Source organism: Salvelinus fontinalis, chromosome 5, assembly GCF_029448725.1.
Source record: "Salvelinus fontinalis isolate EN_2023a chromosome 5, ASM2944872v1, whole genome shotgun sequence".
Taxonomy (NCBI): domain Eukaryota; kingdom Metazoa; phylum Chordata; class Actinopteri; order Salmoniformes; family Salmonidae; genus Salvelinus; species Salvelinus fontinalis.
The window spans coordinates 66,298,674-66,370,762 of record NC_074669.1 but is presented as its reverse complement, the minus strand read 5'-3'; the positions used below and the strand labels follow the sequence as shown (position 1 = coordinate 66,370,762).

Here is a 72,089-nt window from a genome sequence, read left to right as displayed (position 1 = left end):
CATTCACTAGAGGTATAGAACTATAGACCATTCACTAGAGGTATAGAACTATAGACCATTCACTAGAGGTAAAGAACTATAGACCATTCACTAGAGGGGTAGAACTATAGACCATTCACTAGAGGTATAGAACTATAGATCTATAGACCATTCACTAGAGGTAAAGAACTATAGAACTATAGACCATTCACTAGAGGTATAGAACTATAGACCATTCACTAGAGGTATAGAACTATAGACCATTCACTAGAGGTAAAGACATATAGACCATTCACTAGAGGTATAGAACTATAGAACTATAGACCATTCACTAGAGGTATAGAACTATAGACCATTCACTAGAGGTATAGAACTGTAGACCATTCACTAGAGGTAAAGACATATAGACCAGTCACTAGAGGTATAGATCTATAGACCATTCACTTTAGGTATAGCACTATAGACCATTCACTAGATGTATAGAACTATAGATCTATAGACCATTCACTAGAGGTAAAGATCTTTAGCCCATTCACTAGAGTTATAGACCTATAGATCTATAGACCATTCACTAGAGGTATAGAACTATAGATCTATAGACCATTCACTAGAGGTATAGAACTATAGATCTATAGACCATTCCCTAGAGGTATAGAACTATAGAACTATAGACCATTCACTAGAGGTAAAGAACTATAGACCATTCACTAGAGGTAAAGATCTATAGACCATTCACTAGAGGTATAGAACTATAGACCAGTCACTAGAGGTATAGATCTATAGACCATTCACTTTAGGTATAGCACTATAGACCATTCACTAGAGGTATAGAACTATAGATCTATAGACCATTCACTAGAGGTAAAGATCTTTAGCCCATTCACTAGAGTTATAGACCTATAGATCTATAGACCATTCACTAGAGGTATAGAACTATAGATCTATAGACCATTCACTAGAGGTAAAGATCTTTAGCCCATTCACTAGAGTTATAGACCTATAGATCTATAGACCATTCACTAGAGGTATAGAACTATAGATCTATAGACCATTCACTAGAGGTATAGAACTATAGATCTATAGACCATTCACTAGAGGTATAGAACTATAGAACTATAGACCATTCACTAGAGGTAAAGAACTATAGACCATTCACTAGAGGTAAAGATCTATAGACCATTCACTAGAGGTATAGAACTATAGACCATTCTCTAGAGGTATAGAACTATAGACCATTCACTAGAGGTAAAGATCTATAGACCATTCACTAGAGGTATAGAACTATAGACCATTCACTAGAGGTATAGAACTGTAGACCATTCACTAGAGGTATAGACATATAGACCAGTCACTAGAGGTATAGAACTATAGACCAGTCACTAGAGGTATAGAACTATAGACCATTCACTAGAGGTATAGAACTATAGACCATTCACTAGAGGTATAGAACTATAGACCATTCACTAGAGGTATAGAACTGTAGACCATTCACTAGAGGTATAGAACTATAGACCATTCAATAGAGGTATAGAACTATAGACCATTCACTAGAGGTATAGAACTATAGACCATTCACTAGAGGTATAGAACTATAGACCATTCACTAGAGGTAAAGAACTATAGACCATTCACTAGAGGGGTAGAACTATAGACCATTCACTAGAGGTATAGAACTATAGATCTATAGACCATTCACTAGAGGTAAAGAACTATAGAACTATAAACCATTCACTAGAGGTATAGAACTATAGACCATTCACTAGAGGTATAGAACTATAGACCATTCACTAGAGGTAAAGACATATAGACCATTCACTAGAGGTATAGAACTATAGAACTATAGACCATTCACTAGAGGTATAGAACTATAGACCATTCACTAGAGGTATAGAACTGTAGACCATTCACTAGAGGTAAAGACATATAGACCAGTCACTAGAGGTATAGATCTATAGACCATTCACTTTAGGTATAGCACTATAGACCATTCACTAGAGGTATAGAACTATAGATCTATAGACCATTCACTAGAGGTATAGAACTATAGATCTATAGACCATTCACTAGAGGTATAGAACTATAGAACTATAGACCATTCACTAGAGGTAAAGAACTATAGACCATTCACTAGAGGTAAAGATCTATAGACCATTCACTAGAGGTATAGAACTATAGACCATTCTCTAGAGGTATAGAACTATAGACCATTCACTAGAGGTAAAGATCTATAGACCATTCACTAGAGGTATAGAACTATAGACCATTCACTAGAGGTATAGAACTATAGACCATTCACTAGAGGGATAGAACTATAGACCATTCACTAGAGGTATAGAACTATAGACCATTCACTAGAGGGATAGAACTATAGACCATTCACTAGAGGTATAGAACTATAGACCATTCACTAGAGGTATAGAACTATAGACCATTCACTAGAGGAATAGAACTATAGACCATTCACTAGAGGTATAGAACTATAGATCTATAGACCATTCACTAGAGGTATATAACTATAGACCTATAGACCATTCACTAGAGGTATATAACTATAGACCATTCACTAGAGGTATAGAACTATAGAACTATAGACCATTCACTAGAGGTATATAACTATAGACCAGTCACTAGAGGTATAGAACTATAGACCATTCACTAGAGGTATAGAACTATAGACCATTCACTAGAGGTATAGACATATAGACCAGTCACTAGAGGTATAGAACTATAGAACTATAGACCATTCACTAGAGGTATAGAACTATAGACAATTCACTAGAGGTATAGAACTATAGACCATTCACTAGAGGTATAGAACTATAGACCATTCACTAGAGGTATAGAACTGTAGACCATTCACTAGAGGTAAAGACATATAGACCGGTCACTAGAGGTATAGATCTATAGACCATTCACTTTAGGTATAGCACTATAGACCATTCACTAGAGGTATAGAACTATAGATCTATAGACCATTCACTAGAGGTATAGAACTATAGACCATTCACTAGAGGGATAGAAGTATAGACCATTCACTAGAGGTATAGAACTATAGACCATTCACTAGAGGTATAGAACTATAGACCATTCACTAGAGGTATAGAACTATAGACCATTCACTAGAGGTAAAGAACTATAGACCATTCACTAGAGGTATAGAACTATAGACCATTCACTAGAGGGATAGAACTATAGACCATTCACTAGAGGTATAGAACTATAGACCATTCACTAGAGGGATAGAACTATAGACCATTCACTAGAGGTATAGAACTATAGACCATTCACTAGAGGTATAGAACTATAGACCATTCACTAGAGGTATAGAACTATAGACCATTCACTAGAGGTATAGAACTATAGATCTATAGACCATTCACTAGAGGTATATAACTATAGACCTATAGACCATTCACTAGAGGTATATAACTATAGACCATTCACTAGAGGTATAGAACTATAGAACTATAGACCATTCACTAGAGGTATATAACTATAGACCATTCACTAGAGGTATAGAACTATAGACCATTCACTAGAGGTATAGAACTATAGACCATTCACTAGAGGTACAGACATATAGACCAGTCACTAGAGGTATAGATCTATAGACCATTCACTTTAGGTATAGCACTATAGACCATTCACTAGAGGTATAGAACTATAGATCTATAGACCATTCACTAGAGGTAAAGATCTTTAGCCCATTCACTAGAGTTATAGACCTATAGATCTATAGACCATTCACTAGATGTATAGAACTATAGATCTATAGACCATTCACTAGAGGTATAGAACTATAGATCTATAGACCATTCACTAGAGGTAAAGAACTATAGACCATTCACTAGAGGTAAAGATCTATAGACCATTCACTAGAGGTATAGAACTATAGACCATTCAATAGAGGTATAGAACTATAGACCATTCACTAGAGGTATAGAACTATAGAACTATAGACCATTCACTAGAGGTATAGAACTATAGAACTATAGACAATTCACTAGAGGTATAGAACAATAGACCATTCACTAGAGGTATAGAACTATAGACCATTCACTAGAGGTATAGAACTGTAGACCATTCACTAGAGGTAAAGACATATAGACCAGTCACTAGAGGTATAGATCTATAGACCATTCACTTTAGGTATAGCACTATAGACCATTCACTAGAGGTATAGAACTATAGATCTATAGACCATTCACTAGAGGTAAAGATCTTTAGCCCATTCACTAGAGTTATAGACCTATAGATCTATAGACCATTCACTAGAGGTATAGAACTATAGATCTATAGACCATTCACTAGAGGTATAGAACTATAGATCTATAGACCATTCACTAGAGGTATAGAACTATAGAACTATAGACCATTCACTAGAGGTAAAGAACTATAGACCATTCACTAGAGGTAAAGATCTATAGACCATTCACTAGAGGTATATAACTATAGACCATTCACTAGAGGTATAGAACTATAGACCATTCACTAGAGGTATATAACTATAGACCATTCACTAGAGGTATAGACATATAGACCAGTCACTAGAGGTATAGAACTATAGAACTATAGACCATTCACTAGAGGTATAGAACTATAGAACTATAGACAATTCACTAGAGGTATAGAACTATAGACCATTCACTAGAGGTATAGAACTATAGACCATTCACTAGAGGTATAGAACTGTAGACCATTCACTAGAGGTAAAGACATATAGACCAGTCACTAGAGGTATAGATCTATAGACCATTCACTTTAGGTATAGCACTATAGACCATTCACTAGAGGTATAGAACTATAGATCTATAGACCATTCACTAGAGGTAAAGATCTTTAGCCCATTCACTAGAGGTATAGACCTATAGATCTATAGACCATTCACTAGAGGTATAGAACTATAGATCTATAGACCATTCACTAGAGGTATAGAAATATATAGATCTATAGACCATTCACTAGAGGTAAAGAACTATAGACCATTCACTAGAGGTAAAGATCTATAGACCATTCACTAGAGGTATAGAACTATAGACCATTCAATAGAGGTATAGAACTATAGACCATTCACTAGAGGTATAGAACTATAGAACTATAGACCATTCACTAGAGGTATAGAACTATAGAACTATAGACAATTCACTAGAGGTATAGAACTATAGACCATTCACTAGAGGTATAGAACTATAGACCATTCACTAGAGGTATAGAACTGTAGACCATTCACTAGAGGTAAAGACATATAGACCAGTCACTAGAGGTATAGATCTATAGACCATTCACTTTAGGTATAGCACTATAGACCATTCACTAGAGGTATAGAACTATAGATCTATAGACCATTCACTAGAGGTAAAGATCTTTAGCCCATTCACTAGAGTTATAGACCTATAGATCTATAGACCATTCACTAGAGGTATAGAACTATAGATCTATAGACCATTCACTAGAGGTATAGAACTATAGATCTATAGACCATTCACTAGAGGTATAGAACTATAGAACTATAGACCATTCACTAGAGGTAAAGAACTATAGACCATTCACTAGAGGTAAAGATCTATAGACCATTCACTAGAGGTATAGAACTATAGACCATTCACTAGAGGTATAGAACTATAGACCATTCACTAGAGGTATAGAACTATAGACCATTCAATAGAGGTATAGAACTATAGACCATTCAATAGAGGTATAGAACTATAGACCATTCAATAGAGGTATAGAACTATAGACCATTCACTAGAGGTATAGAACTATAGACCATTCACTAGAGGTATAGAACTATAGACCATTCACTAGAGGTATAGAACTATAGACCATTCAATAGAGGTATAGAACTATAGACCATTCAATAGAGGTATAGAACTATAGACCATTCACTAGAGGTATAGAACTATAGACCATTCACTAGAGGTATAGAACTATAGACCATTCACTAGAGGTAAAGAACTATAGACCATTCACTAGAGGGGTAGAACTATAGACCATTCACTAGAGGTATAGAACTATAGATCTATAGACCATTCACTAGAGGTAAAGAACTATAGAACTATAGACCATTCACTAGAGGTATAGAACTATAGACCATTCACTAGAGGTATAGAACTATAGACCATTCACTAGAGGTAAAGACATATAGACCATTCACTAGAGGTATAGAACTATAGATCTATAGACCATTCACTAGAGGTATAGAACTATAGAACTATAGACCATTCACTAGAGGTATAGAACTATAGAACTATAGACCATTCACTAGAGGTATAGAACTATAGACCATTCACTAGAGGTATAGAACTGTAGACCATTCACTAGAGGTAAAGACATATAGACCAGTCACTAGAGGTATAGATCTATAGACCATTCACTTTAGGTATAGCACTATAGACCATTCACTAGAGGTATATAACTATAGATCTATAGACCATTCACTAGAGGTAAAGATCTTTAGCCCATTCACTAGAGTTATAGACCTATAGATCTATAGACCATTCACTAGAGGTATAGAACTATAGATCTATAGACCATTCACTAGAGGTATAGAACTATAGATCTATAGACCATTCACTAGAGGTATAGAACTATAGAACTATAGACCATTCACTAGAGGTAAAGAACTATAGACCATTCACTAGAGGTAAAGATCTATAGACCATTCACTAGAGGTATAGAACTATAGACCATTCTCTAGAGGTATAGAACTATAGACCATTCACTAGAGGTAAAGATCTATAGACCATTCACTAGAGGTATAGAACTATAGACCATTCACTAGAGGTATAGAACTGTAGACCATTCACTAGAGGTATAGAACTATAGACCATTCAATAGAGGTATAGAACTATAGACCATTCACTAGAGGTATAGAACTATAGACCATTCACTAGAGGTATAGAACTATAGACCATTCACTAGAGGTAAAGAACTATAGACCATTCACTAGAGGGGTAGAACTATAGACCATTCACTAGAGGTATAGAACTATAGATCTATAGACCATTCACTAGAGGTAAAGAACTATAGAACTATAGACCATTCACTAGAGGTATAGAACTATAGACCATTCACTAGAGGTATAGAACTATAGACCATTCACTAGAGGTAAAGACATATAGACCATTCACTAGAGGTATAGAACTATAGAACTATAGACCATTCACTAGAGGGATAGAACTGTAGACCATTCACTAGAGGTAAAGATCTATAGACCATTCACTAGAGGTATAGACATATAGACCATTCACTAGAGGTATAGAACTATAGACCATTCACTAGAGGTATAGAACTATAAATCTATAGACCATTCACTAGAGGTATAGAACTATAGACCATTCACTAGAGGTAAAGATCTATAGACCATTCACTAGAGGTATAGAACTATAGACCATTCACTAGAGGTAAAGACATGTAGACCATTCACTAGAGGTATAGAACTATAAATCTATAGACCATTCACTAGAGGTATAGAACTATAAATCTATAGACCATTCACTAGAGGTAAAGAACTATAGAACTATAGACCATTCACTAGAGGTAAAGAACTATAGACCATTCACTAGAGGTATAGAACTATAGACCATTCACTAGAGGTATAGAACTATAGACCATTCACTAGAGGTATAGAACTATAGACCATTCACTAGAGGTATAGAACTATAGATCTATAGACCATTCACTAGAGGTATAGAACTATAGATCTATAGACCATTCACTAGAGGTATAGATCTATAGACCATTCACTAGAGGTAAAGAACTATAGACCATTCACTAGAGGTATAGAACTATAGACCATTCACTAGAGGTATATAACTATAGACCATTCACTAGTGGTATAGAACTATAGACCAATCACTAGAGGTATAGAACTATAGACCATTCACTAGAGGTATATAACTATAGACCATTCACTAGAGGTATAGAACTATATAACTATAGACCATTCACTAGAGGTATAGAACTATAGATCTATAGACCATTCACTAGAGGTAAAGATCTATAGCCCATTCACTAGAGGTATAGAACTATAGATCTATAGACCATTCACTAGAGGTATAGAACTGTAGACCATTCACTAGAGGTAAAGACATATAGACCAGTCACTAGAGGTATAGATCTATAGACCATTCACTTTAGGTATAGCACTATAGACCATTCACTAGAGGTATAGAACTATAGATCTATAGACCATTCACTAGAGGTAAAGATCTTTAGCCCATTCACTAGAGTTATAGAACTATAGATCTATAGACCATTCACTAGAGGTATAGAACTGTAGACCATTCACTAGAGGTAAAGATCTATAGACCATTCACTAGAGGTTTTGAACTATAGACCATTCACTAGAGGTATATAACTATAGATCTATAGACCATTCACTAGAGGGATAGATCTATAGACCATTCACTAGAGGGATAGAACTATAGAACTATAGACCATTCAATAGAGGTATAGAACTGTAGACCATTCACTAGAGGTATAGAACTACAGGCCATTCACTAGAGGTATAGAACTACAGGCCATTCACTAGAGGCATATAACTATAGACGATTCACTAGAGTTATAGAACTATAGATCTATAGCCCATTCACTAGAGGTATAGAGCTATAGATCTATAGACCATTCACTAGAGGTATAGAACTATAGACCATTCACTAGAGGTATAGAACTATAGAACTATAGACCATTCACTAGAGGTATAGAACTATAGACCATTCACTAGAGGTATAGAACTATAGATCTATAGACCATTCACTAGAGGTATAGATCTATAGACCATTCACTAGAGGTATAGAACTATAGACCATTCACTAGAGGTATAGAACTATAGACCATTCACTAGAGGTATATAACTATAGACCATTCACTAGAGGTATAGAACTATAGACCATTCACTAGAGGTATAGAACTATAGATCTATAGACCATTCACTAGAGGTATAGAACTATAGACCATTCACTAGAGGTATAGAACTATCGACGATTCACTAGAGGTATAGAACTATAGACCATTCACTAGAGGTAAAGAACTGTAGACCATTCACTAGAGGTATAGAACTATAGACCATTCACTAGAGGTAAAGAACTATAGGCCATTCACTAGAGGGATAGAACTATAGAACTATAGACCATTCACTAAAGGTATAGAACTATTGACCATTCACTAGAGGTAAAAATCAATAGCCCATTCACTAGAGGTATAGAACTATAGATCTATAGACCATTCACTAGAGGTATAGAACTCTAGACCATTCACTAGAGGTATAGAACTATAGGCCATTCACTAGAGGTATATACCTATAGACCATTCACTAGAGGTATAGAACTATAGATCTATAGCCCATTCACTAGAGGTATAAAACTATAGATCTATAGACCATTCACTAGAGGTATAGAACTATAGACCATTCACTAGAGGTAAAGAACTATAGACCATTCACTAGAGGTATAGAACTATAGACCATTCACTAGAGGTATAGAACTATAGACCATTCACTAGAGGGATAGAACTATAGATCTATAGACCATTCACTAGAGGTATAGAACTATAGACCATTCACTAGAGGTATAGAACTATAGACCATTCACTAGAGGTATAGAACTATAGACCATTCACTAGAGGTATAGAACTATAGACCATTCACTAGAACTATAGAACTATAGACCATTCACTAGAGGTATAGAACTATAGACCATTCACTAGAGGTATAGAACTATAGACCATTCACTAGAGGTATAGAACTATAGACCATTCACTAGAGGGATAGAACTATAGACCATTCACTAGAGGTATAGAACTATAGACCATTCACTAGAGGTATAGAACTATAGACCATTCACTATAGGTATAGAACTATAGACCATTCACTAGAGGTAAAGAACTATAGACCATTCACTAGAGGTAAAGAACTATAGACCATTCACTAGAGGTAAAGAACTATAGACCATTCACTAGAGGTATAGAACTATAGACCATTCACTAGAGGTATAGAACTATAGACCATTCACTAGAGGTAAAGAACTATAGACCATTCACTAGAGGTATAGAACTATAGATCTATAGCCCATTCACTAGAGGTATAGAACTATAGACCATTCACTAGAGGTATAGAACTATAGACCATTCACTAGAGGTATAGAACTATAGACCATTCACTAGAGGTATAGAACTATAGACCATTCACTAGAGGTATAGAACTATAGACCATTCACTAGAGGTAAAGAACTATAGACCATTCACTAGAGGTATAGAACTATAGATCTATAGCCCATTCACTAGAGGTATATAACTATAGACCATTCACTAGAGGTAAAGAACTATAGATCTATAGACCATTCACTAGAGGTATAGAACTATAGACCATTCACTAGAGGTATAGAACTATAGACCATTCACTAGAGGTATAGAACTATAGACCATTCACTAGAGGTAAAGAACTATAGATCTATAGACCATTCACTAGAGGTAAAGAACTATAGACCATTCACTAGAGGTATAGAACTATAGATCTATAGCCCATTCACTAGAGGTATAGAACTATAGATCTATAGACCATTCACTAGAGGTATAGAACTATAGACCATTCACTAGAGGTATAGAACTATAGACCATTCACTAGAGGTAAAGAACTATAGACGATTCACTAGAGGTAAAGATCTATAGACCATTCACTAGAGGTATAGAACTATAGACCATTCACTAGAGGTATAGAACTATAGACGATTCACTAGAGGTATAGAACTATAGACCATTCACTAGAGGTAAAGAACTGTAGACCATTCACTAGAGGTATAGAACTATAGATCTATAGCCCATTCACTAGAGGTATAAAACTATAGATCTATAGACCATTCACTAGAGGTATAGAACTATAGACCATTCACTAGAGGTAAAGAACTGTAGACCATTCACTAGAGGTATAGAACTATAGATCTATAGCCCATTCACTAGAGGTATAAAACTATAGATCTATAGACCATTCACTAGAGGTATAGAACTATAGACCATTCACTAGAGGTAAAGAACTATAGACCATTCACTAGAGGTATAGAACTATAGACGATTCACTAGAGGTATAGAACTATAGACCATTCACTAGAGGTAAAGAACTGTAGACCATTCACTAGAGGTATAGAACTATAGACCATTCACTAGAGGTAAAGAACTATAGGCCATTCACTAGAGGGATAGAACTATAGAACTATAGACCATTCACTAAAGGTATAGAACTATTGACCATTCACTAGAGGTAAAGATCAATAGCCCATTCACTAGAGGTATAGAACTATAGATCTATAGACCATTCACTAGAGGTATAGAACTGTAGACCATTCACTAGAGGTATAGAACTATAGGCCATTCACTAGAGGTATATACCTATAGACCATTCACTAGAGGTATAGAACTATAGATCTATAGCCCATTCACTAGAGGTATAAAACTATAGATCTATAGACCATTCACTAGAGGTATAGAACTATAGACCATTCACTAGAGGTAAAGAACTATAGACCATTCACTAGAGGTATAGAACTATAGACCATTCACTAGAGGTATAGAACTATAGACCATTCACTAGAGGGATAGAACTATAAATCTATAGACCATTCACTAGAGGTAAAGAACTATAGACCATTCACTAGAGGTATAGAACTATAGACCATTCACTAGAGGTATAGAACTATAAATCTATAGACCATTCACTAGAGGTAAAGAACTATAGACCATTCACTAGAGGTATAGAACTATAGACCATTCACTAGAGGTATAGAACTATAAATCTATAGACCATTCACTAGAGGTATAGAACTATAGACCATTCACTAGAGGTATAGAACTATAGATCTATAGACCATTCACTAGAGGTATAGAACTATAGACCATTCACTAGAGGTATATAACTATAGATCTATAGACCATTCACTAGAGGTATAGAACTATAGATCTATAGACCATTCACTAGAGGTATAGAACTATAGACCATTCACTAGAGGTAAAGAACTATAGACCATTCACTAGAGGTATAGAACTATAGACCATTCACTAGAGGTATAGAACTATAGATCTATAGACCATTCACTAGAGGTATAGAACTATAGACCATTCACTAGAGGTATATAACTATAGATCTATAGACCATTCACTAGAGGTAAAGAACCATAGACCATTCACTAGAGGTATATAACTATAGATCTATAGACCATTCACTAGAGGTATATAACTATAGATCTATAGACCATTCACTAGAGGTAAGGAACTATAGACCATTCACTAGAGGTATATAACTATAGATCTATAGACCATTCACTAGAGGTAAAGAACTATAGACCATTCACTAGAGGTATAGAACTATAAATCTATAGACCATTCACTAGAGGTAAAGAACTATAGACCATTCACTAGAGGTATAGAACTATAGATCTATAGACCATTCACTAGAGGTATAGAACTATAGACCATTCACTAGAGGTATAGAACTATAAATCTATAGACCATTCACTAGAGGTATAGAACTATAAATCTATAGACCATTCACTAGAGGTAAAGAACTATAGACCATTCACTAGAGGTATAGAACTATAAATCTATAGACCATTCACTAGAGGTATAGAACTATAGACCATTCACTAGAGGTAAAGAACTATAGACCATTCACTAGAGGTATAGAACTATAGATCTATAGACCATTCACTAGAGGTATATAACTATAGATCTATAGACCATTCACTAGAGGTAAGGAACTATAGACCATTCACTAGAGGTATAGAACTATAGATCTATAGACCATTCACTAGAGGTAAGGAACTATAGACCATTCACTAGAGGTATAGAACTATAGATCTATAGACCATTCACTAGAGGTATAGAACTATAGATCTATAGACCATTCACTAGAGGTAAGTAACTATAGACCATTCACTAGAGGTAAGGAACTATAGACCATTCACTAGAGGTTAAGAAACATGGGGTGGGGCCCATGAGGTGGTGGGAGGAGACGGAGGGAGGAGTACAACTTTGGGAATGTTGCTCATTTTTTGTTCTGCCCAACAAGGTGGCTGAACAGGATGTAAACAGGTCTGAGATGGTTTTGTGGGAAGTATGTGCCTCTGGGTTACTGGGGAATGGATGCTTTATAATAGCCTGTGTGTTTCCGGGTAGAGTTGGGCCCTGACTGTTTGTCTTATTAAGAGGATTCTAGAACAGGTCAGTTGGTTTCTTACTGTCACATAAGGATTCTAGAACAGGTCAGTGGGTTTCTTACTGTCACATGAGGATTCTAGAACAGGTCAGTTGGTTTCTTACTGTCACATGAGGATTCTAGAACAGGTCAGTTGGTTTCTTACTGTCACATATATGCAGGTGATCTGAGTCAGACCTATTATTTAATCAACAGTGGAAGTTGGAAGTTTACATACATCGTTGCCAATAGATTTAAACTCAGTTTTTCACAATTCCTGACATTTAATCCTAATAAAAATTCCCTGTCTTAGGTCAGTTAGGATCACCACTTTATTTTAAGAATGTGAAATGTAAGAATATTAGTAGAGAGAATGATTTATTTCAGCTTTTATTTCTTTCATCACATTACCAGTGGGTCAGAAGTTTACTTACACTCAATTAGCATTTGGTAGCATTGCCTTTAAATTGTTTAACTTGGGTCAAACGTTTCGGGTAGCCGTCCACAAGCTTCCCACAATAAGTTGGATGAATTTTGGCCTATTCCTCCTGACAGAGTTGGTGTAACTGAGTCGGGTTTGTAGGCCTCCTTGCTCGCACACGCTTTTTCAGTTAAGGCAAGTGTATCGGTTTTCCTCCTCGTCTGAAGAGGAGTCGGACCAATACGCAGCGTGGTAAGTGTCCATCTTCAATTTATTAACTGAACACTAAGAAATACAAAAATAACAACGTGAGATACAAAACTAAAACGAAACAGTCCCGTATGGTGATAACACAAACACAGGAAACAACCACCCACCAAAACACAACAGAAAAACAGGCTACCTAAATATGGCTTCCAATCAGAGACAACGACTGACACCTGCCTCTGATTGGGTACCATACTAGGCCAAACACATAGAACTATAACCATAGAAAAACAACATAGAATGCCCACCCCAACTCACGCCCTGACCAAACTAAAAATAAAGACCTAACAAAGGAACTAAGGTCAGAACGTGACAGTACACCCCCCCCCCCCAAAGGTGCGGACTCCGGCCGCCAAACCTGAACCTATAGGGCAGGGGTGTCAAAGTCAAATGGACGGAGGGCCAAATAAAAAATTTAGCTACAAGCCGAGGGCCGGACTGTTCGAATGTTCATTGAAAAATGTTTCAATGACGCATATAGTCTAGTGAACCTAATTGAACCTACTGAAAACCTAACAAATATATTCCAATATGATCAGATAAATAAAGCAATATTTTCTTATGGCTCTGTCAGTAATCTTTAATTTTCAACAGACACAAAAGACAAATTTCCTTTATATAAAAATCCCCATAACATGAACATTAAATGAAAGAAACCGGTATTCAAGGCACCATCAGTAGCCTATATTTTCTATTTTAGCAAAAGTGGGCTAAATTTACTTCAAAGAAAAAAACAATAATAGCAATTTTCTATCATCCACTCAACTGAAATATTTTTAAAATATAATTGGATTGAAATACAATAAAATAAAGTGCAAAAATCTATTAATCAAAAACAACACTTTGTTTAAGGAGAAGTAACATGCAGTGAAAACAAATATTAAACTTTAACTTTTAAACTTGAACTGAGTAAAAACTCTAAATATGTGATTGCACAGTAATGTTCACTTGTTTGAGGTTGAGGGTGATACTTGGTGGTGTCCCATCTTTTCCACAAGTTCATCAATGTTCGGGGTAAGGCTCTGAGCTGAGGAAATCCTCAGAATTGAGTGGAGGTGTTCAGCAGTAAGTCGACTTCTGTGTGATGTTTTGTTCAGGTTCATCAAAGAAAACAGTTGTTCACACAGGTATGTGCTGCCAAACATAGACAACGTTTGAGCAGCCTGGATGCGCAGCTGGGGCATTGTGTCGGGGAGGAAACGGGCGAACTCCGCACCCACTGCCGCATATTTTGCCCTCAGTGCATTATTGCATTGGAGGTCAATCAACTCCATTTGGAGGTTTGGTGGTGAGCTTTCCACGTCAACAGCAAATGGGTTACCGAGCAGTTCCAACCTGCTTTTTTGTGCTTCAAAGTCAGCAAATCGGCGTCGAAAGTCAGCGGCAAGCATACCTATTTTATCAGCCAACTGTGCGCTCGGGAACGCACTGGTAGAGAGCTTCTCTTTCATGGTCTGGCAGCTGGGAAAGTGGCTCAAATTTTCTTTCCGCATCTGCGTCTCCCACAGAGTCAGTTTGGTTTTAAATGCCTTCACTGTACTGTACATATCAGAGATGACATGATCCCGACCCTGCAGCTGCAAGTTCATTGCATTCAGATGACTCGTAATGTCACACAGAAAAGCCATTTCACACAGAAACATTTCGTCTCGGAGTTGTGTTGTGTCTTTCCCTTTGCTGTCCAAGAACAGACAAATCTCCTCACGAAGCTCGAAACATCTTTGAAGCACCTTTCCCTGGCTTAGCCATCGCACCTCTGTGTGATAAGGCAAATCACCATGCTCCGTTTCTAACTCCGTCAGAAATGCCTTGAACTGGCGGTGATTCAAACCTTTGGCTCTGATAAAGTTAACTGTGCGCGTGATGATGCTCATTACATGCTCCATTTTCAAGGCTTTACCGCACAACGCTTCCTGGTGTATGATACAATGATAAGCTGTCAGCTCACCTGTCGCGTTTTCCTCTTGCATCTTTTCCCGTATCTTCACCACCAGTCCGCTCCTGTGTCCACACATCCACGGTGACGACTGCTGTGCCAATAAATATTGAAATGAAGCAGCCTACTGCTCGGTGCGTCACCGTTGCATTGTGGGAAATGTAGTATTGGTGCGTGTAAAAGATCTGCGGGCTGCCGGCTTGCTGCGGTCTGCGGGCCGGTTCTAATAATAAATCAAGATCATCCCAGGGGCCGTAAAAAACCTTCTCGCGGGCCGGAGGTGGCCCGCGGGCCTTGACTCTGACATATGTGCTATAGGGGATGGTCTGGGTGGGCATTTACCGCGGTGGCGGCTCTGGAGCGGGAAAAGGACCCCACTCCACCATAGTCTCGGCCCCCTTCTGGGACACCTTAGGAGCGGCGACCCTCGTCACCGACCCCGGATTGGAGACCCTAATAAAGGGCACCACTGGACTGAGGGGCAGTTCCGGACTGGAGGGCAGCTCCGGACTGGAGGGCAGCTCCGGACTGGAGGGAGACTCTGGCAGATCCGGACTGGAGGGAGACTCTGGCAGATCCGGACTGGAGGGAGACTCTGGCAGATCCGGACTGACGGGCGGCTCAGGCGGCTCCTGACTGACGGGCGGCTCAGGCGGCTCCTGACTGACGGGCGGCTCAGGCGGCTTAGGACAGACGGGCGGCTCAGGCGGCTCAGGACAGACGGGCGGCTCAGGCGGCTCAGGACAGACGGGCGGCTCAGGGGGCTCAGGACAGACGGGCGGTTCAGGCGGCTCAGGACAGACGGGCGGTTCAGGCGGCTCAGGACAGACGGGCGGCTCAGGCGGCTCAGGACAGACGGGCGGCTCAGGCGGCTCAGGACAGACGGGCGGCTCAGGCGGCTCAGGACAGACGGGCGGCTCAGGTGGCTCAGGACAGACGGGCGGCTCAGGCGGCTCAGGACAGACGGGCGGCTCAGGACAGACGGGCGGCTCAGGACAGACGGGCGGCTCAGGCGGCTCAGGACAGGAGGGCGGCTCAGGCGGCTCAGGACCACCGGGCGGCTCAGGCGGCTCAGGACAGACGGGCGGCTCAGGCGGCTCAGGACAGGAGGGCGGCTCAGGCGGCTCAGGAGAAACAGGAGCACCTGTAGGGAGGAGACGGAGAGACAGCCTGGTGCGTGGGGCTGCCACCGGACCCACCAGGCTGGGGAGACCTACATGAGGCCTGGTGCTTGGAGGAGGCACCGGAAGGACCGGGCTGTGGGGGAGAACTGGAGCTCTGGTGCGCAGCCATGGCACCACTCCCCCAGGCTGGATGACTACTCTAGCCCGGACCCTCCAGAGTGCAGGCACAGGTTGAACCGGGCTGTGGGGGAGCACTGGAACTCTGGTGCGCAGCCTTGGCACCACTCCCCCAGGCTGGATGACTACTCTAGCCCGGACCCTCCAGAGTGCAGGCACAGGTTGAACCGGGCTGTGGGTGAGCACTGGAGATCTAGTGCATACTACGCGCACCTCTCCCTTAGGCTCAATTCCCACATTTGCCCGGCACGAGCGGAGCGCAGGCATAGGACGCACTGCACCCTCCCAGCGCCCCGGAGACACAGCACGCAGAGCCGGCGCAGGATACCCTGGACCGAAACAGCGTACCGGAGACCAGACACGCTGAGCAGGCACAATACGCCCTGGCTGGATGCCCACACTCGCATGACACTTTCGGGGTGGGCTGTCCTATAGCGCACCGGGCTATGGACGCGTACTGGCGACACCGTGCGCTTAACCGCATAACATGGTGCCTGACCAGTAACGCGCTGCTTATAATAAGCACGAGGAGTGGGATCAGGTCTCCAACCTGACTCTGCCACACTCTCCGTGTGGCTCCCCCCAAAAACATTTGGGGGCTGCTTCTCGTACCTGTCGCGCTGCCGTGCTGCCTCCTCATATCGCCGCCGCTCAGCTTTCGCTGCCTTCAGCTCTGCCTTGGGGCGGCGATATTCCCCAGCCTGTGCCCAGGGTCCTTTACCGTCCAAAATCTCCTCCCATGTCCAGGAGTCCAGAACTCGCTGCTGCCCGATACCACGCTGCTTGGTCCTTGGTTGGTGGGTGGTTCTGTAACGGTTTTCCTCCTCGTCTGAAGAGGAGTAAGAGAGGTCGGACCAATACGCAGCGTGGTAAGTGTCCATATTCAATTTATTAACTGAACTGAGACAACGACTGACACCTGCCTCTGATTGGGAACCATACTAGGCCAAACACGTAGAAATATAACCACAGAACAAAACATAGAAAAACAACATAGAATGCCCACCCCAACTCACGCCCTGACCAAACTAAAAATAAAGACATAACAAAGGAACTAAGGTCAGAACGTGACAGCAAGGGCTGATTTCAAGGTTTTACTGCTAACCTGCATTACATGGGCTTGCTCCTACCTATCTCTAAGATTTGATCCTGCCGTACATACCTACACATACGCTACGGTCACAAGACGCAGGCCTCCTAATTGTCCCCAGAATTTCTAAGCAAACAGCTGGAGGCAGGGCTTTCTCCTATAGATCTCCATTATTATGGAATGGTCTGCCTACCCATGTAAGAGATGCAGACTCGGTCTCGACCTTTTAAGTCTTTATTGAAGACGCATCTCTTCAGAGGTCCTATGATTGAGTGTAGTCTGGCCCAGGGATGTGAAGGTGAACAGAAAGGCACTGGAGCAACGAACCACCCTTGCTGTCTCTTCCTGGCCGGTTCCCCTCTCTCCACGGGGATTCTCTGCCTCTAACCCTATTACAGGGGCTGAGTCACTGGCTTACTGGTGCTCTTCCATGCCGTCCCTAGGAGGGGTGCGTCACTTGAGTGGGTTGAGTCACTGACGTGATCTTCCTGTCTGGGTTGGTGCCCCCCCCTTGGGTTGTGCCGTGGCGGAGATCTTTGTGGGCTATACTCGGCCTTGTCTCAGGATGGTAAGTTGGTGGTTGAAGATATCCCTCTAGTGGTGTGGGGGCTGTGCTTTGGCAAAGTGGGTGGGGTTATATCCTTCCTGTTTGGCCCTGTCCGGGGGTATCATCGGATGGGGCCACAGTGTCTCCTGACCCCTCCTGTCTCAGCCTCCAGTATTTGTGCTGCAGTAGTTTATGTGGCGGGGGGCTAGGGTCAGTTTGTTATATCTGGAGTACTTCTCCTGTCTTATCCGGTGTCCTGTGTGGATTTAAGTATGCTCTCTCTAATTCCCTCTTTCTCTCTTTATTTCTCTCTCTCGGAGGACCTGAGGACCTCCGAGCCATGCCTCAGGACGACCTGGCATGATGACTCCTTGCTGTCCCCAGTCCACCTGGCCGTGCTGCTGCTCCAGTTTCAACTGTTCTGCCTGCGGCTATGGAACCCTGACCTGTTCACCGGACGTGTTACCTGTCCCAGACCTGCTGTTTTCAACTCTCTAGAGACCGCAGGAGCGGTAGAGATACTCTCAATGATTGGCTATGAAAAGCCAACTGACATTTACTCCTGAGGTGTTGATTTGCTACACTCTCAACCACTACTTTGATTATTATTATTTGACCATGCTGGTCATTTATGAACATTTGAATATCTTGTCCATGTTCTGTTATAATCTCCACCCTGCACAGCCAGAAGAGGACTGGCCACCCCTCATAGCCTGGTTCCTCTCTGGGTTTCTTCTTCTATGTTTTGGCCTTTCTAGGGAGTTTTTCCTAGCCACCGTGCTTCTCCACCTGCATTGCTTGCTGTGTGGGGGTTTAGGCTGGGTTTCTGTACAGCACTTTTTGACGTCAGCTGGGGCTTTATGAATAAATGTGATTGATCCCTCACTTTGTATTTGTTGTTTATTTTCAGCTGGGTTTGAACAAACGTCATAACACTGAGGGTGTGGTTAAGGTCAGGGGTTCAGGTAGTCTAAAAGTCACTTTTTGATTTTGGTTAGTCGTTATGCGGGTCTTGTAGGTGGAAACATTTTTTTGAAAGGCATGATTGACGCACGTGAATGGCAGTGGAAAAACGAGTCCAGCAATGTTAGAAAAAATTCCAAGTCTCATTTTCCGTCATCGTACAAAACCCCCTCTGCCCAGGAGTTGATCATCTTTAGTTCTCAGAAAGAGAGGAGAAGTTATTGGTGCAAACTTTCTCATCTGAGTAGTCTACAGGTCCTAGCTGAAACAACGTCTCTGATATTCTCAGGTAAGAAGCAGCTTCGGTGAATTTGACTGTCATGATTGCGTGTTCAAATTGTATATACATTTTTCTTCCTATTTGTAGACATTAGTAGTCCGAGACCTAACTATGCAACTGAAATCTCCATCTGTTTTTAACGGGATGCAAAAGGTATAAACCCATAGATGTAGGCTAATTGTTGCCATCTGTTATTAACGGGATGCTATAGGTATAAACCCATAGATGTAGGCTAATTGTTGCCATCTGTTATTAACGGGATGCTATAGATATAAACCCATAGATGTTGGCTAACTGTTGCCATCTGTTATTAACGGGATGCTATAGGTATAAACCCATAGATGTTGGCTAACTGTTGCCATCTGTTATTAACGGGATGCTATAGGTATAAACCCATAGATGTAGGCTAATTGTTGCCATCTGTTATTAACGGGATGCTATAGATATAAACCCATAGATGTAGGCTAATTGTTGCCATCTGATTTTAACAGGATGCTATAGATATAAACCCATAGATATAGGTTAATTGTTGCCATCTGTTTTTAACGGGATGCTATAGATATAAACCCATAGATGTAGGTGATTGCTTGACGGGATATTTTTATAGCGATGCAGAATTGTTGATTTAGCTTCACCAGGGCCAATCCGATTCACAATTTAGAGAGAGAGAGAGAGAGGGGGGGGGGGGAGAGAGAGAGAGAGAGAGAGATAGAGAGATGGAGAGAGAGATAGAGAGAGAGAGATTTAGATAAAAGGGAGGTGTGGTCGGCCCAGGAGGGGAGAAAGAAACAGGTTGGACTCACTTCCACTTCACATTGTTAAGATAACTACCACACTGAATCAATGACTTTAAGATAATTACCACACTGAATCAATGACTTTAAGATAATTACCACACTGAATCAATGACTTTAAGATAACTACCACACTGAATCAATGACTAAGATAATTACCATACTGAATCAATGACTTTTAGATAACTACCACACTGAATCAATGACTTTAAGATTTCTACCACACTGAATCAATGACTTTAAGATAACTACCACACTGAATCAACGACTTTAAGATAACTACCATACTGAATCAATGACTTTAAGATAATTACCACACTGAATCAATGACTTTAAGATAACTACCATACTGAATAAATGACTTTAAGATAACTACCACACTGAATAAATGACTTTAAGATAATTACCACAGTGAATAAATGACTTTAAGATAACTACCACACTGAATCAACGACTTTAAGATAACTACCATACTGAATCAATGACTTTAAGATAATTACCACACTGAATCAATGACTTTAAGATAACTACCATACTGAATAAATGACTTTAAGATAATTACCACAGTGAATAAATGACTTTAAGATAACTACCACACTGAATAAATGACTTTAAGATAACTACCATACTGAATAAATTACTTTTAGATAACTACCACACTGAATCAATGAGTTTTGAGGCTGGTTAGGATTTACACCTTTAAAGGCCTTCTCTACACCTTCAGAGGATGGGTCGTGCTTCACAAGCTGACAAGAACTGTTGGCTAGTCTGGTAATTACAAGGCTAGAAAGGGGGCTAACTTTGGTTGAGGGAATTGTGTGACACTTATTTTTTAATCTGGATTTTAAGATAATACACTAATACAGTAATGTAGGGTAATACAGTAATGTACAGTAATACAGTAATGTACAGTAATACAGTAATACAGTAATGTACAGTAATACAGTAATGTACAGTAATACAGTAATGTACAGTAATACAGTAATGTACAGTAATACAGTAATGTACAGTAATATACAGTAATACAGTAATATACAGTAATACAGTAATGTACAGTAATAGAGTAATACAGTAATGTACAGTAATACAATAATACAGTAATGTACAGTAATACAGTAATGTACAGTAATACAATTATACAGTAATGTACAGTAATACAGTAATGTACAGTAATACAGTAATACAGTAATGTACAGTAATACAGTAATGTACAGTAATACAGTAATGTACAGTAATGTACAGTAATACAATAATACAGTAATGTACAGTAATACAGTAATGTACAGTAATACAATAATACAGTAATGTACAGTAATACAGTAATGTACAGTAATACAGTAATACAGTAATGTACAGTAATACAGTAATGTACAGTAATACAGTAATGTACAGTAATACAGTAATACAGTAATGTACAGTAATACAGTAATGTACAGTAATACAGTAATGTACAGTGTCGTGTCTTTGCTATCATTAAATTGAAGACTTATAGTTTATATCAAAGACTCCTGTAATTAGGGATTACGCGATCAACTGAGTATTAACGTAACTAATTAACTATGAATTCTGGGGGCACCAGGGAAAGTAGTCAGATTACAAAATTATAATTTCCCAATATAACCTTTCAGATGTTTTCATATCTGATCAATAGTCTTCTGATTAATGATTTATTTATTTTTACCTCACGTTAGTCTCATTCCAAACGTCGTAAATTGTTGGTTATCTGCACGAACCCAGTCTTCACTATGAATCATCCATACATCAATTGTCTTAAATCATTTATTTATTACTAACTAAGTAATTCACAGAAATGCATAAACAAACAAACAAACTTAAAATGGTTACATGAAATGGTGGGAGGAATATGCCCTAGTGGGCTGAACCGGCATGGCGGCTTGTTAGACAAAGGGAAAATGGGGGGATCGACTCAGAAGTCACTACAGAGTTAATAATTATAACAATTGACATGCTAATCCTTTACACATGAACGCTCACTCATTCGGGAACAATTGCAATCAATATATATATATTTACGCTCGGTGTGTCGTCTTGATCGTTGAAGAAAGTTAGTTTCTGTTGGAGTTTCTTCCGTCTTTCTGTCTGGGTTATTGTGGATAGTTCAGAGTGACATTCGTTATAGAATGGATGTTTCAGCAGTTGTCGTTCTTCGCGTTCAATGATACCGAATTCCTAGCTGCAGACTAGTAGTCAATATCAAAGACTTGTTCCTATTCGTCTAAGAGTTTAACCACGTGGTATGGTTCAAGATTCAGCAATGGTACTTAACCTTCGTTCTCCTCCTATGGAGAAAAAACATGGTCTCCTAATAATTTCTAAGAGTTGGGTCTTATTCGGAATTGCAGAAAAGGGGCTGTCCCAGGATGTCTGACCCAACTGGCTCAGGGGCGGGTCCTCGGATTTAGTTCAAATCAAAAGGGATTTGTATTTTTCTTCATTAAACAGTCCAAAATCAGATTACACAATTATACAAACAGTATCATACTCACTCATTCATTTTATACAACATTCAGATGTAAACCTCATATCTGAGGTTATTATATAAACAGCGGTATGGTAATGTAGCCACACAGTCTCCCATGAGTTTCCCACATTCTGACAAACGGACCGGTTAAGAGCTGGACTATTCACCGATCTTTTATACTTTTGCAGGAACAACAGTAATACAGTAATGTGCAGTAATACAGTAATACAGTAATGTACAGTAATACAGTAATGTACAGTGATGTACAGTAATACAGTAATGTAGAGTGATGTACAGTAATACAGTAATGTACAGTAATACAGTAATACAGTAATGTGCAGTAATACAGTAATACAGTAATGTACAGTAATACAGTAATACAGTAATGTACAGTAATACAGTAATACAGTAATGTACAGTAATACAGTAATACAGTCATGTACAGTAATACAGTAATGTACAGTAATACAGTAATCTACAGTAATGCACAGTAATACCCTAATACAGTAATGTACAGTAATACAGTAATGTACAGTAATACAGTAATGTACAGTAATACAGTAACAGCAATGTACAGTAATGTGCAGTAATACAGTAATCTACAGTACAGTACAGTAATACAGTAATACAGTAGTACAGTAATACAGTAATGTACAGTAATACAGTAATCTACAGCAATGTACAGTAATACCCTAATAGAGTAATGTACAGTAATACAGTAACAGTAATGTGCAGTAATACAGTAATCTACAGTACAGTACAGTAATACAGTAATACAGTAATACAGTAATCTACAGTACAGTAATACAGTAATACAGTAATACAGTAATCTACAGTACAGTACAGTAATACAGTAATACAGTAGTACAATAATACAGTAATGTACAGTACTACAGTAATACAGTAATACAGTAATACAGTAATACAGTAATGTACAGTACTACAGTAATGTACAGTAATACAGTAATACAGTAATGTACAGTAATACAGTAATACAGTAGTACAGTAATACAGTAATGTACACTAATACAGTAATACAGTAATGTACACTAATACAGTAATACAGTAATGTACAGTAATACAGTAATGTACAGTAATACAGTAATACAGTAATACAGTAATGTACAGTAATACAGTAATATACAGTAATACAGTTATGTACAGTAATACAGTAATACAGTACTACAGTAATGTACAGTAATACAGTAATATAGGAATGTACAGTAATACAGGAATGTACAGTAATACAGTAATGTACAGTAATACAGGAATGTACAGTAATATACAGTAATACAGTAATACAGTAATACAGTACTGTACCGTAATACAGTAATGTACAGTGAAAGCAGAGCAGAGGACTGAAGACATTGGAAGCAGGCTGGTAAGACACCTACTGGTAAACACATAGGGGATACCGTTAATACACATGAAGGTATTATGGGATTGCTTTTTGAATATCAATGAACAACACATGATTTTGGAATATTGACTAATCTCTAACGTTGGTCAATGACATCATCCTTCAACAGCTGTTAATGGAAGATCTAATGGGGTTCATGTGTGATTGATGTTGTGTGGTTCACCTCTACAGAGACCTAAAAGGACACGGATATGAAGCCTCTGATGATTCTCTACCTGCTAGCAGGTAATGCACTGTGTGTGTATGCGTGTGTGTGTGTGTGTGTGTGTGTGTGTGTGTGTGTGTGTGTGTGTGTGTGTGTGTGTGTGTGTGTGTGTGTGTGTGTGTGTGTGTGTGTGTGTGTGTGTGTTCCTTAGTGGTTAAACTTTCAATAGGTTAAAAACGCTATACACACTACTCAAAAAAATAAAGGGAACACTAAAATAACACATCCTAGATCTGAATGAATGAAATATTCTTAAGTATTCTTAAATACTTTTTTCTTTACATAGTTGAATGTGCTGACAACAAAATCACAGAAAAATTATCAACGAAAACCACACTACAGGCTGATCCAACTTTGATGTAATGTCCTTAAAACAAGTCAAAATGAGGCTCAGTAGTGTGTGGCCTCCATGTGCCTGTATGACCTCCCTACAATGCCTGGGCATGCTCCTGATGAGGTGGCGGATGGTCTCTTGAGGGATCTCCTCCCAGACCTGGACTAAAGCATCCTCCAACTCCTGGACAGTCTGTGGTGCAACGTGGCGTTGGTGGATGGAGCGAGACATGATGTCCCAGATGTGCTCAATTGGATTCAGGTCTGGGGAACGGGCGGGCCAGTCCATAGCATCAATGCCTTCCTCTTGTAGGAACTGCTGACACACTCCAGCCACATGAGGTCTAGCATTGTCTTGCATTAGGAGGAACCCAAGGCCAACCGCACCAGCATATGGTCTCACAAGGGGTCTGAGGATCTCACCTCGGTACCTAATGGCAGTCAGGCTACCTCTGGCGAGCACATGGAGGGCTGTGCGGCCCCCCAAAGAAATGCCACCCCACACCATGACTGACCCACCGCCAAACCGGTCATGCTGGAGGATGTTGCAGGCAGCAGAACGTTCTCCACGGCGTCTCCAGACTCTGTCACGTCTGTCACATGTGCTCATGTGCTCAGTGTGAACCTGCTTTCATCTGTGAAGAGCACAGGGCGCCAGTGGCGAATTTGCCAATCTTGGTGTTCTCTGGCAAATGCCAAACGTCCTGCACGGTGTTGGGCTGTAAGCACAACCCCCACCTGTGGACGTCGGGCCCTCATACCACCCTCATGGAGTCTGTTTCTGACCATTTGAGCAGACACATGCACATTTGTGGCCTGCTGGAGGTCATTTTGCAGGGCTCTGGCAGTGCACCTCCTTGCACAAAGGCGGAGGTAGCGGTCCTGCTGCTGGGTTGTTGCCCTCCTACGGCCTCCTCCACGTCTCCTGATGTACTGGCCTGTCTCCTGGTAGCGCTTCCATGCTCTGGACACTACGCTGACAGACACAGCAAACCTTCTTGCCACAGCTCGCATTGATGTGCCATCCTGGATGAGCTGCACTACCTGAGCCACTTGTGTGGGTTGTAGACTCCGTCTCATTCTACCACTAGAGTGAAAGCACCGCCAGCATTCAAAAGTGACCAAAACATCAGCCAGGAAGCATAGGAACTGAGAAGTGGTCTGTAGTCACCACCTGCAGAACCACTCCTTTATTGGGGGTGTCTTGCTAATTGCCTATAATTTCCACCTGTTGTCTATTCCATTTGCACAACAGCATGTGAAATGTGTTGTCAATCAGTGTTGCTTCCTAAGTGGACAGTTTGATTTCACAGAAGTGTGATTGACTTGGAGTTACATTGTGTTGTTTAAGTGTTCCCTTTAATTTTTTGAGCAGTGTATATCTAATGAGGGGATGCACAGCCACATTCTACCATTATAGCTAGAAAAAAGGGTTCTGTCTGTTCAGCAGGAAATGCAAACTTGTTGTGTATTAAAGGTTTAAAACCTCTCTAGGGGGTGTGGGACGCTACCGTCCCACCTGGCAACATTCAGTGAAATTGCAGAGTGCCAAATTCAAAAACAGAAATAGTCATTATACAAATTCATAAAACATACAAGTTTTATACATCGGTTTAAAGATGAACTTCTTGTTAATCCAACCACGGTGTACGATTTTAAAAAGGCTTTACGGACGCAGTTATCACAACCACTCCTGCAGCAGCTGTCACCACCACCGCCCCTGCAGCAGCTGTTACCACCACCGCTCCTGCAGCAGCTGTCACCACCACCGCCCCTACAGCAGCTGTCACCACCACCGCCCCTGCAGCAGCTGTCACCACCACCGCCCCTGCAGAGGCTGTCACCACCACCACTCCTGCAGCAGCTGTCACCACCACCGCTCCTGCAGCAGCTGTCACCACCACCGCTCCTGCAGCAGCTGTTACCACCACCACCCCTGCAGCAGCTGTCACCACCACTTCCCCTGCAGCAGCTGTCACCACCAATGCTCCTGCAGCAGCTGTCACCACCACTGCCCCTGCAGCAGCTGTCACCACCACAGCCCCTGCAGCAGCTGTCCCCACCACCGCCCCTGCAGCAGCTGTTACCACCACCGCTCATGCAGCAGCTGTCACCACCACTGCCCCTGCAGCAGCTGTCACAACCACTGCCCCTGCAGCAGCTGTTACCACCACTGCTCTTGCAGCAGCTGTTACCACCACCGCCCCTGCAGCAGCTGTTACCACCACCGCCCCTGCAGCAGCTGTCACCACCACTGCCCCTGCAGCAGCTGTCACCACCACCGCCCCTGCAGCAGCTGTTACCACCACCGCCCCTGCAGCAGCTGTTAGCACCACCGCCCCTGCAGCAGCTGTTACCACCACCGCTCCTGCAGCAGCTGTCACCACCACCGTCCCTGCAGCAGCTGTCACCACCACCGCTCCTGCAGCAGCTGTCACCACCACCGCCCCTGCAGCAGCTGTCACCACCACCGCTCCTGCAGCAGCTGTCACCACCACCGCTTTTGCAGCAGCTGTTACAACCACCGCCCCTGCAGCAGCTGTCACTGCCACCACCCCTGCAGCAGCTGTTACCACCACCGCTCCTGCAGCAGCTGTTACCACCGCCCCTGCAGCAGCTGTCACCACCACCGCCCCTGCAGCAGCTGTCACCACCACCGCTCCTGCAGCAGCTGTTACCACCACCGCCCCTGCAGCAGCTGTCACCACCACTGCCCCTGCAGCAGCTGTCACCACCACAGCCCCTGCAGCAGCTGTCACCACCACTGCCCCTGCAGCAGCTGTTACCACCACCGCTCTTGCAGCAGCTGTCACCACCACTGCCCCTGCAGCAGCTGTCACCACCACCGCTCCTGCAGCAGATGTTACAACCACCGCCCCTGCAGCAGCTGTCACCACCACTGCCCCTGCAGCAGCTGTCCCCACCACTGCCCCTGCAGCAGCTGTTACCACCACCGCTCCTGCAGCAGCTGTCACCACCACTGCCCCTGCAGCAGCTGTCACCACCACCGCCCCTGCAGCAGCTGTCACCACCACCGGCCCTGCAGCAGCTATTACCACCACCGCTCCTGCAGCAGCTGTTACCACCACCTCCCCTGCAGCAGCTGTCACCACCACCGCTCCTGCAGTAGCTGTTACCACCACTGCCCCTGCAGCAGCTGTCACCACCACTGCCCCTGCAGCAGCTGTCACCACCACCGCTCTTGCAGCAGCTGTTACCACCACCACTAATGCAGCAGCTGTTACCACCACCGCTCCTGCAGCAGCTGTCACCACCACTGGCCCTGCAGCAGCTATCACCACCACCGCCCCTGCAGCAGCTGTCACCACCACCGCCCCTGCAGCAGCTGTCACCACCACCGCTCCTGCAGCAGCTGTTACCACCACCGCCCCTGCAACAGCTTTCACCACCACCGCTCCTGCAGCAGCTGTTACCACCACCGCCCCTGCAGCAGCTGTCACCACCACCGTCCCTGCAGCAGCTATCACCACCACCGCTCCTGCAGCAGCTGTCACCACCACCGCTCTTGCAGCAGCTGTCACCACCACTGCCCCTGCAGCAGCTGTTACCACCACCGCTCCTGCAGCAGCTGTCACCACCACCGCTCCTGCAGCAGCTGTTACCACCACTGCCCCTGCAGTAGCTGTTAGCACCACAGCCCCTGCAGCAGCTGTCACCACCACCGCTCCTGCAGCAGCTGTCACCACCACCGCCCCTGCAGCAGCTGTTACCACCACCGCTCCTGCAGCAGCTGTCACCACCTCCCCTGCAGCAGCTGTCACCACCACTGCCCCTGCAGCAGCTGTTACCACCACCGCTCCTGCAGCAGCTGTTACCACCACTGCCCCTGCAGTAGCTGTTAGCACCACAGCCCCTGCAGCAGCTGTCACCACCACCGCTCCTGCAGCAGCTGTCACCACCACCGCCCCTGCAGCAGCTGTTACCACCACCGCTCCTGCAGCAGCTGTCACCACCTCCCCTGCAGCAGCTGTCACCACCACTGCCCCTGCAGCAGCTGTTACCACCACCGCTCCTGCAGCAGCTGTCACCACCACCGTCCCTGCAGCAGCTGTCACCACCACCGTCCCTGCAGCAGCTGTTACCACCACCGCCCCTGCAGCAGCTGTCACCACCACCGCTCCTGCAGCAGCTGTTACCACCACCGCCCCTGCAGTAGCTGTCACCACCACCGTCCCTGCAGCAGCTATCACCACCACCGCTCCTGCAGCAGCTGTCACCACCACCGCTCTTGCAGCAGCTGTCACCACCACTGCCCCTGCAGCAGCTGTTACCACCACCGCTCCTGCAGCAGCTGTTACCACCACCGCCCCTGCAGTAGCTGTCACCACCACCGTCCCTGCAGCAGCTATCACCACCACTGCCCCTGCAGCAGCTGTCACCACCACCGCCCCTGCAGCAGCTGTTACCACCACTGCCCCTGCAGCAGCTGTCACCACCACTGCCCCTGCAGCAGCTGTCACCACCACTGCCCCTGTAGCAGCTGTCACCACCACTGCCCCTGCAGCAGCTGTTACCACCACCGCCCCTGCAGCAGCTGTCACCACCACCGCCCCTGCAGCAGCTGTCACCACCACCGCCCCTGCAGCAGCTGTCACCACCACCGCCCCTGCAGCAGCTGTCACCACCACCGCTCTTGCAGCAGCTGTTACCACCACCGCTCCTGCAGCAGCTGTTACCACCACCGCTCCTGCAGCAGCTGTCACCACCACTGCCCCTGCAGCAGCTGTCACCACCACCGCCCCTGCAGCAGCTGTCACCACCACCGGCCCTGCAGCAGCTATTACCACCACCGCCCCTGCAGCAGCTGTCACCACCACCGCTCCTGCAGCAGCTGTTACCACCACCGCCCCTGCAGCAGCTGTCACCACCACCGCTCCTGCAGTAGCTGTTACCACCACTGCCCCTGCAGCAGCTGTTACCACCACCTCCCCTGCAGCAGCTGTCACCACCACCGCTCCTGCAGTAGCTGTTACCACCACTGCCCCTGCAGCAGCTGTCACCACCACTGCCCCTGCAGCAGCTGTCACCACCACCGCTCTTGCAGCAGCTGTTACCACCACCACTATTGCAGCAGCTGTTACCACCACCGCTCCTGCAGCAGCTGTCACCACCACTGGCCCTGCAGCAGCTATCACCACCACTGCCCCTGCAGCAGCTGTTACCACCACCGTCTCTGCAGCAGCTGTCACCACCACCGCTCCTGCAGCAGCTGTTACCACCACCGCTCCTGCAGCAGCTGTTACAACCACTGCCCCTGCTGCAGCTGTCACCACCACCGCTCTTGCAGCAGCTGTCACCACCACCGCCCCTGCAGCAGCTGTCACCACCACCGTCCCTGCAGCAGCTGTCACCACCACTGCCCCTGCTGCAGCTGTCACCACCACCGCTCTTGCAGCAGCTGTCACCACCACTGCCCCTGCAGCAGCTGTCACCACCACCGCCCCTGCAGCAGCTGTTACCACCACCGCTCTTGCTGCAGCTGTCACCACCACCGCTCTTGCTGCAGCTGTCACCACCACCGCCCCTGCAGCAGCTGTCACCACCACCGCACCTGCAGCAGCTGTCACCACCACCGCTCCTGCAGCAGCTGTTACCACCACCGCTCCTGCAGCAGCTGTTACCACCACCGCCCCTGCAGCAGCTGTCACCACCACTGCCCCTGCAGCAGCTGTCACCACCACCGCTCCTGCAGCAGCTGTTACAACCACCGCCCCTGCAGCAGCTGTTACCACAACTGCCCCTGCAGCAGCTGTCACCACCACCGCCCCTGCAGCAGCTGTCACCACCACTGCCCCTGCAGCAGCTGTCACCACGACTGCCCCTGCAGCAGCTGTCACCACCACTGCCCCTGCAGCAGCTGTCACCACCACCGCTCCTGCAGCAGCTGTCACCACCACCGCCCCTGCAGCAGCTGTTACCACCACCGCTCCTGCAGCAGCTGTTACCACCACCGCCCCTGCAGCAGCTGTCACCACCACTGCCCCTGCAGCAGCTGTCACCACCACTGCCCCTGCAGCAGCTGTCACCACCACCGCTCTTGCAGCAGCTGTTACCACCACCACCCCTGCAGCAGCTGTCACCACCACCGTCCCTGCAGCAGCTGTTAGCACCACCACCGTCCCTGCAGCAGCTATCACCACCACCGCTCCTGCAGCAGCTGTTACCACCACTTTCCCTGCAGCAGCTATTACAACCACTGCCCCTGCAGCAGCTGTCACCACCACCGCCCCTTCAGCAGCTGTCACCACCACTGCCCCTGCAGCAGCTGTCACCACTGCCCCTGCAGCAGCTGTCACCACCACTCCCCCTGCAGCAGCTGTTACCACCACCGCTCCTGCAGCAGCTGTTACCACCACCGCTCCTGCAGCAGCTGTTACCACCACTGCCCCTGCAGCAGCTGTCACCACCACCCCTCCTGCAGCAGCTGTTACCACCACCGCTCCTGCAGCAGCTGTCACCACCTCCCCTGCAGCAGCTGTCACCACCACTGCCCCTGCAGCAGCTGTTACCACCACCGCTCCTGCAGCAGCTGTTACCACCACTGCCCCTGCAGTAGCTGTTAGCACCACAGCCCCTGCAGCAGCTGTCACCACCACCGCTCCTGCAGCAGCTGTCACCACCACCGCCCCTGCAGCAGCTGTTACCACCACCGCTCCTGCAGCAGCTGTCACCACCTCCCCTGCAGCAGCTGTCACCACCACTGCCCCTGCAGCAGCTGTTACCACCACCGCTCCTGCAGCAGCTGTCACCACCACCGTCCCTGCAGCAGCTGTCACCACCACCGTCCCTGCAGCAGCTGTTACCACCACCGCCCCTGCAGCAGCTGTCACCACCACCGCTCCTGCAGCAGCTGTTACCACCACCGCCCCTGCAGTAGCTGTCACCACCACCGTCCCTGCAGCAGCTATCACCACCACCGCTCCTGCAGCAGCTGTCACCACCACCGCTCTTGCAGCAGCTGTCACCACCACTGCCCCTGCAGCAGCTGTTACCACCACCGCTCCTGCAGCAGCTGTCACCACCACCGCTCCTGCAGCAGTTGTCACCACCACCGCCCCTGCAGCAGCTGTCACCACCACCGCCCCTCCTGCAGCAGCTGTCACCACCACCGCCCCTGCAGCAGCTGTCACCACCACCGCCCCTGCAGCAGCTATCACCACCACTGCCCCTGCAGCAGCTGTCACCACCACCGCCCCTGCAGCAGCTGTTACCACCACTGCCCCTGCAGCAGCTGTCACCACCACTGCCCCTGCAGCAGCTGTCACCACCACTGCCCCTGTAGCAGCTGTCACCACCACTGCCCCTGCAGCAGCTGTTACCACCACCGCCCCTGCAGCAGCTGTCACCACCACCGCCCCTGCAGCAGCTGTCACCACCACCGCCCCTGCAGCAGCTGTCACCACCACCGCCCCTGCAGCAGCTGTCACCACCACCGCTCTTGCAGCAGCTGTTACCACCACCGCTCCTGCAGCAGCTGTTACCACCACCGCTCCTGCAGCAGCTGTCACCACCACTGCCCCTGCAGCAGCTGTCACCACCACCGCCCCTGCAGCAGCTGTCACCACCACCGGCCCTGCAGCAGCTATTACCACCACCGCCCCTGCAGCAGCTGTCACCACCACCGCTCCTGCAGCAGCTGTTACCACCACCGCCCCTGCAGCAGCTGTCACCACCACCGCTCCTGCAGTAGCTGTTACCACCACTGCCCCTGCAGCAGCTGTTACCACCACCTCCCCTGCAGCAGCTGTCACCACCACCGCTCCTGCAGTAGCTGTTACCACCACTGCCCCTGCAGCAGCTGTCACCACCACTGCCCCTGCAGCAGCTGTCACCACCACCGCTCTTGCAGCAGCTGTTACCACCACCACTATTGCAGCAGCTGTTACCACCACCGCTCCTGCAGCAGCTGTCACCACCACTGGCCCTGCAGCAGCTATCACCACCACTGCCCCTGCAGCAGCTGTTACCACCACCGTCTCTGCAGCAGCTGTCACCACCACCGCTCCTGCAGCAGCTGTTACCACCACCGCTCCTGCAGCAGCTGTTACAACCACTGCCCCTGCTGCAGCTGTCACCACCACCGCTCTTGCAGCAGCTGTCACCACCACCGCCCCTGCAGCAGCTGTCACCACCACCGTCCCTGCAGCAGCTGTCACCACCACTGCCCCTGCTGCAGCTGTCACCACCACCGCTCTTGCAGCAGCTGTCACCACCACTGCCCCTGCAGCAGCTGTCACCACCACCGCCCCTGCAGCAGCTGTTACCACCACCGCTCTTGCTGCAGCTGTCACCACCACCGCTCTTGCTGCAGCTGTCACCACCACCGCCCCTGCAGCAGCTGTCACCACCACCGCACCTGCAGCAGCTGTCACCACCACCGCTCCTGCAGCAGCTGTTACCACCACCGCTCCTGCAGCAGCTGTTACCACCACCGCCCCTGCAGCAGCTGTCACCACCACTGCCCCTGCAGCAGCTGTCACCACCACCGCTCCTGCAGCAGCTGTTACAACCACCGCCCCTGCAGCAGCTGTTACCACAACTGCCCCTGCAGCAGCTGTCACCACCACCGCCCCTGCAGCAGCTGTCACCACCACTGCCCCTGCAGCAGCTGTCACCACGACTGCCCCTGCAGCAGCTGTCACCACCACTGCCCCTGCAGCAGCTGTCACCACCACCGCTCCTGCAGCAGCTGTCACCACCACCGCCCCTGCAGCAGCTGTTACCACCACCGCTCCTGCAGCAGCTGTTACCACCACCGCCCCTGCAGCAGCTGTCACCACCACTGCCCCTGCAGCAGCTGTCACCACCACTGCCCCTGCAGCAGCTGTCACCACCACCGCTCTTGCAGCAGCTGTTACCACCACCACCCCTGCAGCAGCTGTCACCACCACCGTCCCTGCAGCAGCTGTTAGCACCACCACCGTCCCTGCAGCAGCTATCACCACCACCGCTCCTGCAGCAGCTGTTACCACCACTTTCCCTGCAGCAGCTATTACAACCACTGCCCCTGCAGCAGCTGTCACCACCACCGCCCCTTCAGCAGCTGTCACCACCACTGCCCCTGCAGCAGCTGTCACCACCACCGCTCCTGCAGTAGCTGTCACCACCACCGCTCCTGCAGCAGCTGTCACCACCACCACTCCTGCAGCAGCTGTCACCACCACCGCTCCTCCAGCAGCTGTCACCACCACCGCTCCTGCAGCAGCTGTTACAACCACCGCCCCTGCAGCAGCTGTTACCACCACCGCTCCTGCAGCAGCTGTTACCACCACCGCTCCTCCAGCAGCTGTCACCACCACCGCTCCTGCAGCAGCTGTTACAACCACCGCCCCTGCAGCAGCTGTTACCACCACCGCTCCTGCAGCAGCTGTTACCACCACCGCTCCTGCAGCAGCTGTTACCACCACTGCCCCTGCAGCAGCTGTCACCACCACTCCCCCTGCAGCAGCTGTTACCACCACCGCTCCTGCAGCAGCTGTTACCACCACCGCTCCTGCAGCAGCTGTTACCACCACTGCCCCTGCAGCAGCTGTCACCACCACCCCTCCTGCAGCAGCTGTCACCACCACCGCCCCTGCAGCAGCTGTCACCACCACCGCACCTGCAGCAGCTGTCACCACCACCGCTCCTGCAGCAGCTGTTACCACCACCGCTCCTGCAGCAGCTGTTACCACCACCGCCCCTGCAGCAGCTGTCACCACCACTGCCCCTGCAGCAGCTGTCACCACCACCGCTCCTGCAGCAGCTGTTACAACCACCGCCCCTGCAGCAGCTGTTACCACAACTGCCCCTGCAGCAGCTGTTACCACCACCACCCCTGCAGCAGCTGTCACCACCACCGTCCCTGCAGCAGCTGTTAGCACCACCACCGTCCCTGCAGCAGCTATCACCACCACCGCTCCTGCAGCAGCTGTTACCACCACTTTCCCTGCAGCAGCTATTACCACCACTGCCCCTGCAGCAGCTGTCACCACCACCGCCCCTTCAGCAGCTGTCACCACCACTGCCCCTGCAGCAGCTGTCACCACCACCGCTCCTGCAGTAGCTGTCACCACCACCGCTCCTGCAGCAGCTGTCACCACCACCACTCCTGCAGCAGCTGTCACCACCACAGCCCCTGCAGCAGCTGTCACCACCACCGCCCCTGCAGCAGCTGTCACCACCACCGCTCCTGCAGCAGCTGTTACCACCACCGCCCCTGCAGCAGCTGTCACCACCACCGCTCCTGCAGCAGCTATCACCACCACTGCCCCTGCAGCAGCTGTCACCACCACCGCTCCTGCAGCAGCTGTCACCACCACTGCCCCTGCAGTAGCTGTCACCACCACCGCCCCTGCAGCAGCTGTCACCACCACTCCCCCTGCAGCAGCTGTCACTACCACCGCCCCTGCAGCAGCTGTCACCACCACCGCCCCTGCAGTAGCTGTTACCACCACCGCCCCTGCAGCAGCTGTCACCACCACCGCTCCTGCAGCAGCTGTCACCACCACCGCCCCTGCAGCAGCTGTTACCACCACCACTCCTGCAGCAGCTGTCACCACCACTGCCCCTGCAGGAGCTGTCACCACCACCGCTCCTCCAGCAGCTGTCACCACCACCGCTCCTGCAGCAGCTGTTACAACCACCGCCCCTGCAGCAGCTGTTACCACCACCGCTCCTGCAGCAGCTGTTACCACCACCGCTCCTGCAGCAGCTGTTACCACCACTGCCCCTGCAGCAGCTGTCACCACCACTCCCCCTGCAGCAGCTGTTACCACCACCGCTCCTGCAGCAGCTGTTACCACCACCGCTCCTGCAGCAGCTGTTACCACCACTGCCCCTGCAGCAGCTGTCACCACCACCCCTCCTGCAGCAGCTGTCACCACCACTGCCCCTGCAGCAGCTTTCACCACCACCGCTCCTGCAGCAGCTGTTACCACCACCGCTCCTGCAGCAGCTGTTACCACCACCGCCCCTGCAGCAGCTGTCACCACCACAGCCCCGTTAGCACCTGTCACCACCACTGCCCCTGCAGCAGCTGTCACCAACACCGCTCCTGCAGCAGCTGTTACCACCACCGCTCCTGCAGCAGCTGTTACCACCACTGCCCCTGCAGCAGCTGTCACCACCACCGCTCCTGCAGCACCTGTAACCACCACTGCCCCTGCAGCAGCTGTCACCACCACCGTCCCTGCAGCAGCTGTTACCACTACCGCCCCTGCAGCAGCTGTTACCACCACCTCCCCTGCAGCAGCTGTTACCACCACTGCGCCTGCAGCAGCTGTCACCACCACTGCCCCTGCAGCAGCTGTCACCACCACCGCTCCTGCAGCAGCTGTTACCACCACCGCCCCTGCAGCAGCTGTTACCACCACCGCCCTTGCAGCAGCTGTTACCACCACTGCCCCTGCAGCAGCTGTCACCACCACCGGCCCTGCAGCAGCTGTCACCACCACCGCCCCTGCAGCAGCTGTTACCACCACCGCTCTTGCAGCAGCTGTTACCACCACCGCCCCTGCAGCAGCTGTCACCACCACCGCTCCTGCATCTGTTACCACCACCCGCCCTGCAGCAGCTGTTACCACCACTGCCCCTGCAGCAGCTGTCACCACCACCGCCCCTGCAGCAGCTGTTACCACCACTGGCCCTGCAGCAGCTGTCACCACCACCGCTCCTGCAGCAGCTGTCACCACCACCGCCCCTGCAGCAGCTGTTACCACCACCGCTCTTGCAGCAGCTATTACCACCACCGCCCCTGCAGCAGCTGTCACCACCACCGCTCCTGCAGCAGCTGTTACCACCACCGCCCCTGCAGCAGCTGTCACCACCACCCGCCCTGCAGCAGCTGTTACCACCACCGCCCCTGCAGCACCTGTTACCACCACCGCTCTTGCAGCAGCTGTTACCACCACTGCCCCTGCAGCAGCTGTTACCACCACTGCGCCTGCAGCAGCTGTCACCACCACTGGCCCTGCAGCAGCTGTCACCACCACCGCTCCTGCAGCAGCTGTTACCACCACCTCTCCTGCAGCAGCTGTTACCACCACCGCCCCTGCAGCAGCTGTTACCACCACCCGCCCTGCAGCAGCTGTCACCACCACCCGCCCTGCAGCAGCTGTTACCACCACCGCTCTTGCAGCAGCTGTTACCACCACCGCCCCTGCAGCAGCTGTTACCACCACCCGCCCTGCAGCAGCTGTCACCACCACCCGCCCTGCAGCAGCTGTTACCACCACCGCTCCTGCAGCAGCTGTTACCACCACCGCCCCTGCAGCAGCTGTTACCACCACCCGCCCTGCAGCAGCTGTCACCACCACCCGCCCTGCAGCAGCTGTTACCACCACCGCTCTTGCAGCAGCTGTTACCACCACCGCCCCTGCAGCAGCTGTTACCACCACCGCCCCTGCAGCAGCTGTTACCACCACTGCCCCTGCAGCTGCTGTCACCACCACAGCCCCTGCAGCACCTGTTACCACCACCGCTCTTGCAGCAGCTGTTACCACCACTGCCCCTGCAGCAGCTGTTACCACCACTGCCCCTGCAGCAGCTGTTACCACCACCGCCCCTGCAGCAGCTGTTACCACCACCGACCCTGGAGCAGCTGTTACCACCACCGCCCCTGCAGCAGCTGTCACCACCACCGCTCCTGCAGCAGCTGTTACCACTCCTGCCCCTGCAGCAGCTGTCACCACCACCGCTCCTGCTGCAGCTGTCACCACCACCGCTCCTGCAGCAGTTGTTACCACTCCTGCCCCTGCAGCAGCTGTCACCACCACCGCCCCTGCTGCAGCTGTCACCACCACCGGCCCTGCAGCAGCTGTCACCACCACCGCCCCTGCAGCAGCTGTCACCACCACCGCCCCTGCAGCAGCTGTTACCACCACCGCTCTTGCAGCAGCTGTTATCACCACCGCCCCTGCAGCAGCTGTTACCACCACCCGCCCTGCAGCAGCTGTTACCACCACCGCCCCTGCAGCAGCTGTTACCACCACTGCCCCTGCAGCTGCTGTCACCACCACAGCCCCTGCAGCACCTGTTACCACCACCGCTCTTGCAGCAGCTGTTACCACCACTGCCCCTGCAGCAGCTGTTACCACCACCGCCCCTGCAGCCGCTGTTACCACCACTGCCCCTGCAGCAGCTGTTACCACTCCTGCCCCTGCAGCAGCTGTTACCACTCCTGCCCCTGCAGCAGCTGTTACCACCACTGCCCCTGCAGCAGCTGTTACCACTCCTGCCCCTGCAGCAGCTGTCACCACCACTGGCCCTGCAGCAGCTGTTACCACCACTGCCCCTGCAGCAGCTGTCACCACCACCGCCCCTGCAGCAGCTGTTACCACCACTGCCCCTGCAGCAGCTGTTACCACCACCGCCCCTGCAGCAGCTGTTACCACCACCGCTCCTGCAGCAGCTGTTACCACCACCGCTCTTGCAGCAGCTGTTACCACCACTGCCCCTGCAGCAGCTGTCACCACCACCGCCCCTGCAGCAGCTGTTACCACCACCGCTCTTGCAGCAGCTGTTACCACCACCGCCCCTGCAGCAGCTGTCACCACCACCCGCCCTGCAGCAGCTGTTACCACCACCGCTCTTGCAGCAGCTGTTACCACCACCGCCCCTGCAGCAGCTGTCACCACCACCCGCCCTGCAGCAGCTGTTACCACCACCGCTCTTGCAGCAGCTGTTACCACCACCGCTCCTGCAGCAGCTGTTACCACCACCCGCCCTGCAGCAGCTGTTACCACCACCGCTCTTGCAGCAGCTGTTACCACCACTACCCCTGCAGCAGCTGTTACCACCACTGCTCCTGCAGCAGCTGTTACCACCACCGCTCTTGCAGCAGCTGTCACCACCACCGTCCCTGCAGCAGCTGTTACCACCACCGCCCCTGCAGCAGCAACCACTTCCGCTGCTGTTGCATCACCTGACCCTCCGTCTTCTAGTGAAGGAGCAATGAGTCTTCAGTTCAGTCTCGACCAGACGTTCAACTCAAATCTTTCCAACCCGTCCTCTTCAGAGTTCAAGACTCTGGCTGCCAAAGTGACCTCTGAGGTAAGTATCTAGGCGATTCCACGCCAGCGTAGGAAGGGGAATATTTCTGGTAGCTCAGATTGTTCTGGTAATTCTCACACAGAAACTTCATTGGGAGGAAGGCTGTTTGACACGTGTTTTACTGTTGTATGACAAACCATTTTTGGGGGGAAATCGTAGGGCAGCGGTCTAAGGCACTACATCCTAGTACTAGAGGCGTCACTACAGACCCTGGTTCGATTCTAGGCTGTATCACAACGGTCTAAGGCACTGCATCTCAGTGCTAGAAGCGCCACTACAGACCCTGGTTCGATTCCAGGCTGTATTACAGCGGTCTAAGTCACTTGCCTAGTTAAATAAAGGTTTAATAAATAAATGTAATTGTCCCTTTTAGACCTGTACATGCCTCCTGTAAAACCCTATCATCGGTGAGCCTGTACACGCCTCCTGTAAAACCCTATCATCAGTGAGCCTGTACATGCCTCCTGTAAAACCCTATCATCAGTGAGCCTGTACATGCCTCCTGTAAAACCCTATCATCAGTGAGCCTGTACATGACTCCTGTAAAACCCTATCATCAGTGAGCCTGTACATGCCTCCTGTAAAACCCTATCATCAGTGAGCCTGTACACGCCTCCTGTAAAACGCTATCATCAGCGAGCCTGTACATGCCTCCTGTAAAACCCTATCATCAGCGAGCCTGTACATGCCTCCTGTAAAACCCTATCATCAGTGAGCCTGTACATGCCTCCTGTATAACCCTATCATCAGTGAGCCTGTACATGCCTCCTGTAAAACCCTATCATAATAATCCTATGTTAATCTTTCAACGCAGGTGGACAAGGCTTTTGCTAACAGCCCAGGCTTCCGTCGTTCCATTGTCAACTCATTCAGGTAAGTGTATGAATTCTCATTACTGATTGACTAGGTTTCTGTTCTACCTTCTGTTATTTGACAATGCTGCTGCTGATGATGATGATGATTTCTGAGGGTTGTCCATTTTCTCTCCTTCTCCTGAGTAGGAGTGGATCTGTAGTTACCGACATGATCCTCGTGTACGACAAGCAGTCTTCGGTTCCCAGCTCAAGCAGCGTACAGGCACTTCTCACCAGCAGTTCCACCTCCCTGAATATTCTACCAGGAAGCTTCAGTGCTGGTAAGTATTAATCTCCAGGTGCGGACTGGCCATCTGGCATTTCTGGCAAATGCCCAGATGGGCTGGTCCATTTTCAGTCCAGTGGGTCTGTCTAACGTGTTTTTCTGGGGTTAAAAATTATAATGATCTGGTTAATAATTTAGAGAAAAAATTGCCAATATGTTAGAAATGCCAGGGCCAATTTCTGGTCCCAGTCCGCCCCTGTTTCACTGTCACCGTACACATCTATACGAGCAACGTCAACATTTGAACAGAAACATGAAAACACAATCCCCTTTTGTAATTTACTGAACAATATCTCTGTTTTTCCTACTTTTTCAGGGTCATCAACCACATCAGGAAGTGCTCCCCGACCCACTGCCTTCTCTCAGGCTGCCTTGCCTCTCAGTTTGGCTCTGTTGATGGTACAGCTGCTGGCTAGCTAATAGCCTGGGGCATAGCTGCTGTGGCTCTGCTAGCTGCTAGGCTAGCTAATAGCATGGGGCATAGCTGCTGTGGCTCTGCTAGCTGCTAGGCTAGCTAATAGCCTGGGGCATAGCTGCTGTGGCTCTGCTAGCTGCTAGGCTAGCTAATAGCATGGGGGCATAGCTGGTGTGGCATTGGTTTAACCAATTAACTGTTTCCCAGCTCTCATAGTTATAGCCTTAAAGCTAGAATCCTTAGTTGCTACACCCATTTTTTGACTTATAAATTAGTTATATCTACCCATTGATTCTAGAAGAATATAACATATGAATACCTCATGAGTTTAGCTCAACTGTCGTATCCCATCAAAACCCCAAATATAAGCTTGTTTTTACTCCAATGTTTCTAAACAATGCAAAACAAACACTGTATAGCTTTAAAACATTATTAAAACTATAATTCTGATATTCTGATATTCAGTCCTTGCATCCATAGCTCTGTCTATTTTATTTGACAAGGCAAGTCAGTTATAACCTCTACTTCATCACCCTCCCGGATCCGGGATCCTCCTCATCAAAAAAGCTGACTAGCATAGCCTAGCCTAACGGGACAGGGATATCATATAATATAATTTTCATGAAATCACAAGTCCAATACAGCAAATGAAAGGTAAACATCTTGTGAATCCAGCCATCATTTCCGATTTTTAAAATGTTTTACAGCGAAAACACAATATGTATTTCTATTATCTAACCACAATAGCCAAACACACAACCGCATATTTTCACCATGTTTCCACCGCATAGGTAGCTTTCACAAAACCGACAAAATAGAGATAAAATTAGTCACTAACCAAGAAACAACTTCATCAGATGACAGTCTTTTAACATGTTATACAATAAATCTATGTTTTGTTCGAAAATGTGCATATTTGAGGTATAAATCATAGTTAGTTACATTGCAGCCACCATTAAAAATAGCACCAAAGCAGCCAGAATAATTACAGAGCAACGTGAAGTACATAAATACTCATCATAAAGCATTTATGAAAAAGACATGGCGTACAGCAAATGAAAGATAAACATCTTGTGAATCCAGCCAATATTTCCAATTTTTTAAGTGTTTTACAGCGAAAACACAATATAGAATTATATTAGCTTACCACAATAGCCAAACACACAAACGCATTTATTCACCGCAAAGGTAGCTTTCGCTAAAACCAGCAAAAAATATCAAATGAATCACTAACCTTTCGACAACTTCATCAGATGACAGTCTTATAACATCATGTTATACAATACATTTATGTTTTGTTCGAAAATGTGCATATTTATAGCTACAAATACTGGTTATACATTGTGAATACGTAGCAACGATTCACCAGAATCTCCGGAGATATTTTGGACACTCACCTAATCTGACCAAAGAACTCATCATAAACTTTACATAAAAACACTTGTTGTATGGCAAATGAAAGATACACTGGTTCTTAATGCAACCGCTGTGTTAGATTTTTTAAAATAACTTTACCACAACATACAGCTTGGGTTATTGTGAGACAGCGCTCACCAACACGGCGGAGAATAGACATCAACATATTACACAGAAATACGAAATAACATCATAAATGTTGTCTTACTTTTGCTGAGCTTCCATCAGAATGTTATACAATAACCTATTTCCAGAATAAATCGTTGTTTGGTTTTAGAATGTCCATTTCTTCTGTCGAATTCGCACCACAATGCTAGCCAAGGTTGCTAACATTCCCATCCTCTCTTGGCGGAAAACTCCAAAAGTCCCAATAAACGTTGAATAAACTGATAAAACTCAGTTGAAAAAAACTACTTTATGATGTTATTATCAAATGTATCAAATAAAATCAGAGCCGGAGATATTCGCCGTGTATACAGAACGCTTTTCAGAAGACAATGTCGAGGTCCCTCGCGCGTCGTCGAAGACAAAGAAAATACCGGACCTGTCACTCCAAAAGCTCTTGTTCGGCCTCAGATCAAGCTAGACACCCCATTCTACCTTCCACTGCCTGTTGACATCTGGTGGAAAGCGTATGAAGTGCATACATCTCGATAAATAAAAGCCAGTTGAATAGGCAGGGCCTGAAACAGAGCCTCGTTTTCAGATTTTTCACTTCCTGTATGGAAGTTTGCTGCCAAATGAGTTCTGTTTTACTCACAGATATAATTCAAACAGTTTTAGAAACTTGAGAGTGTTTTCTATCCAATAGTAATAATAATATGCATATTGTATGATCTAGAACAGAAGACGAGGCCCTTTCATTTGGGCACAATTTTTTCCAAAGTGAAAACAGCGCCCCCGTATTGAGAAGAAGTTTTAAGAACAAATTCTTATTTAAAATGACAGCCTAGGAACAGTGCCTTATTCAGGGGCAGAACGACAGAATTTTACCTTGTCAGCTCGGGGATTCGATCTTGCAACCTTTCGGTTACTAGTCCAACACTCTAACCACTAGGCTACCTGTCGCCTCACCCCAAATTGACAGCTCTAATGCAGTTCCTAGGCTGTCATCGAAAAAAAAAAAATGTTCTTAACTGATTTAAATAAATAAAAAATATATATACCTTGGCTGCAGGAAGGTACATTAACAGAAATCCCATGTAGCCTTGGTTCGAACACTGGAATGTGAGATGTAATCTACACCTCGATTAGGTTATAATGATTTTTCCCAAATTCATCGTCAATATTTTCTATATAAACAACACACTCGTTCTGAACTTGTAACCCGAGAAGGACCGGTGTACTTTTCGTGCTTACCGATTTGACAGCTGATTTGGATTCAGCTACACCTCCGACACTGCCAAAACGCCAGCTGTCGGCTGTCGCTGGTAAACAGGTGATTTGATGGAAGGCCCTTATTACACGTTACTATTATTTAACACTTAACCTCTCACAGACATTAATTCATGAGGTATTCACACTTCCACACTATTTATCCGTCAAAATGTTTCTACTGAAAATAACTAAAATAAACTTTCCTATTGTACAATTTATTTATTTTTAATTGTTTTATGTTTTTATTTGATCATAGTTCCCTCTAATTATTAACTGCTGTAACTATATTTACATTTAAATGTGTTATTTTGGGCATATCACTGAAGTGTCAAAGTGTCTGAGGGACTAATGTGGACCACTACAATGTTTTAAAACTGTTGTAGAGCCTCGGCTGGTTTGTACTTGTCTTGTTATCATTAAATCTAATATATTATGTAATACTCGTAGAATATAGATTTGTCATTTTTTTCATTACTGTTGGAATATAATGACACTTTGGGTCGCATCACCTCTCAAAATCATTCTAGGGGTGAGTCTCAATAGTGTGGTCTAATATCCTTCTAGGGGTACATCTCAATAATCTAGTCTAATATCCTTCTAGGGGTACATCTCAATAATATGGTCTAATATCCTTCTAGGGGTACATCTCAATAATATGGTCTAATATCCTTCTAGGGGTACATCTCAATAATCTGGTCTAATATCCTTCTAGGGGTACATCTCAATAATCTAGTCTAATATCCTTCTAGGGGTACATCTCAATTGTCTTGTTTTGTTTCCTCCTAGCGGTGCATCTCAATTGTCGAACTAGACTGCCAAATTAAAATGCTCACTAACAGGTCCATCTGACCCAAATCTAGTGGCAGCATTAGTATAACAGACAACATACTAATGAGAATCCCCTACACTACAGTAGAAACTACTGAGACTAACCCCTAGACTAAACCAGACTATTGAGACTCACCCCTAGACTACACTAGAGACGATTGAGACTCACCCCTAGACTACACTAGAGAATATTGAGACTCACCCCTAGACTACACTAGAGACTATTGAGACTCACCCTAGACTACACTAGAGACTATTGAGACTCACCCCTAGACTACACCAGAGACTATTGAGACTCACCCTAGACTACACTAGAGACTATTGAGACTCACCCTAGACTACACCAGAGACTATTGAGACTCACCCCTAGACTACACTAGAGACTATTGAGACTCACCCCTAGACTAAACTAGAGAATATTGAGACTCACCCCTAGACTACACTAGAGAATATTGCGACTCACCCCTAGACTACACTAGAGACTATTGAAACTCACCCCTAGATTACACTAGAGAATATTGAGACTCAGCCCTAGACTACACTAGAGACTATTGAGACTCACCCCTAGACTAAACTAGAGAATATTGAGACTCACCCCTAGACTACACTAGAGACTATTGAGACTCACCCCTAGACTAAACCAGACTATTGAGACTCACCCCTAGACTACACTAGAGACTATTGAGACTCACCCCTGGACTAAACCAGACTATTGAGACTCACCCCTAGACTACACTAGAGACTATTGAGACTCACCCCTAGACTAAACTAGAGACTATTGAGACTCACCCCTAGACTAAACCAGACTATTGAGACTCACCCCTAGACTACACCAGACTATTGAGACTCACCCCTAGACTACACTAGAGACTATTGAGACTCACCCCTAGACTACATTAGAGACTATTGAGACTCACCCCTAGACTACACTAGAGACTATTGAGACTCACCCCTAGACTAAACTAGAGACTATTGAGACTCACCCCTAGACTACACCAGACTATTGAGACTCACCCCTAGACTACATTAGAGACTATTGAGACTCACCCCTAGACTACACTAGAGACTATTGAGACTCACCCCTAGACTACATTAGAGACTATTGAGACTCACCCCTAGACTACACTAGAGACTATTGAGACTCACCCCTAGACTACACCAGACTATTGAGACTCACCCCTAGACTACATTAGAGACTATTGAGACTCACCCCTAGACTACACTAGAGACTATTGAGACTCACCCCTAGACTACACTAGAGAATATTGAAACTCACCCCTAGACTACACTAGAGAATATTGAGACTCACCCCTAGACTACACCAGACTATTGAGACTCACCCCTAGACTACATTAGAGACTAATGAGACTCACCCCTAGACTACACTAGGGACTATTGAGACTCACCCCTCGACCAAACCAGACTATTGAGACTCACCCCTAGACTACACTAGAGATTATTGAGACTCACCCCTAGATTAAACCAGACTATTGAGACTCACCCCTAGACTAAACCAGACTATTGAGACTCACCCCTAGACTACACTAGAGACTATTGAGACTCACCCCTAGATTAAACCAGACTATTGAGACACACCCCTAGACTAAACCAGACTATTGAGACTCACCCCTAGACTACACTAGAGACTATTGAGACTTACCCCTAGACTACACTAGAGACTATTGAGACTCACCCCTAGATTACACTAGAGACTATTGAGACTCACCCCTAGACTACACTAGAGACTATTGAGACTCACCCCTAGACTAAACCAGACTATTGAGACTCACCCCTAGACTAAACCAGACTATTGAGACTCACCCCTAGACTACACTAGAGAATATTGAGACTCACCCCTAGATTAAACCAGACTATTGAGACTCACCCCTAGACTAAACCAGACTATTGAGACACACCCTAGACTAAACCAGACTATTGAGACTCACCCCTAGACTACACTAGAGAATATTGAGACTCACCCCTAGACTACACTAGAGACTATTGAGACTCACCCCTAGATTACACTAGAGACTATTGAGACTCACCCCTAGACTACACTAGAGACTATTGAGACTCACCCCTAGACTAAACCAGACTATTGAAACTCACCCCTAGACTACACTAGAGACTATTGAGACTCACCCCTAGACTACACTAGAGACTATTGAGACTCACCCCTAGACTACACTAGAGACTATTGAGACTCACCCCTAGACTAAACCAGACTATTGAGACTCACCCCTAGACTAAACCAGACTATTGAGACTCACCCCTAGACTACACTAGAGAATATTGAGACTCACCCCTAGATTAAACCAGACTATTGAGACTCACCCCTAGACTAAACCAGACTATTGAGACACACCCCTAGACTAAACCAGACTATTGAGACTCACCCCTAGACTACACTAGAGAATATTGAGACTCACCCCTAGACTACACTAGAGACTATTGAGACTCACCCCTAGATTACACTAGAGACTATTGAGACTCACCCCTAGACTACACTATAGACTATTGAGACTCACCCCTAGACTAAACCAGACTATTGAGACTCACCCCTAGACTAAACTAGAGACTATTGAGACCCACCCCTAGACTACACTAGAGACTATTGAGACTCACCCCTAGACTACACTAGAGACTATTGAGACCCACCCCTAGACTACACTAGAGACTATTGAGACTCACCCCTAGACTAAACTAGAGAATATTGAGACTCACCCCTAGACTACACTAGAGACTATTGAGACTCACCCCTAGACTACACTAGAGACTATTGAGACTAGAGGTCGACCGATTATGATTTTTCAACGCTGATACCGATACCGATTATTGGAGGACCAAAAAAGCCGATACCGATTAATCTGCCGATTTAAAAAAAAAAAAAAAAAACTTTATTTGTAATAATGACAATTACAACAATACTGTTAAAACACTTATTTTAACTTGATATAATACATCAATAAAAATCCATTTAGCCTCAAATAAATAATGAAACATGTTCAATTTGGTTTAAATAATGCAAAAACAAAGTGTTGGAGAAGTAAAAGTGCAATATGTGCCATGTAAGAATGCTAAAGTTTCAGATCCTTGCTCAGAACATGAGAACATATGAAAGCTGGTGGTTCCTTTTAACATGAGTCTTCAATATTCCCAGGTAAGAAGTTTTAGGTTGTAGTTATTATAGGAATTATAGGACTATTTCTCTCTATACAATTTGTATTTCACATACCTTTGACTATTGGATGTTCTTATAGGCACTTTAGTATTGCCAGTGTAACAGTATAGCTTCCGTCCCTCTCCTCGCCCCTACCTGGGCTCGAACCAGGAACACATCGACAACAGCCACCCTCGAAGCAGCGTTACCCATCGCTCCACAAAAGCCGCGGCCCTTACAGAGCAAGGGGAATAACTACTCCAAGTCTCAGAGCGAGTGACGTTTGAAATGCTATTAGCGCGCACCCTGCTACCTAGCTAGCCATTTCACATCGGTTACACCAGCCATTAGACTGATAGGCTTGAAGTCATAAACAGCGCGGTGCCCCGCTAACTAGCTAGCCATTTCACATCGGTTACACCAGCCATTAGACTGATAGGCTTGAAGTCATAAACAGCGCCGTGCTCCGCTAACTAGCTAGCCATTTCACATCGGTTACACCAGCCATTAGACTGATAGGCTTGAGGTCATAAACAGCACTGTGCTCCGCTAACTAGCTAGCCATTTCACATCGGTTACACCAGCCATTAGACTGATAGGCTTGAAGTCATAAACAGCGCTGTGCTCCGCTAACTAGCTAGCCATTTCACATCGGTTACACCAGCCATTAGACTGATAGGCTTGAAGTCATAAACAGCGCGGTGCCCCGCTAACTAGCTAGCCATTTCACATCGGTTACACCAGCCATTAGACTGATAGGCTTGAAGTCATAAACAGCGCCGTGCTCCGCTAACTAGCTAGCCATTTCACATCGGTTACACCAGCCATTAGACTGATAGGCTTGAAGTCATAAACAGCGCCGTGCTCCGCTAACTAGCTAGCCATTTCACATCGGTTACACCAGCCATTAGACTGATAGGCTTGAAGTCATAAACAGCGCTGTGCTCCGCTAACTAGCTAGCCATTTCACATCGGTTACACCAGCCATTAGACTGATAGGCTTGAAGTCATAAACAGCGCTGTGCTCCGCTAACTAGCTAGCCATTTCACATCGGTTACACCAGCCATTAGACTGATAGGCTTGAAGTCATAAACAGCGCTGTGCTCCGCTAACTAGCTAGCCATTTCACATCGGTTACACCAGCCATTAGACTGATAGGCTTGAAGTCATAAACAGCGCTGTGCTCCGCTAACTAGCTAGCCATTTCACATCGGTTACACCAGCCATTAGACTGATAGGCTTGAAGTCATAAACAGCGCTGTGCTCCGCTAACTAGCTAGCCATTTCACATCGGTTACACCAGCCATTAGACTGATAGGCTTGAAGTCATAAACAGCGCTGTGCTCCGCTAACTAGCTAGCCATTTCACATCGGTTACACCAGCCATTAGACTGATAGGCTTGAAGTCATAAACAGCGCTGTGCTCCGCTAACTAGCTAGCCATTTCACATCGGTTACACCAGCCATTAGACTGATAGGCTTGAAGTCATAAACAGCGCTGTGCTCCGCTAACTAGCTAGCCATTTCACATCGGTTACACCAGACATTAGACTGATAGGCTTGAAGTCATAAACAGCGCTGTGCTCCGCTAACTAGCTAGCCATTTCACATCGGTTACACCAGCCATTAGACTGATAGGCTTGAGGTCATAAACAGCACTGTGCTCCGCTAACTAGCTAGCCATTTCACATCGGTTACACCAGACATTAGACTGATAGGCTTGAAGTCATAAACAGCGCTGTGCTCCGCTAACTAGCTAGCCATTTCACATCGGTTACACCAGCCATTAGACTGATAGGCTTGAAGTCATAAACATCAGAGCTGCTGGCAAAACGCACGAAAGTGCTGTTTGAATGAATGCTTACGAGCCTGCTGGTGCCTACCACCGCTCAGTCAGACTGCTCTATCAAATCATAGACTTAATTATAACATAATAACACACAGAAATACGAACCTTTGGTCATTAATATGGTCGAATCCAGAAACAATCATTTCGAAAAACAAAACCTTTATTCTTTCAGTGAAATACGGAACCGTTCCGTATTTTATCTGACGGGTGGCATCCCTAAGTCTAAATATTCTTGTTACATTGTACAACCCTCAATGTTATGTCATAATTACGTCAAATTCTGGCAAATTAGTTCGCAATGAGCCAGGCGGCCCAAACTGTTGCATGACTCTGCGTGCAATGAACACAAGAGAAATGACACAATTTCACCTGATTAATATTGCCTGCTAACCTGGATTTCTTTTAGCTAAATATGCAGGTTTAAAAATATATACTTGTGTATTGATTTTAAGAAATGCATTGATGTTTATGGTTAAGTACACATTGGAGCAATGACAGTTATTGATTGATTAAGATAAGTTTAATGCTAGCTAGCAACTTACTTTAGCTTACTGCATTCGCGTAACAGGCAGGCTCCTCGTGGAGTGCAATGTAATCAGGTGTTAGAGCATTGAACTAGTTAACTGTAAGGTTGCAAGATTGGGTCCCCCGAGCTGACAAGGTTAAAAATCTGTTGTTCTGCCCTTGAATGAGGCAGAACGTTCATAGGCCGTCATTGAAAATAAGAATGTGTTCTTAACCTGTCTAGGCTGAGGGTGCCGCTAGCGGCACTCCCCCCCCCACCCCCACTGAAAAGGCAGAGCCGCGAAATTCAAAAAATATATATTTTTTAAATATTTAACTTTCACACATTAAAGTCCAATACAGCTAATGAAAGACACAGATCTTGTGAATCCAGCCAACATGTCCGATTTTTAAAATGTTTTACAGGGAAGACACAATATGTAAAGATGTAAATCTATTACCTAAAAACACATTAGCATAATCCACCATCTTTTATTTGTCCACCAACACCAGTAGCTATCACCAATTCGGCTAAACTAAGATATTTATAGCCCCTAACCAAGAAAAAAACTCATCAGATGACAGTCTGATAACATATTTATGGTATGGGATAGGTTTTGTTAGAAAAATGTGCATATTTCAGGTAGATGGCATAGGTTACAATTGCACCCACCGTCACAAATGGACTAGAATAACTACATAGAGCAACGTGTTTACCTACTTACTAATCATCAAACATTTCGTAAAAATACACAGCATACACTAATCGAAGGACACAGATCCTGTGAATACAGACAATATTTCAGATTTTCTAAGTGTCTTACAGCGAAAACACAATAAATCGTTATATTAGCACAGCACATAGCACATAGCAGCCCAGCATTGATTCTAGCCAAAGTGAGCGATAACGTCAACATCGCCAAAATATATTATTTTTTTCACTAACCTTCTCAGAATTCTTCAGATGACACCCCTGTAACATCACATTACAACATACATATACAGTTTGTTCGAAAATGTGCATATTTAGCCACCAAAATCATGGTTAGACAATGTGAAATGTAGCCCAGCTGGTGAGAAAATGTCCGTGCGCCATATTAGACAGTGATCTACTCTTATACATAAATACTCATAAACGTGACTAAAAAATATAGGGTGGACATCGATTGATAGACAATTTAATTCTTAATACAATCGCGGAATTACATTTTTTAAATTATCCTTACTTTTCAATACAGTTTGCGCCAAGCGAAGCTACGTCAAAAAACATGGCGTCCTAAGCCACTAACATTTTTCGACAGAAACACGATTTATCATAATAAAAATGTCCTACTTTGAGCTGTTCTTCCATCAGTATCTTGGGCAAAGGATCCTTTCTTGGGTCTAATCGTCTTTTGGTGGAAAGCTGTCCTCTTGCCATGTGGAAATGCCAACTGCGTTCAGCATGAACTGGAAGCGTGCCCAGCGATTCACAGCGTTTCAGAAATAAATGTCCCAAAATCGCACTAAACGGATATAAATTGCTATAAAACGCTTTAAATTAACTACCTTATGATGTTTTTAACTCCTATAACGAGTCTTAACATGACCGGAGAAAGATTACTCCACACACTAATGCTTGGAACAGGTGCGGGTCGGTGTCCTCCACGCGCATAACGCAGCTCCAAAAGACTTACTAGCTACAGGGTTTTTTAATTTATAGTGCCTGTGAACGCGCAATCGACCCCATTCAAATCGTCATCACGTAAAGGCATCCAGGGGAAGACGTAAGCAGTGTCCGTATACTCAGCAATAACTGTGGCCTTTTAACTGACTCCAGATCAGGGGCCAACATTTCTGAAATCTGACTCCATGTCAGGGAAATTGCTGTAGAATGGGTTCTGTTCCACTTAGAGACAAAATTTCAACTCCTATAGAAACTATAGACTGTTTTCTATCCAATAATAATAATAATATGCATATTGTACGATCAAGAATTTTGTGGGAAGCCGTTTCAAAAATTACACGATTAGCATAAATAGTGACAACAGCGCCCCCAGCCTCAACAGGTTAACTGACTTGCCTAGTTAAATAAAGATTAAATAAAGGTGTAAAAAATATTATTATTATAATTTTTTTTTAAATCGGCAAATCGGCGCCCAAAAATACCGATTTCCGATTGTTATGAAAACTTGAAATCGGCCCTAATTAATCGGCCATTACGATTAATCGGTCGACCCCTTATTGAGACTCACCCCTAGACTACACTAGAGAATATTGAGACCCACCCCTAGGCTACACTAGAGACTATTGAGACTCACCCCTAGACTACACTAGAGAATATTGAGACTCACCCCTAGACTAAACTAGAGAATATTGCAACTCACCCCTAGACTACACTAGAGACTATTGAGACTCACCCCTAGACTAAACCAGACTATTGAGACTCACCCCTAGACTACACTAGAGACTATTGAGACTCACCCCTAGACTAAACTAGAGACTATTGAGACTCACCCCTAAACTACACTAGAGACTATTGAGACTCACCCCTAGACTACACTAGAGACTATTGAGACTCACCCCTAGACTACACTAGAGACTATTGAGACTCACCCCTAGACTAAACTAGAGACTATTGAGACACACCCCTAGACTAAACTAGAGACTATTGAGACTCACCCCTAGACTAAACTAGAGACTATTGAGACTCACCCCTAGACTAAACTAGAGACTATTGAGACTCACCCCTAGACTAAACTAGAGACTATTGAGACTCACCCCTAAACTACACTAGAGACTATTGAGACTCACCCCTAGACTACACTAGAGACTATTGAGACTCACCCCTAAACTACACTAGAGACTAATGAGACTCACCCCTAGACTAAACCAGACTATTGAGACTCACCCCTAGACTACACTAGAGACTATTGACAATTTCTTGAATTGTTTAACACTTTATTGGTAAATACATGATCCCATATGTGTTATTTCATAGTTTTGATGTCTTCACTATTATTCTACAATGTAGAAAATAATAAAAATAAAGAAAAACCCTGGAATGAGTAGGTGTGTCCAAACTTTTGACTGGTACTGTATATACACACAGTCATATATACTGTCGTGTCTTTGGCTATGCCAGATTATTAATTGCTATGACATACTATTCTATAAAATACTTTCTCCGTAATTAATATTACCTGATTGAACTAATCATGTAAATGTAATTAACTAGAGAGGGACACCACGAAATAATATTTATAGATCTGTTATCTTCCGAATAAACTCTTAAAGATTTAGTCATATTTTACGTCAATAGCAGTCAACATCAATCGTCATCTTACTTCAGTCTCATCTGAAAGTTGTAAATTCTTGTTATTATCTGAACCATTCTGACATCGGATCGTCATCCTAATGTACCCGGAACAGGAAGTTATATTTTTGTCAATAGCTTTATATAGTGGAGGGAGAGGGGTGTGTCTGAAAAGTTTATTACCCATGTCTCTTCACAGGGGCGGGCCACTGTTTGAACTGAGGCCCAAACTTATGAAAACCCAGATCTCTCATTTGGAAGCTAAAATTACATTTCATCTCTTCACTAATAATTTCATATTCAAACATTTTTAATTAAACAACATTTCCATGTGAATCCGATACCTCTGACGTTTAGACTTTCCACAGTAGAGTTTATGTCATTCTATCGTTGATGAGAATGTGTCAGAGGGCAACCGAACTGACATAATATACCTTAAGTACCACCGCATATGTTCAGTTGGTCGGATTACCAGAATATAGTTCATTTCCCCCTCAACTTCTGATGTTCCCAGAATCTCTATGTTAACCAAAGGGTTTTCTTATGTCACATCAGTAGGGAAGAGGAACGGGGAGGGGGGAAAGAGGTATTTATGACTGTCATAAACCTACCCCCAGGCCAACGTCATGACAATACACACACACTCATATACACACACTCATATACACATACAGTCATATGTATACACTCATATATACACACACTCATATACACACACACTCATATATACACACACTCATATCCACACACTCATATATACACACACTCATATATACACACACTCATATCCACACACTCATATATAAACACACTCATATATACACACACTCATATATACACACACTCATATACACACACAGTCATATACGTATCCTAAAGGACGTGTTTGTGTGCATGTGTGTTCCAGGGAACTACCGTAATGCCCATGACGTGCTGTTCAGTATGTACACTGAGCTGCAGACACAGAAGATCAGAATCCCTGCTGAGATGAACACCAACCTCATGATCCTCCACTCATACATCCTGGTTAAGGTAGAACTACACTACCCAGCATCCTACACGCAATCATACGGGTTAAGGTAGAACTACACTACCCAGCATCCTCCACTCATACATCCTGGTTAAGGTAGAACTACACTACCCAGCATCCTCCACTCATACATACTGGTTAAGGTAGAACTACCTACCCAGCATCCTCCACTCATACATCATGGTTAAGGTAGAACTACACTACCCAGCATCCTCCACTCGTACATCCTGGTTAAGGTAGAACTACACTACCCAGCATCCTCCACTCGTACATCCTGGTTAAGGTAGAACTACACTACCCAGCATCCGCCACTCATACAGCCTGGTGAAGGTAGAACTACACTACCCAGCATCTTCTACTGCTCTACCACTACACTACCCAGCATCATCCACTCATACATCCTGGTTAAAGTAGAACTACACCAGCCAGCATCCTCCACTAATACATCCTGGTTAAGGTAGAACTACACTACCCATCATCCTCCACTCATACGTATTGGTAGGTTGGTGTATTGGTTGGTTGATTGATGTATTTGTTGATTGATGTATTGGTTGATGTATTGGTTGGTTGATGTATTGGTTGATTGGTTGATGTATTGATTGATGTATTGGTTGATTGATGTATTGGTTGGTTGATGTATTGGTTGATTGATGTATTGGTTGGTTGATGTATTGATTGATGTATTGGTTGGTTGATGTATTGGTTGGTTGATGTTTTGGTTGGTTGATTGATGTATTGACTGATTGATGTTTTGGTTGGTTGATGTTTTGGTTGGTTGATTGATGTTTTGGTTGGTTGATGTTTTGGTTGGTTGATGTTTTGGTTGGTTGGTGTATTGATTGATGTTTTGGTTGGTTGATGTTTTGGTTGGTTGATGTATTGGTTGATTGATTGATGTTTTGGTTGGTTGGTGTATTGATTGATGTTTTGGTTGGTTGATGTTTTGGTTGATTGATGTATTGGTTGATTGATTGATGTATTGGTTGATTGATTAATGTATTGGTTGATTGATTGATGTGTTGGTTGGTTGGTTGATGTTTTGGTTGATTGATGTATTGATTGATGTTTTGGTTGGTTGATGTTTTGGTTGGTTGATGTTTTGGTTGGTTGATGTATTGGTTGATGTATTAGTTGTTTGATGTTTTGGTTTATTGATGTATTGTTGGTTGGTGTGTTGATTGATTTATGTATTGTTTGGTTGATGTATTGATTGATTTATTGATTGCTGTATTGATTGATTTATTGGTTGATGTATTGGTTGATGTATTAGTTGGTTGATGTTTTGGTTTATTGATGTATTGGTTGGTTGGTGTGTTGATTGGTTGATGTATTGATTGATGTATTAGTTGGTTGATGTATTGGTTGATGTATTGTTTGGTTGATTTATTGATTGATGTATTGATTGATGTATTGGTTGATGTATTAGTTGGTTGATGTATTGATTGATGTATTGGTTGATGTATTGGTTGGTTGATGTATTGGTTGATGGATGTATTGGTTGATGTATTGGTTGGTTGGTTGATTGGTTGATGTATTGATTGATGTATTGGTTGGTTGATGTATCGGTTGGTTGATGTGTTGGTTGGTTGGTTGGTTAATTGATGTCTTGGTTGGTTCATTGATGTATTGGTTGGTTGATTGATGTATTGATTGATGTATTGATTGATTGATGTATTGGTTGATGTATTGGTTGATTGATGTATTGATTGATGTATTGGTTGATTAATGTATTGGTTGATGTATTGATGTTTTGTTTGATTGATTTCAGATATACGTGAAGAGAGGGGAGCATCTGATAGCAGCTCACATGCTCATCAGATTCTCCAACAACGTCAGCAAATTCCCCCCCAGTGAGTCACACACACACACAGACAAAGACACAGACACACCCTGGAGCAACAGTATGATGTGTTGTTAAAATAGATTTGATGTGTTTATTTCTCTGTCTATCTACCTGCAGCCTGATACAGGTAAACACACACTGTTCCAGCTACCTGCAGCCTGATACAGATAAACACACACACTGTTCCAGCTGCCTGCAGCCTGATACAGGTAAACACACACTGTTCCAGCTACCTGCAGCCTGATACAGATAAACACACACACTGTTCCAGCTACCTGCAGCCTGATACAGGTAAACACACACACTGTTCCAGCTACCTGCAGCCTGAAACAGGTAAACACACACTGTTCCAGCTACCTGCAGCCTGATACAGATAAACACACACACTGTTCCAGCTACCTGCAGCCTGATACAGGTAAACACACACACTGTTCCAGCTACCTGCAGCCTGAAACAGGTAAACACACACACTGTTCCAGCTACCTGCAGCCTGATACAGGTAAACACACACACTGTTCCAGCTACCTGCAGCCTGATACAGGTAAACACACACACTGTTCCAGCTACCTGCAGCCTGATACAGGTACACACACACACTGTAGTGTGTGGAAGGTAGAAGGAGTGGGGAGGGAGGGGTGGTGCAAGGAGGGGGTGGGGGGGGTGGAAGGAGGGAGGAAGGAGGGAGGGGTGGGTGGAAGGAGTGGGGAGGGAAGGGTGGTGCAAGGGGGGGAGGGGTGGTGGAAGGAGTGGGGAGGGAGGGGTGGGGAGGGAGGGAGGGGTGGTGGAAGGAGTGGGGAGGGAGGGGTGGTGCAAGGGGGGTGGGGGGGAAGGGATGGGGAGGGAGGGAGGGGGGGGTGGAAAGAGTGGGAAGGGTGGAGTGCATGAGGTGGTGGGAGGAGACGGAAGGAGGAGTACAGCTTTGGGAATGTTGTTGATCTTTTGTTCTGCCCAGCAAGGTGGCTGAACAGGATGTAAACAGGTCTGAGATGGTTTTGTGGGAAGTATGTGCCTCTGGGTTACTGGGGAATGGATGCTTTATAATAGCCTGTGTGTTTCCGGGTAGGGTTGGGCCCTTTGTCTTGTTAAGAGGATTCTAGAACAGGTCAGTTGGTTTCTTACTGTCACATATATGCAGGTGATCTGAGTCAGACCTATTATTTAATAAACAGTGGAAGTTGGAAGTTTACATACATCGTTGCCAAATAGATTTAAACTCAGTTTTTCACAATTCCTGACATTTAATTCTAATAACAATTCCCTGCCTTAGGTCAGTTAGGATCACCACTTTATTTTAAGAATGTGAAATGTCAGAATAATAGTAGAGAGAATGATTTATTTCAGCTTTTATTTCTTTCATCACATTACCAGTGGGTCAGAAGTTTACTTACACTCAATTAGTATTTGGTAGCATTGCCATTAAATTGTTTAACTTGGGTCAAACGTTTCAGGTAGCCTTCCACAAGTTTCCCACAATAAGTTGGGTGAATGTTGGCCCATTCCACCTGACAGAGCTGGTGTAACTGAGTCAGGTTTGTAGGCCTCCTTGCTCACACACGCTTTTTCAGTTCTGTCCACAAATTTTCTATAGGTTTGAGGTCAGGGCTTTGTGATGGCCACTCCAATACCTTGACTTTGTTGTCCCTAAGCCATTTGGACACAACTTTGGAAGTATGCTTGGGGTCATTGTCCATTTGGAAGACCCATTTGCGACCAAGCTTTAACTTCCTGACTGATGTCTTGAGATGTTGCTTCAATATATCCACATAATTTTCCTTCCTTATGATGCCATGTATTTTGTGAAGTGCACTAGTCCCTCCTGCAGCAAACCACCCCCACAACATGATGTTGCCACCCCCGTACTTCACGTTTGGGATGCTGTTCTTCGGCTTGCAAGCCTCCCCCTTTTCCCCCCTAACATAACGATGGTCATTATGGCCAAGCAGTTCTATTTTTGTTTCATCAGACCAGAGGACATTTCTCCAAAAAGTATGATCTTTGTCCCTATGTGCAGTTGCAAACCATATGATTTTCCCATCATGTCAAGCAAAGAGGCACTGAGTTTGAAGGTAGGCCTTGAAATGCATCCACAGGTACACCTCCAATTGACTCAAATTATGTCAACGGGCCTATCAGAAGCTTCTAAAGCCATGAAATCATTTTCTGGAATTTTCCAAGCTGTTTAAAGGCACAGTCAACTTAGTGAATGTAAACTTCTGACCCACTGGAATTGTGACATAGTGAATTATAAATGTGTAACGGCAGCCTTCCTCGTCTTCACGAGAAGAGAAGGTGTAACAGGGATCGGACCAACACGCAGCGTAGCCAGTGCTCAACATGTTTAATATAACGTGAACACTTACAACAAAACAAAATAACAAAAATGTGGCAAACCGATACAGCCCTATCTGGTGCAGAGAAAACACAAAGACAGGAAACAACCACCCACAAACCCCAACACAAAACAAGCCACCTAAATATGAATCCCAATCAGAGACAACACAAAACACCTGCCTTTGATTGAGAACCATATTAGGCCAAACATAGAAACAGACAAACTAGACACACAACATAGAATGTCCACCCAGCTCACGTCCTGACCAACACTAAAACAAGCAAAACACACAAGAACTATGGTCAGAACGTGACAAAGTGAAATAATCTGTCTGGAAAACAATTGTTGGAAAAATTACTTGTGTCATGCACAAAGTAGATGTCCTAACTGACTTGCCAAAACTATAGATTGTTAACAAGAAATTTGTGGAGTGGTTGAAAAACGAGTTTTAATGACTCCAACCTAAGTGTACGTAAACATCCGACTTCAACAGTATAAACTCAGAAAAAAAAAAGAAACGGCCCTTTTTCGTTACCCTGTCTTTCAAAGATAATTGGCAGAAATCCAAATAACTTCACAGATCTTCATTGTAAAGGGTTTAAACACAGTTTCCCATGCTTGTTCAATGAACCATAGACAATTAATGAACATGCACCTGTGGAACGGTCGTTAAGACACTAACAGCTTACAGACTGTAGGCAATTAAGGTCACAGTTATGAAAACGTAGGACACTAAAGAGGCCTTTCTACTGACTCTGAAAAACACCAAAAGAAAGATGCCCCCTGCTCATCTGCGTGAACGTGCCTTAGGCATACTACAAGGAGGCATGAGGACTGCAGATGTGGCCAGTGCAATAAATTGCAATGTCCATACTGTGAGACGCCTAAGACAGCGCTACAGGGAGACAGGATGGACAGCTGATCATCCTCACAGTGGCAGACCACGTGTAACAACACCTGCACAGGATCGGTACATCCGAACATCACACTTGCGGGACAGGTACAGGATGGCAACAACAACTGCCTGAGTTACACCAGGAATGCACAAACCCTCCATCAGTTCTCAGACTGTCCGCAATAGGCTGAGAGAGGCTGGACTGATGACTTGTAGGCCTGTTGTAAGGCAGGGCCTCACCAGACATCACCGGCAACAATGTGGCCTATGGGCTCAAACCCACCATCGCTGGACCAGACAGGACCTTCACTGACGAGTCGTGGTTTTGTCTCACCAGGGGTGATGGTCCAATTCGCGTTTTTCGTCGAAGGAATGAACATTACACCGAGGCCTGTACTCTGGAGCGGGATCGATTTGGAGGTGGAGGGTCCGTCATGGTCTGGGGCGGTGTGTCACGGCATCATCGGACTGAGCTTGTTGTCATTGCAGGCAATCTCAACGCTGTGCGTTACAGGGAAGACATCCTCCTCCCTCGTGTGGTACCCTTCCTGCAGGCTCATCATGACATGACCCTACAGCATGACAATGCCACCAGCCATACTGCTCGTACTGTGCGTTATTTCCTGCAAGACAGGAATGTCAGTGTTCTGCCATGGCCAGTGAAGAGCCCAGATCTCAATCCCATTGAGCACGTCTGGGACCGGTTAGATCGGAGGGTGAGAGCTAGGGCAATTCCCCCCTGAAATGTCCGGGAACTTTCTGTCTTTCTAGGGAGTTTTTCCTAGCCACTGTGCTTCTACAGCTGCAATTGCTTGATGTGTGGGGTTTTAGGCTGGGTTTCTGTACAGCACTTTGTGACGTCAGCTCATGTAAGAAGGGCTTTATGAATAAATGTGATTGATCCCTCACTTTGTATTTGTTGTTTGTTTTCAGCTGGGTTTGAACAAACGTCATAACACTGAGGGTGTGGTTAAGGTCAGAGGTTAAGGTAGTCTAAGAGTCACTTTTTGATTTTGGTTAGTCGTTATGCGGGTCTTGTAGGTGGATGCATTTTTTTGAAAGGCGTGAATGACGCACGTGAATGGCAGTGGAAAAACGAGTCCAGCAAGTTAGAAAAATTTCCAGGTCTCATTTTCCGTCATCGTACAAAACCCCCTCTGCCCAGGAGTTGATCATCTTTAGTTCTCAGATAGAGAGGTGAAGTTATTGGTGCATACGTTCTCATCTGAGTAGTCTACAGGTCCTAGCTGAAACAACGTCTCTGATATTCTAAGGTAAGAAGCAGCTTCGGTGAATTTGATTGTCATGATTGCTTGTTCAAATTGTATTTACATTTTTCTTCCTATTTGTAGACATTAGTAGTCCGAGACCTAACTATGCAACTGAAAGCTCCATCTGTTTTTAATGGGATGCTATAGGTATAAACCCATAGATGTAGGCTAATTGTTGCCATCTGTTATTAACGGGATGCTATAGGTATAAACCCATTAATGTAGGATGAATGTTGCCATCTGTTATTAATGGGATGCTATAGGTATAAACCCATAGATGTAGGTTAACTGTTGCCATCTGTTATTAACAGGATGCTATAGGTATAAACCCATAGATGTAGGCTAATTGTTGCCATCTGTTATTAACGGGATGCTATAGGTATAAACCCATTAATGTAGGATGAATGTTGCCATCTGTTATTAATGGGATGCTATAGGTATAAACCCATAGATGTAGGTTAACTGTTGCCATCTGTTATTAATGGGATGCTATAGGTATAAACCCATAGATGTAGGTTAATTGTTGCCATCTGTTATTAATGGGATGCTATAGGTATAAACCCATAGATGTAGGTTAATTGTTGCCATCTGTTATTAATGGGATGCTATAGGTATAAACCCATAGATGTAGGTTAATTGTTGCCATCTGTTTTTAATGGGATGCTATAGGTATAAACCCATAAGTGTAGGTTAACTGTTGCCATCTGTTTTTAACAGGATGCTATAGGTATAAACCCATAGATGTAGGTTAACTGTTGCCATCTGTTATTAATGGGATGCTATAGGTATAAACCCATAGATGTAGGCTAACTGTTGCCATCTGTTATTAATGGGATGCTATAGGTATAAACCCATAGATGTAGGCTAATTGTTGCCATCTGTTATTAATGGGATGCTATAGGTATAAACCCATAAGTATAGGTGATTGCTTGATGGGATATTTCGGTCCCGTGTGGCTCAGTTGGTAGAGCATGGCGCTTGCAACGCCAGGGTTGTGGGTTCATTCCCCACGGGGGGACCAGGATGAATATGTATGAACTTTCCAATTTGTAAGTCGCTCTGGATAAGAGCGTCTGCTAAATGACTTAAATGTAAATATTTCTATAGCGGTGCAGAATTGTTGATGTAGCTTCACCAGGGCCAATCAGATTCACAATTTAGAGAGAGATGGAGAGAGGGAGAGAGGGAGAGAGAGAGAAGAGAGATGGAGATGAAAGGGAGGTGTGGTCGGCCCAGGAGAGAAAGAAACAAGTTGGACTCATCCACTTAACATTGTTAAGATAATTACCACACTGAATAAATGACTTTAAGATAATTACCACACTGAATAAATGACTTTAAGATAATTACCACACTGAATAAATGACTTTAAGATAATTACCACACTGAATCAATGACTTTAAGATAATTACCACACTGAATCAATGACTTTAAGATAACTACCATACTGAATCAATGACTTTAAGATAACTACCATACTGAATAAATGACTTTAAGATAACTACCATACTGAATCAATGAGTTTTGAGGCTGGTTAGGATTTACACCTTTAAAGGCCTTCTCTACACCTTCAGAGGATGGGTCGTGCTTCACAAGCTGACAAGAACTGTTGGCTGGTCTGGTAATTACAAGGCTAGAAAGGGGGATAACTTTTGTTGAAAGAATTGTATATGGGGAATAGTAGTGTAGTGCACTATACTGTATATGGGGAATAGGGTGCCTAAGTAGTGCACTATACTGTATATGGGGAATAGGGTGCCTAAGTAGTGCACTATACTGTATAATGGGAACAGGGTGCTTAAGTAGTGCACTATACTGTATATAGGGAATAGGGTGCCTAAGTAGTGCACTACACTGCAAATGGGGAATAAGTAGTGTACTATACTTTTAGAAGGTTAAATAAATTATTATAATAATAATGATGATGATAAAAATAAAAATAATAATCATAATAATGATAATAATAAAAATAATAATCATAATAATGATAATCATAATAATGATAATCATAATAATAATAATAATAATGATAATGATAATGATAATAATAAAAATAATAATCATAATAATGATAATAATAAAAATAATAATCATAATAATGATAATCATAATAATAATAATAATAATGATAATGATAATAATAATAATAATGATAATGATAATAATTATAATAATGCTAATGATGATAATGATAATAATAATGATGATAATAATAATAATCATTATGATGATAATAAAAATACAAATAATAATAATTATGATAATACATTTAAAAAATGATTATGATGATAATCATAATGATGATTATATTAATAATGATAATATAATAATAATAATGATAATAATAATGAAGATAATAATAATAATGATAATAAAAAATAAAATGAATAAGTATAATACTTATACTAGTAATAATGATAATAAAAAAATAATATTAATCATAATAATAATGATAATACAGTAATACAGTCATGTACAGTAATGTACAGTAATACAGTAATTTACAGTAATACAGTAATGTACAGTAATACAGTAATTTACAGTAATACAGTAATGTACAGTAATACAGTAATGTACAGTACTACAGTAATGTACAGTAATACAGTAATTTACAGTAATACAGTAATGTACAGTAATACAGTAATTTACAGTAATACAGTAATACAGTAATGTACGGTAATACAGTAATGTACAGTAATACAGTAATGTAGTGATGTACCATAATGTACAGTAATACAGTAATGTACAGTAATACAGTAATGCAGTGATATACAGTAATACAGTGATGTACAGTAATACAGTAATGTACAGTAATACAGTAATGTACAGTACTGTACAGTAATACAGTGATGTACAGTAATACAGTAATACAGTAATGCAGTGATGTACAGTAATACAGTGATGTACAGTAATACAGTAATACAGTAATGTACAGTAATACAGTAATGTACAGTAATACAGTAATATAGTAATGTACAGTAATACAGTAATGTACAGTAATACAGTAATACAGTAATACAGTAATGTACAGTAATACAGTAATACAGTAGTACAGTAATACAGTAATGTACAGTAATACAGTAATACAGTAATGTACAGTAATACAGTAATGTACAGTAATGCAGTAATACAGTAATGTACAGTAATACAGTAATACAGTAATGTACAGTAATACAGTAATGTACAGTAATACAGTAATACAGTAGTACAGTAATACAGTAATGTACAGTAATACAGTAATAAAGTGATGTACAGTAATACAGTAATGTACAGAAATACAGTAATAAAGTGATGTACAGTAATACAGTAATACAGTACTGTACCGTAATACAGTAATACAGTACTACAGTGATGTACAGTGAAAGCAGAGCAGAGGACTGAAGACATTGGAATCAGGCTGGTAAGACACCTACTGGTAAACACATAGGGGAAACTGTTAATATAACTGAAGGTATTATGGGATTGCTTTCTGAATATCAATGAACAACATATGATTACGGAATATTGACTAATCTCTAATTAACGTTGGTCAATGACATCATCCTTCAACAGCTGTTAATGGAAGATCTAATGGGGTTCATGTGTGATTGATGTTGTGTGGTTCACCTCTACAGAGACCTAAAAGGACACGGATATGAAGCCTCTGACGATTCTCTACCTGCTAGCAGGTAATGCACTGTGTGTGTGTGTGTGTGTGTGTGTGTGTGTGTGTGTGTGTGTGTGTGTGTGTGTGTATGTGTGTGTGTGTGTGTGTGTGTGTGTGTGTTCCTTAGTGGTTAAACTTTCAATAGGTTAAAAACGTTATACACACTGCTCAAAAAAATAAAGGGAACACTTAAACAACACAATGTAACTCCAAGTCAATCACACTTCTGTGAAATCAAACTGTCCACTTAGGAAGCAACACTGATTGACAATACATTTCACATGCTGTTGTGCAAATAGAATAGACAAAAGGTGGAAATTATAGGCAATTAGTAAGACACCCCCAATAAAGGAGTGGTTCTGCAGGTGGTGACTACAGACCACTTCTCAGTTCCTATGCTTCCTGGCTGATGTTTTGGTCACTTTTGAATGCTGGCGGTGCTTTCACTCTAGTGGTAGCATGAGACGGAGTCTACAACTCACACAAGTGGCTCAGGTAGTGCAGCTCATCCAGGATGGCACATCAATGCGAGCTGTGGCAAGAAGGTTTGCTGTGTCTGTCAGCGTAGTGTCCAGAGCATGGAGGCGCTACCAGGAGACAGGCCAGTACATCAGGAGACGTGGAGGAGGCCGTAGGAGGGCAACAACCCAGCAGCAGGACCGCTACCTCCGCCTTTGTGCAAGGAGGAGCAGGAGAAGCACTGCCAGAGCCCTGAAAAATGACCTCCAGCAGGCCACAAATGTGCATGTGTCTGCTCAAACGGTCAGAAACAGACTCCATGAGGGTGGTATGAGGGCCCGACGTCCACAGGTGGGGGTTGTGCTTACAGCCCAACACTGTGCAGGACGTTTGGCACTTGCCAGAGAACACCAAGATTGGCAAATTCGCCACTGGCGCCCTGTGCTCTTCACAGATGAAAGCAGGTTCACACTGAGCACATGAGCACATGTGACAGACGTGACAGAGTCTGGAGACGCCGTGGAGAACGTTCTGCTGCCTGCAACATCCTCCAGCATGACCGGTTTGGCGGTGGGTCAGTCATGGTGTGGGGTGGCATTTCTTTGGGGGGCCGCACAGCCCTCCATGTGCTCGCCAGAGGTAGCCTGACTGCCATTAGGTACCGAGATGAGATCCTCAGACCCCTTGTGAGACCATATGCTGGTGCGGTTGGCGCTGGGTTCCTCCTAATGCAAGACAATGCTAGACCTCATGTGGCTGGAGTGTGTCAGCAGTTCCTACAAGAGGAAGGCATTGATGCTATGGACTGGCCCGCCCATTCCCCAGACCTGAATCCAATTGAGCACATCTGGGACATCATGTCTCGCTCCATCCACCAACGCCACGTTGCACCACAGACTGTCCAGGAGTTGGAGGATGGTTTAGTCCAGGTCTGGGAGGAGATCCCTCAGGAGACCATCCGCCACCTCATCAGGAGCATGCCCAGGCGTTGTAGGGAGGTCATACATGCACGTGGAGGCCACACACACTACCGAGCCTCATTTTGACTTGTATTAAGGACATTATATCAAAGTTGGATCAGTCTGTAGTGTGGTTTTCCACTTTAATTTTGAGTGTGACTCCAAATCCAGACCTCCATGATAAATTTGATTTCCATTCCATTCCATCCAAACAATTTCTAAAGACTGTTGACATCTAGTGGAAGCCATAGGAAGTGCAATTTGAGTCCTAAGTCAATGGATACAGTAATAGCATTCAATAGAAAACTACACACAAAAAAAACACTTCCTCATTGGATTTTTCTCAGGTTTTCGCCTGCCATATCAGTTCTGTTATACTCACAGACATTATTTCAACACTTTTGGAAACTTTAGAGTGTTTTCTATCCAAATATAACAATTATATGCATATCCTAGCTTCTGGGCCTGAATAGCAGGCGGTTTACTTTGGGCACGCTTTTCATCCGGAGGTGAAAATAGTGCCCCCTACCATAGTGAGGTTAAAACATACTTCTCAAGTTTGTAATTTCCTATTTAAAATGCCTGACATAATGTTGTCACCACCACCACCCCTCCTGCAGCAGCTGTCACCACCACCGCCATTCCTGCAGCAGCTGTCACCACCACCGCCATTCCTGCAGCAGTTGTCACCACCACCGCCCCTCCTGCAGCAGCTGTCACCACCACTGCCCCTCCTGTAGCAGCTGTCACCACCACCGCCCCTCCTGCAGCAGCTGTCACCACCACCGCCCCTCCAGAAGCAGCTGTCACCACCACTGCCCCTCCTGCAGCAGCTGTCACCACCACTGCCCCTCCTGTAGCAGCTGTCACCACCACCTCCCCTCCTGCAGCAGCTGTCACCACCACCGCCCCTCCTGCAGCAGTTGTCACCACCACTGCACCTCCTGCAGCAGCTGTCACCACTACTGCCCCTCCTGCAGCAGCTGTCACCACCACCGCTCCTCCTGCAGCAGCTGTCACCACCACTGCCCCTCCTGCAGCAGCTGTCACCACCACCGCCCCTCCTGCAGCAGCTGTCACCACCACCGCCCCTCCTGCAGCAGTTGTCACCACCACCGCCCCTCCTGCAGCAGCTGTCACCACCACCGCCCCTGCAGCAGCTGTTACCACCACCACCGCCATTCCTGCAGCAGCTGTCACCACCACCGCCCCTCCTGCAGCAGCTGTCACCACCACTGCCCCTCCTGCAGCAGCTGTCACCACCACCACCGCCATTCCTGCAGCAGCTGTCACCACCACCGCCCCTCCTGCAGCAGCTGTCACCACCACTGCCCCTCCCGCAGCAGCTGTCACCACCACTGCCCCTCCCGCAGCAGCTGTCACCACCACCGCACCTCCTGCAGCAGCTGTCACCACCACCGCCCCTCCTGCAGCAGCTGTCACCACCACCGCCCCTCCTGCAGCAGCTGTTACCACCACTGCCCATGTTGCAGCAGCTGTCACCACCACCTCCCCTCCTGCAGCAGCTGTAACCACCACCGCCCCTCCTGCAGCAGCTGTCACCACCACCGCCCCTCCTGCAGCAGCTGTCACCACCACCGCCCCTCCTGCAGCAGCTGTCACCACCACCGCCCCTCCTGCAGCAGCTGTCACCACCACCGCCCCTCCTGCAGCAGCTGTCACCACCACCGCCCCTCCTGCAGCAGCTGTCACCAGCACCGCCCCTCCTGCAGCAGCTGTCACCACCACCGCCCCTCCTGCAGCAGCTGTCACCACCACCACTGCCCCTCCTGCAGCAGCTGTCACCACCACCGCCCCTCCTGCAGCAGCTGTCACCACCACCGCCCCTCCTGCAGCAGCTGTCACCACCACCGCCCCTCCTGCAGCAGCTGTTACCACCACTGCCCCTCTTGCAGCAGCTGTCACCACCACCGCCCCTCCTGCAGCAGCTGTCACCACCACCGCCCCTCCTGCAGCAGCTGTCACCACCACCGCCCCTCCTGCGGCAGCTGTCACCACCACCGCCGCTCCTGCAGCAGCTGTCACCACCACCACCCCTCCTGCAGCAGTTGTCACCACCACTGCACCTCCTGCAGCAGCTGTCACCACCACTGCACCTCCTGCAGCAGCTGTCACCACCACAGCCCCTCCTGCAGCAGCTGTCACCACCACCGCCCCTCCTGCAGCAGCTGTCACCACCACTGACCCTCCTGCAGCAGCTGTTACCACCACTGCACCTCCTGCAGCAGCTGTCACAACCACTGCCCATCCTGCAGCAGCTGTCACCACCACCGCCCCTCCTGCAGCAGCTGTCACCACCACAGCCCCTCCTGCAGCAGCTGTCACCACCACCGCCCCTCCTGCAGCAGTTGTCACCACCACAGCCCCTCCTGCAGCAGCTGTCACCACCACCGCCCCTCCTGCAGCAGCTGTCACCACCACTGCCCCTCCTGCAGCAGCTGTCACCACCACTGCCCCTCCTGCAGCAGCTGTCACCACCACTGCCCCTCCTGCAGCAGTTGTCACCACCACTGCACCTCCTGCAGCAGCTGTCACCACCACTGCCCCTCCTGCAGCAGCTGTCACCACCACTGCCCATCCTGCAGCAGCTGTCACCACCACAGCCCCTCCTGCAGCAGCTGTCACCACCACCGCCCATCCTGCAGCAGCTGTCACCACCACCGCCCCTCCTGCAGCAGTTGTCACCACCACAGCCCCTCCTGCAGCAGCTGTCACCACCACCCCCCCTCCTGCAGCAGTTGTCACCACCACTGCCCCTCCTGCAGCAGCTGTCACCACCACTGTTTCTCCTGCAGCAGCTGTCACCACCACTGCCCCTCCTGCAGCAGCTGTCACCACCACCGCCCCTCCTGCAGCAGCTGTCACCACCACCGCCCCTCCTGCAGCAGTTGTCACCACCACTGCACCTCCTGCAGCAGCTGTCACCACCACCGCCCCTCCTGCAGCAGTTGTCACCACCACCGCCCCTCCTGCAGCAGCTGTCACCACCACCGCCCCTGCAGCAGCTGTTACCACCACCACCGCCATTCCTGCAGCAGCTGTCACCACCACCGCCCCTCCTGCAGCAGCTGTCACCACCACTGCCCCTCCTGCAGCAGCTGTCACCACCACCGCCCCTCCTGCAGCAGCTGTCACCACCACCGCCCCTCCTGCAGCAGTTGTCACCACCACTGCACCTCCTGCAGCAGCTGTCACCACCACCGCCCCTCCTGCAGCAGTTGTCACCACCACCGCCCCTCCTGCAGCAGCTGTCACCACCACCGCCCCTGCAGCAGCTGTTACCACCACCACCGCCATTCCTGCAGCAGCTGTCACCACCACCGCCCCTCCTGCAGCAGCTGTCACCACCACTGCCCCTCCTGCAGCAGCTGTCACCACCACCACCGCCATTCCTGCAGCAGCTGTCACCACCACCGCCCCTCCTGCAGCAGCTGTCACCACCACTGCCCCTCCCGCAGCAGCTGTCACCACCACTGCCCCTCCCGCAGCAGCTGTCACCACCACCGCACCTCCTGCAGCAGCTGTCACCACCACCGCCCCTCCTGCAGCAGCTGTCACCACCACCGCCCCTCCTGCAGCAGCTGTTACCACCACTGCCCATGTTGCAGCAGCTGTCACCACCACCTCCCCTCCTGCAGCAGCTGTAACCACCACCGCCCCTCCTGCAGCAGCTGTCACCACCACCGCCCCTCCTGCAGCAGCTGTCACCACCACCGCCCCTCCTGCAGCAGCTGTCACCACCACCGCCCCTCCTGCAGCAGCTGTCACCACCACCGCCCCTCCTGCAGCAGCTGTCACCACCACCGCCCCTCCTGCAGCAGCTGTCACCAGCACCGCCCCTCCTGCAGCAGCTGTCACCACCACCGCCCCTCCTGCAGCAGCTGTCACCACCACCACTGCCCCTCCTGCAGCAGCTGTCACCACCACCGCCCCTCCTGCAGCAGCTGTCACCACCACCGCCCCTCCTGCAGCAGCTGTCACCACCACCGCCCCTCCTGCAGCAGCTGTTACCACCACTGCCCCTCTTGCAGCAGCTGTCACCACCACCGCCCCTCCTGCAGCAGCTGTCACCACCACCGCCCCTCCTGCAGCAGCTGTCACCACCACCGCCCCTCCTGCGGCAGCTGTCACCACCACCGCCGCTCCTGCAGCAGCTGTCACCACCACCACCCCTCCTGCAGCAGTTGTCACCACCACTGCACCTCCTGCAGCAGCTGTCACCACCACTGCACCTCCTGCAGCAGCTGTCACCACCACAGCCCCTCCTGCAGCAGCTGTCACCACCACCGCCCCTCCTGCAGCAGCTGTCACCACCACTGACCCTCCTGCAGCAGCTGTTACCACCACTGCACCTCCTGCAGCAGCTGTCACAACCACTGCCCATCCTGCAGCAGCTGTCACCACCACCGCCCCTCCTGCAGCAGCTGTCACCACCACAGCCCCTCCTGCAGCAGCTGTCACCACCACCGCCCCTCCTGCAGCAGTTGTCACCACCACAGCCCCTCCTGCAGCAGCTGTCACCACCACCGCCCCTCCTGCAGCAGCTGTCACCACCACTGCCCCTCCTGCAGCAGCTGTCACCACCACTGCCCCTCCTGCAGCAGCTGTCACCACCACTGCCCCTCCTGCAGCAGTTGTCACCACCACTGCACCTCCTGCAGCAGCTGTCACCACCACTGCCCCTCCTGCAGCAGCTGTCACCACCACTGCCCATCCTGCAGCAGCTGTCACCACCACAGCCCCTCCTGCAGCAGCTGTCACCACCACCGCCCATCCTGCAGCAGCTGTCACCACCACCGCCCCTCCTGCAGCAGTTGTCACCACCACAGCCCCTCCTGCAGCAGCTGTCACCACCACCCCCCCTCCTGCAGCAGTTGTCACCACCACTGCCCCTCCTGCAGCAGCTGTCACCACCACTGTTTCTCCTGCAGCAGCTGTCACCACCACTGCCCCTCCTGCAGCAGCTGTCACCACCACCGCCCCTCCTGCAGCAGCTGTCACCACCACCGCCCCTCCTGCAGCAGTTGTCACCACCACTGCACCTCCTGCAGCAGCTGTCACCACCACCGCCCCTCCTGCAGCAGTTGTCACCACCACCGCCCCTCCTGCAGCAGCTGTCACCACCACTGCCCCTCCTGCAGCAGCTGTTACCACCACTGCACCTCCTGCAGCAGCTGTCACCACCACTGTCCCTCCTGCAGCAGCTGTCACCACCACCGCCCCTCCTGCAGCAGCTGTCACCACCACAGCCCCTCCTGCAGCAGCTGTCACCACCACCGCCCCTCCTGCAGCAGCTGTCACCACCACCGGCCCTCCTGCAGCAGCTGTTACCACCACTGCCCCTCCTGCAGCAGCTGTCACCACCACTGCCCCTCCTGCAGCAGTTGTCACCACCACAGCCCCTCCTGCAGCAGCTGTCACCACCACTGCCCCTCCTGCAGCAGCTGTCACCACCACCGCCCCCCCTGCAGCAGCTGTCACCACCACTGCACCTCCTGCAGCAGCTGTCACCACCACCGCCCCTCCTGCAGCAGCTGTCACCACCACTGCCCATCCTGCAGCAGCTGTCACCACCACCGCCCCTCCTGCAGCAGCTGTCACCACCACTGCCCCTCCTGCAGCAGCTGTCACCACCACCGCCCCCCCTGCAGCAGCTGTCACCACCACAGCCCCTCCTGCAGCAGCTGTCACCACCACTGCCCCTCCTGCAGCAGCTGTCACCACCACCGCCCCTCCTGCAGCAGTTGTCACCACCACTGCACCTCCTGCAGCAGCTGTCACCACCACCCACCCTCCTGCAGCAGCTGTCACCACCACTGCCCCTCCTGCAGCAGCTGTCACCACCACCACCGCCCCTCCTGCAGCAGCTGTCACCACCACCACTCCCCCTCCTGCAGCAGCTGTCACCACCACTGCACCTCCTGCAGCAGCTGTCACCACCACTGCCCCTCCTGCAGCAGCTGTCACCACCACTGCCCCTCCTGCAGCAGTTGTCACCACCACTGCACCTCCTGCAGCAGCTGTCACCACCACTGCCCCTCCTGCAGCAGCTGTCACCACCACTGCCCCTCCTGCAGCAGCTGTCACCACTACCACTGCCCCTCCTGCAGCAGCTGTCACCACCACCGCCCCTCCTGCAGCAGTTGTCACCACCACTGCCCATCCTGCAGCAGCTGTCACCACCACCACCGCACCTCCTGCAGCAGCTGTCACCACCACAGCCCCTCCTGCAGCAGCTGTCACCACCACTCCACCTCCTGCAGCATCTGTCACCACCACTACCCTTCATGCAGCAGCTGTCACCACCACTTTCCCTCCTGCAGCAGCTGTCACCACCACCGCCCCTCCTGCAGCAGCTGTAACCACCACCGCCCCTCCTGCAGCAGCTGTCACCACCA

At 46.6% G+C, this 72,089-nt stretch overlaps 1 protein-coding gene across 1 annotated transcript; it reads left to right on the top strand.

The window, feature by feature from the left end:
• The first annotated feature begins 19,888 nt into the window (after positions 1–19,888).
• On the top strand, positions 19,889–56,230 carry LOC129856177 (uncharacterized). The gene is made up of 8 exons (XM_055924278.1): positions 19,889–19,973; positions 24,832–24,885; positions 26,862–27,358; positions 40,065–40,123; positions 40,252–40,385; positions 54,143–54,267; positions 56,034–56,115; positions 56,226–56,230. Exons 2-8 carry the CDS (start codon positions 24,852–24,854, stop codon positions 56,228–56,230), a joined length of 936 nt encoding a protein of 311 aa, XP_055780253.1. The 5' UTR covers positions 19,889–19,973; positions 24,832–24,851.
• Positions 56,231–72,089: the final 15,859 nt, after the last annotated feature.

Coding starts and splice junctions, on each gene's coding strand:
- LOC129856177 (XM_055924278.1), top strand. CDS start 24,852: ATGAAGCCTCTGATGATTCTCTACCTGCTAGCAG. Junction 40,124..40,251: donor TCCATTGTCAACTCATTCAG/GTAAGTGTATGA, acceptor TCTCCTGAGTAG/GAGTGGATCTGTAGTTACCG. Junction 54,268..56,033: donor ACTCATACATCCTGGTTAAG/GTAGAACTACAC, acceptor GATTGATTTCAG/ATATACGTGAAGAGAGGGGA.